General features: G+C 45.8%; 3 protein-coding genes and 1 long non-coding RNA gene across 5 annotated transcripts; all 4 read right to left on the reverse strand.

The window, feature by feature from the left end:
* Positions 1 to 7,523: 7,523 nt before the first annotated feature.
* LOC143955708 (uncharacterized) lies at positions 7,524 to 22,343 on the reverse strand. Of its 2 annotated transcripts, XM_077465823.1 has the most exons (8): positions 22,267 to 22,343; positions 19,531 to 19,650; positions 18,514 to 18,747; positions 17,961 to 18,014; positions 13,014 to 13,146; positions 12,743 to 12,840; positions 12,490 to 12,631; positions 7,524 to 9,964 (listed from the first exon to the last, which is right to left on the reverse strand). In XM_077465823.1, exons 2-8 carry the CDS (start codon positions 19,624 to 19,626, stop codon positions 8,979 to 8,981), a joined length of 1,743 nt encoding a protein of 580 aa, XP_077321949.1. In that variant the 5' UTR covers positions 19,627 to 19,650; positions 22,267 to 22,343; the 3' UTR covers positions 7,524 to 8,978. The 2 variants fall into 2 exon arrangements, with proteins under 2 accessions (XP_077321949.1, XP_077321950.1); XM_077465824.1 differs by lacking the exon at positions 17,961 to 18,014.
* Positions 22,344 to 28,198: 5,855 nt separating this feature from the next.
* On the reverse strand, positions 28,199 to 34,381 carry LOC143955756 (uncharacterized). Its single transcript, XM_077465879.1, has 3 exons — positions 34,221 to 34,381; positions 33,952 to 34,096; positions 28,199 to 31,473 (listed from the first exon to the last, which is right to left on the reverse strand). Exons 1-3 carry the CDS (start codon positions 34,302 to 34,304, stop codon positions 30,191 to 30,193), a joined length of 1,512 nt encoding a protein of 503 aa, XP_077322005.1. The 5' UTR covers positions 34,305 to 34,381; the 3' UTR covers positions 28,199 to 30,190.
* A 119-nt stretch (positions 34,382 to 34,500) lies between these two features.
* LOC143956140 (uncharacterized) lies at positions 34,501 to 38,599 on the reverse strand. Its single transcript, XR_013269838.1, has 4 exons — positions 38,546 to 38,599; positions 36,008 to 36,255; positions 34,723 to 35,105; positions 34,501 to 34,606 (listed from the first exon to the last, which is right to left on the reverse strand). It is a non-coding gene; the product is annotated as an uncharacterized LOC143956140 (long non-coding RNA).
* A 6,443-nt stretch (positions 38,600 to 45,042) lies between these two features.
* LOC143955722 (uncharacterized) lies at positions 45,043 to 63,184 on the reverse strand. Its single transcript, XM_077465838.1, has 6 exons — positions 63,022 to 63,184; positions 56,129 to 56,273; positions 55,855 to 55,952; positions 55,599 to 55,737; positions 52,615 to 53,205; positions 45,043 to 50,149 (listed from the first exon to the last, which is right to left on the reverse strand). The coding sequence occupies exons 1-6, from the start codon at positions 63,034 to 63,036 to the stop codon at positions 49,464 to 49,466; spliced, it is 1,674 nt and encodes a 557-aa protein (XP_077321964.1). The 5' UTR covers positions 63,037 to 63,184; the 3' UTR covers positions 45,043 to 49,463.
* Positions 63,185 to 68,396: the final 5,212 nt, after the last annotated feature.

Raw genomic sequence — 68,396 nt, forward strand, 5'->3', positions numbered from 1 at the left:
ACCTAAGCCCCCCCTGCTTGGAACAAGCTGGGGATCGGAAAAGACGACTGGACTGATGTCCCTAAGTGGAACTCCAGGCAATAAGTTCAAACAAGATCAGAGCCAAGAGTGGAATCCAAAACCATTATGACATCTGCCCAACCTAACCCCCCAAGGACCGTCACGGGGACGTGGCTTAACAAACACCCTGAGAGAGACTATACATCCCTGGGCAGTAACCAGGGCCTCAACACAACAAGACATCAACTGACGGAAATTTTTTCGACTGCTTCTGACCCAAGGGTGAGCCCAGTGGTGAAAAGACATCAGCACCAATCAACTAGCCCCCCAACAATGGCCGGGCTGAAGGAAGTGATAGCAAGCATGGATGATATCGGATGCCAAGACGGCCCAACCTGAAACACAAACTAGAGAAATGACAGACAACCAGACATGAGAACAATAATACCCCCTGCCTAACTAAGAATGAAACATGAGCAGAAAAGTCAAGACCACTGTGCGTAAAAGAACCTGACGGACGGACCCCCCCACCCACATGTAAGTGGTAAGTGAGCCCGAGTAACCTGCAGTGCAGAGACAGGTAATTACTGAAAACTCAGGGCTAGTGTACCCACAGGCAATGGTGGGTAGTCGTATAGATGTGGTGAATGAACATGCAACGTATGACGTATGGTATACGGGCGAGAAGATTGTGGACAACAACCAATTAATAAACGAAACCTCAGCCCGTATGGATCTATAGACGTGACAGATCCTGAAGTGTGAGCCCTAGCTACCTGACTCAGGAACAAAACATGACACAGACACGATGGGACATGACAATCAACAAGACAAATGACTACCAGAGTATGCCATGAGTGAACAACGCCCCTCTGAGAAACTCTGGGACTTGAACACCAAGTCTGAAATACCATGACAGGCATGCCGGCAGCAACACAAAGACAGACAACGCTGAGACAGACAACGCTGAGACAGACAATGCTGAGGCAGACAACGCTGAGGCAGACAACGCTGAGACAGACAACGCTGAGACAGACAACGCTGAGACAGACAACGCTGAGACAGACAACGCTGAGGCAGACAACGCTGAGGCAGACAACGCTGAGACAGACAACGCTGAGGCAGACAACGCTGAGACAGACAACGCTGAGACAGACAACGCTGAGACAGACAACGCTGAGGCAGACAACGCTGAGACAGACAACGCTGAGGCAGACAACGCTGAGGCAGACAACGCTGAGACAGACAACGCTGAGGCAGACAACGCTGAGGCAGACAACGCTGAGACAGACAACGCTGAGACAGACAACGCTGAGGCAGACAACGCTGAGACAGACAACGCTGAGGCAGACAACGCTGAGGCAGACAACGCTGAGGCAGACAACGCTGAGGCAGACAACGCTGAGACAGACAACGCTGAGACAGACAACGCTGAGACAGACAACGCTGAGGCAGACAACGCTGAGACAGACAACGCTGAGACAGACAACGCTGAGGCAGACAACGCTGAGGCAGACAACGCTGAGACAGACAACGCTGAGACAGACAACGCTGAGACAGACAACGCTGAGACAGACAACGCTGAGACAGATAACGCTGAGGCAGACAACGCTGAGACAGACAACGCTGAGACAGACAACGCTGAGACAGACAACGCTGAGGCAGACAACGCTGAGACAGACAAAGCTGAGACAGACAAAGCTGAGACAGACAACGCTGAGACAGACAACGCTGAGACAGACAACGCTGAGACAGACAACGCTGAGACAGAAAAACAGAAACACAGCATGCCATGATGAAAAACACCATGCCAGAAAACGCTGAAACTTAATGCTGAAGCAGAAACGTAGTGGCAGAACGCAATGACAGCAATAACCAAGACTGAAACGCTGAGGCATAAATGAAATGCCAGAAATCCTGGGGCAGAAATGCTATAACAGAATAACTGAGACAGCGAAGCAACAGCAGAATCCTGGCCAGTAATGCAAAGCCCGAAAACACGCTGAGACTGAATGCAGAGACAGAAATGCAAAGACAGAAATCCTGGTTCAGAACGCCATGACAGAAATCCTGGTTCAGAACGCCATGACAGAAATCCTGGTTCAGAACGCCATGACAGAAATACTGGTTCAGAACGCCATGACAGAAATACTGGTTCAGAACACCACCTGCGTGCTACACACACACACACGACAATTCACTCACATAACCATGACTGCCAAGTAGCGCATTCAAACAATCAGCTGGAAGGAGGCGTTCCCCACACCGGCTTCCCTGCCAGCTGTGTTCACAAAGGCTCCAAACGGATAACGTCACTGGCTCCACTCATACATAGCAGTCAATGCAATAGAAAACAGAAGTCCTGGGGCAGAAAGCCACAACAGACATGCCGGGGCAGAATGCTATGACAGGCATCCAGGGGCAAAAAACGCTATGCCAGACATGTTGGACAGAATGCTATGACTGAAAAACTACAGGAGATGCTGCACAGAACGCTGTGACAGAAATGCCGCACAGAACGCTGTGACGGAAATGCAGCAAAACGCTGTGACGGAAATTCAGCAAAACGCTGTGACGGAAATGCAGCACAACGCTGTGACAGAAATGCCGCACAGAACGCTGCGACAGAAATGCCGCACAGAACGCTGTGACGGAAAAGCTGGACAGAACGCTGCGACAGAAAAGCTGGACATAACGCCGTGACGGAAATGCTAGACTGAGCGCTGTGACAGGAATGTCATGTGGAGCTCAGACAGGGGGGGGGAGAGACCCGCCACGTGGGGAGACCCGCCACGTGGAGCTCAGGCGGGTGGGGAGACCCGCCACGAGGAGCTCAGGCGGGTGAGGAGACCCGCCGCGTGGAGCTCAGGCGGGTGAGGAGACCCGCGGCGTGGAGCTCAAGCGGGTGGGGAGGAGGAAACCCACCACGTGGAGCACAGGTGGAGGAGGGGGGACCCACTACGTGGAGCTCAGAAGGGGGGGGGACCCATTACATGGAGCTCAGGAGGCCCACCACGTGGAGCTCAGGAGGCCCCCATGTGGAGCTCAGGAGGGGGGGGGGGAGACCCATTACGTGGAGCTCAGGAGGCCCACCACGTGGAGCTCAGGGGGGGGGAGAGACCCATCACGTGGAGCTCAGGAGGCCCACCACGTGGAGCTCAGGGGGGGGGAGAGACCCATCACGTGGAGCTCAGGAGGCCCACCACGTGGAGCTCAGGGGGGGAGAGACCCATCACGTGGAGCTCAGGAGGCCCACCACGTGGAGCTCAGGGGGGGGGGAGAGACCCATCACGTGGAGCTCAGGAGGCCCACCACGTGGAGCTCAGGGGGGGGAGAGACCCATCACGTGGAGCTCAGGGGGGGGGGGGGAAGAGACCCATCACGTGAAGCTCAGGAGGCCCACCACGTGGAGCTCAGGAGTGTTGTTAGATGTGTGAAATTGCTCCGAGTGCCCTTTGAATGACTTTAGCCAACAACAATAGATGATATGGTTTCACTTGAAGTTTAAGCCTGCAGAACAGTTATTATTGTGATCAATACTGTCCTCCCATTTTTTATATTTAAATATATGATGTACCTTCCTGTTCCCTACTGGAGCCCACTCCCAGAAAGCGAAAGGAATGGGAATAAGTCGTATTTCAGCACACAGTGCAGACAACCCAAAGGACACCCCGCACAGAACTCAGATGGCACGTATAATGAGCACAAAGCATTCACGGTGCACACAGGAGATACTGTGTACAGAGAATGCATTTAGGATACATAGCACAAAATGTACCTAAGGACATGAGCACAAATACACATCAGAATTTTCAAACAGACTATATAACACACCACTCATAGATACAGTACATATATGACACATGAAATGTATGCATCATACATAGTGTTTGAAGGGCCCGCATACACAGCCTAAAGTGTATAAAGTATATAGACTATAGAAAGTGTTAGTTTACCATGAAAGAGGTCAAACCCCCCCACATGAGCCTTACTCCCAGCAGACAAGGAGTTAACACCTTCATTCCTTAACCCCCCCCCAATCATTATTTGTAATAGGTAAGGGGTTAACCTCCCTGCAATGATTTGGTAGCAGGGAAGGAGCTAACCCCCCCCCCCCCCGGAATGATCGCTGATAAGCAGTAAAGGGGGTTACCCCCCTCCCCCCTCTGGAAGCTTGGAGCAGAGTGCAGGCAGGGGGGACGCTGGGTGTGAGGCGTCCTATGTACAGGGAGGCACATGTTCTCAGCGATGTGCCCCAACTTCTCATGTCTTATGCAATGACATTTGACTGGATTTTGCTCCCCTTCCATCGCTGACAGCCTGCTGTTTGCTGTATATGTGCACACGACTTATTTAACTCTGGCGCAGCCGAAAACCTCCCCCTCGCCAGGAGAAAGGGCGGGTACCCTGTATATGTGAGGGGGGGGGGGAGGGGGAGCCGGCGCGGCCGAATACCTCCCCCTCCCCCCGCCAGGAGAACCGGCGGGCACCCTGTATATGTGAGGGGGGGAGAGGGGGAGCCGGCGCGGCCGATCACCTCCCCCTCCCCCCCACGAGCAGAAACGGCGGGCGCTCCGTACCCCCGAGGGGAGAGGGGGGGGCCGGCGGCAGCCGACTACCTCCACCTCCCCTCACCTGGAGAATCGGCGGCCGCCCTGCATACGTGAGGGGGGAGGGGGAGCCGGCACGGCCGAACACCCCCCCCCCCAACGAGGAGAAACAGCGGGCGCTCAGTACCTGTGTGGAGAAGAGGGGAGCCGGCGGCGCCGACTACCACCACCTCCCCTCACCAGGCGACCATGTACATGGGGAGAGGGCGGGCAGGGAGAGAAAGGAGCAAAAACAATGCCGCCCACAGAGCGATACACATGGGGAGAGAGAGGAGCTGGGGGGCCGATCACACCCTCCCCTCCTCCCAAACCGGAAGAAACGGCAAGCGGGATCACCCCCCCACCCTGGAAGCCGGTGTGGACGAGGAGAGTAGAGGATAGATTGATCAGCCTCCCCCCCTGAGCGCCAGCTGCCTCCATCCAGAAATCCCACCGACACTGGCCCTGACAGAGGAGGAGGTTTAAATAGCCCTCTCAGGCTCCTCCTACAAATCCAGGCTGGCCTGCGGCCAGCCTTACAACATATGTGTGTGTGTGTAGCACAGAAGATATAGGAATATGGAGAAAGAGGACGGACATGACGGGGGGGGGGGGGGGGTTACTGGGTGTAAATATAAAATAATATCTTATTACCTCTCATGCCAGTTCCAGCAATGTCTCCTCTCTACTTCCAAACTCACTTCTTACCCGGAACTTCCTGTCTATGTGCTCCGCTGACAATAAGCGAGATCCCCAGCTTGTGAAGGGTTTTAGAACTGCAACGTTATACTTTAATTCACTGACAGCTTCTTTTGGGGCATTTTCAAATTGTTTTGAACATTCTACACCTGAGCTGAATTTGAAAATGAAACTAAAAATGCTTAAGGTTGGGTTCACATTAGAACACGCAGCGGCTCACAGCGGGGGTCCGGGTGTGTCCTGGTTCACCGTTTCAGGTCCCAGTTCAGCCTGAATTTTTGGGCTGAATTTGGACCCGAAAGGAACAAAAAGACGCACGGGGATTTGGTGTGACCGTGTGTAGGCAAAACAGCTTGAGCGGAATTCCACCGGGAAAACCATCTGACCTTTTCCGACCATATTTCCGATTGTGTGTACGCGGCATAAGACCTGCCTCCAAGAATTTTGGTAATTTGTAAAAAATAAAAAAACAGGACTTTCTTGTTTCATTTAGAAAATCAGAACAACTTATTAACATACAATAAAAATAAGACCAAATTGAAATCAAAACTTATATAACAGAAGTAAAAAGATACATCCAACTTATTAAACATTGGCTGGACCAATGAGAACCCAGCTCCTTCAGTAAAGCAAAATGTGCAACAGCTGATATCAAATTATAAAAGGTATCAAGGACAAACGCTGATTGGATTGGATATTTCCAGAATTTCATTACCCAACTCCTTCTCGGTTGCCATTGTGTTGCCCACATATTGCCAGTGTGTTACCATTTTGCCCGTCAATAGCTACAGTTTAGTGTTGTTGTCTTTGCTATAATTGAACCCCAACAGGTTTATAATCCATCAAACCCTATCTTGAGAAAACTCTATGTGATAGACCAGCACAAAGTGGTACGTAATTGTAAAGTGGAAGGAAAATGATAAAAAAAATTACATTTTATTTACAAATAAATATGTGAAAAGTGTGTGTGTGTGTGTGTGTGTGGGGGGGGGGGGGGGCATTTGTATTCAGCCTCCTTTACTCTGATACCCCTAACTAAAATCTAGTGGAACCAATTGCCTTCAGAAGTCACCTAATTAGCAATTAGAGTACACCTGTGTGTCATTTAATCTCAGTATAAATACAGCTGTTCTGTGCAGCCCTCAGAAGTGTGTTAGAGAACCTAAGTGAACGAACAGCATCATAAAGGCCAAGGAACACACCAGACAGGTCAGGGATTAACGTTGTGGAGAAGTTTAAAGCAGGGTCAGGTTATAAAAAAAATCTCCCAAGCTTTGAACATCTCACGGAGCTCTGATCAATCCATCATCCGAAAATGGAAAGAGTATGACACAACTGCAAACCTACCAAGACATGGCCGTCCACCTAAACTGACCGGGCCGGGCAAGGAGAGCCTTCATCAGAGAAGAGCCAAGAGGTCCATGGTAACTCTGGAGGAGCTGCAGAGATCCACAGCTCAGGGGGGAGAATCTGTCCACAGGACAACTATTAGTCGTCTCTCCACAAATCTGCACTTTATGGAAGAGTGACAAGAAAGACATTGGTGAAAGAAAGTCATAAGAAGTCCTGTTTGTAATTTGTGAGAAGCCATGTGGGGGACACAGCAAACATGTAGAAGAAGGTGATCTGCTCAGATGAGACCAAACCTGAACATTTTGGCCTAAAAGCAAAATGCTATGTGTGGGGGGAGAACTAACACTGCACATCACCCTGATCACACCATCCCCACCGTGAGACATGGTGGTGGCAGCATCATGTGGTGGGGATGCTTTTCTTCAGCAGGGACAGGGAAGCTGGTCAGAGTTGATGATAAGATGGATGGAGCCAAATACAGGACAATCTTAGAAGAAAACCTGTTAGAGTCTGCAAAAGACCTGAGACTGGGGCGGAGGTTCACCTTCCAGCAGGACAACGACCCGAAACATCCAGCCAGAGCTACAATGAAATGGTTTACATCAAAGCATATTCATGTGTTAGAATGGCCCAGTCACAGTCCAGACCTAAATCCCATTGAGAATCTGTGGCAAGACTTGAAAATTGCTGTTCACAGACGCTCTCCATCCTATCTGACAGAGCTTGAGATATTTTTGCACAGAAGAATGGGAAGAAATGTCCCTCTCTAGATGTGCAAAGCTGGTAGAGACATCCCCCAAAAAGACTTGCAGCTGTAATTGCAGAGAAAGGTGTTCTACAAAGTATTGACTCCGCGGGGGTGCCATACAAATATACCCCCCACACTTTTCACATATTTATTTGTAAAGCACTTTGAAAACCATTTATCATTTTCCTTCCACTTCACACTTATATGCCACTTTGTGTTGGTTTATCACATAAAATCCCAATAAAATACATTTACGTTGTTGGTTGTAACATGACAAAATGTGGAAAATGTCAAGGGGTATGAATACTTTTTCCAGGCACTGTATTTCATGTCTAAGGTTTACAGCCACTTTAAGACAAGGATATCCGGGTCACGGCACCAACATGTTGTCAATAATTAATAAATCATTATAATTGGGGAAACAGGAAGCGTTTTTGTGCAACACAAAATTGTTCAAGTGAATTCCAGGCAACTTTGGTTCTTTTCCAGAGATTGTACTCCTTAACAAGCAGTAGTTCCTGTTTTTCAAGGCGGTGTTATAATGACAGAATCCCGACATGTTTTGCCCGCTGGGCTTCTTCAGGGGATACATTGTTTGCTACTGCTCATGGGTGGGCCAACTCAATATTGAACCCTATGGACTGAGCCTGGGATGCTATTAAAGTTAATGTGTGGGTAAAGGCAGGCATCCCAATACTTTTGGAAATATTGTGTACAGTAGTTCCTGTTTTCCAAGGCGGTGTTATAATGACAGAATCCCGACATGTTTTGCCCGCTGGGCTTCTTCAGGGGATACATTGTTTGCTACTGCTCATGGGTGGGCCAACTCAATATTGAACCCTATGGACTGAGCCTGGGATGCTATTAAAGTTAATGTGTGGGTAAAGGCAGGCATCCCAATACTTTTGGAAATATTGTGTACAGTAGTTCCTGTTTTCCAAGGCGGTGTTATAATGACAGAATCCCGACATGTTTCGCCCGCTGGGCTTCTTCAGGGGATATATTGTTTGCTACTGCTCGTGGGTGGGCCAACTCAATATTGAACCCTATGGACTGAGACTGGGATGCTATTAAAGTTAATGTGTGGGTGTTAAGGCGGTGTTATAATGACAGAATCTCGACATGTTTCGCCCGCTGGGCTTCTTCAGGGGATATATTGTTTGCTACTGCTCGTGGGCGGGCCAACTCAATATTGAACCATATGGACTGAGACTGGGATGCTATTAAAGTTAATGTGTGGGTAAAGGCAGGCATCCCAATACTTTTGGAAATATTGTGTACAGTATTTCCTGTTTTTCAAGGCGGTGTTAATGATGACAGAATCCCACCATGTTTCACCCACTGGGCTTCTTCTAATATAGTGTATCTCCTGCCCTGGAGTCCAACAAAGACTTCTTTCCAAGTGAAATGTTTCCCACAATCTGAACATGGAAAAGGGCGCTAGCCTGGGTGAACTCTCTGGTGTTTAAGAAGAGTCTCTTTGCCGAATGAAACATTTCCCGCACTCTGAACATGAAGAGAGATGCTCACGATGAAGTTTTTTTTTCTATCTGAACAAAACACTTTCCTCATTCTGGACACCAGTGACGTTACCCTGCGTGAAACTTTTTTTGGTGTCTAAGAAAATTCCTTTTATTAGTGAAGCCTTTCCCACACCCTGGACACGAAAAAGGACGCTCCCCCGTGTGGATTCTCTGGTGTCTAAGAAGGTGCGATGTCTGCGTGAAACTTTTCCCACATTCTGGGCATGAATAAGGACGCTCACCGGTGTGAACTCTCCGGTGGATAATAAAGTGTTGTTTCATTGAGAACGTTTTCCCGCAGTCTGAACACGAATAAGGGCGCACACCCGTGTGAATTCTCTGGTGAATAAATAAGTGTTGTTTAAGAACGAAACTTTTCTCGCACTCCGAGCAGGAATAAGGCCGGTCACCTGTGTGAATCCTCTGGTGAATAGTGAGTCCTTCTCTCTGACTAAAACGCTTCCCGCACTCGGAACATGAATAGGGACGCTCGCCCGTGTGAACTTTCTGGTGTTTATGAAGTTCTTCTATCCGGGCAAAACGTTTCCCGCACTGCGAACATAAATACGGACGCTCACCCGTGTGGATCCTCAGATGACCAAGAAGGCTTGCTTTCTGACTGAAACGTTTCCCGCACTCCGAACATGGGAAGGGACGCTCGCCCGTGTGAGTTTTCTGGTGCGTGAGAAGGTGTCCTTTCTTAGTGAAAGTTTTTCCGCACTCTGAACATGAAAAGGGACGCTCGTCTGTGTGTGCCGGACACGACAGTGAACTCTCCCCTACGTCAACTCCTTCTTGGCTCAACGAAGATTTTTTGGCTTTGGATGGATCTGTTGATTTCTCCATACTGTGAGATCTTAGAGATCTATCTGGAGTTGCCGTATGTGATTTATCAGACGACTTCTGAGGATCAGAGCGACTCTTTGATCTCGGTGTATTTTGATTAATGACCTTTACTCCGGGAAATTGTGGGGCACTGTCACTGGATTTTGCATTACGATCTGGACATGAAATAGGATGTCTCTCAGAGATATTCCCGACATAGTGTCCACCTGTTGGAAAACAATTTCTAACTTCATTTTATTATTATAATTTTTACGTTTTCTTAATTTCTTATATTCAGATATAATGTGTGCGGATCTAGCGCTAAACTGTTTTGCAGAGCTCTGGAACCGGGTGCAACTATGATATAAAAATATGAAATCAAACCTGATAAAGGATGAAATGCAACTTTGTACAGTATCTCCTCCTCATTTGTTGGGAACATGACGTTATATTGAGGAATGGAGATGGATCTTTCATATGGTGTACAGTATCTCCTCCTCATTTGCTGGGAACATGACGTTATATTGAGGAATGGAGATGGACCTTTCATATGGTGTACAGTATCCCCTCCTCATTTGTTGGGAACATGACGTTATATTCAGGAACAGAGATGGACCTTTCATATGGTGTACAGTATCTCCTCCTCATTTGTTGGGAACATGACGTTATATTGAGGAATGGAGATGGACCTTTCATATGGTGTACAGTATCTCCTCCTCATTTGTTGGGAACATGACGTTATATTGAGGAATGGAGATGGACCTTTCATATGATGTACAGTATCTCCCCCTCATTTGTTGGGAACATGACGTTATATTGGGGAATGGAGATGGACCTTTCATATGGTGTACAGTATCTCCCCCTCATTTGTTGGGAACATGACGTTATATTGAGGAATGGAGATGGACCTTTCATATGGTGTACAGTATCTCCTCCTCATTTGATGGGAACATGACGTTATATTGAGGAATGGAGATGGACCTTTCATATGGTGTACAGTATCTCCTCCTCATTTGTTGGGAACATGACATTATATTGAGGAATGGAGATGGACCTTTCATATGGTGTACAGTATCTCCTCCTCATTTGTTGGGAACATGACGTTATATTGAGGAATGGAGATGGACCTTTCATATGGTGTACAGTATCTCCTCCTCATTTGTTGGGAACATGACGTTATATTGAGGAATGGAGATGGACCTTTCATATGGTGTACAGTATCTCCTCCTCATTTGTTGGGAACATGACGTTATATTGAGGAATGGAGATGGACCTTTCATATGGTGTACAGTATCTCCTCCTCATTTGTAGGGAACATGACGTTATATTGAGGAATGGAGATGGACCTTTCATATGGTGTACAGTATCTCCTCCTCATTTGTTGGGAACATGACGTTATATTGAGGAATGGAGATGGACCTTTCATATGGTGTACAGTATCTCCTCCTCATTTGTTGGGAACATGACGTTATATTGAGGAATGGAGATGGACCTTTCATATGGTGTACAGTATCTCCTCCTCGTTTGTTGGGAACGTGACGTTATATTGAGGAATGGAGATGGACCTTTCATATGGTGTACAGTATCTCCTCCTCATTTGTTGGGAACATGACGTTATATTGAGGAATGGAGATGGACCTTTCATATGGTGTACAGTATCTCCTCCTCATTTGTTGGGAACATGACGTTATATTGAGGAATGGAGATGGACCTTTCATATGGTGTACAGTATCTCCTCCTCATTTGTTGGGAACATGACGTTATATTGAGGAATGGAGATGGACCTTTCATATGGTGTACAGTATCTCCTCCTCGTTTGTTGGGAACGTGACGTTATATTGAGGAATGGAGATGGACCTTTCATATGGTGTACAGTATCTCCTCCTCATTTGTTGGGAACATGACATTATATTGAGGAATGGAGATGGACCTTTCATATGGAGTACAGTATCTCCTCCTCATTTGTTGGGAACATGACGTTATATTGAGGAATGGAGATGGACCTTTCATATGGAGTACAGTATCTCCTCCTCATTTGTTGGGAACATGACGTTATATTGAGGAATGGAGATGGACCTTTCATATGGTGTACAGTATCTCCTCCTCATTTGTTGGGAACATGACGTTATATTGAGGAATGGAGATGGACCTTTCATATGGTGTACAGTATCTCCTCCTCATTTGTTGGGAACATGACGTTATATGGAGGAATGAAGATGGACCTTTCATATGGTGTACAGTATCTCCTCCTCATTTGTTGGGAACAAGATGGTATATTGAGGAACGGAGATGGTGTACACTATATTGGGAACATTGGGTAGTGTGATAAATATAAGGATTACATTCTTCTGGGGAGGACTGGGGATTTCATATACCATATGGCATACTATAATTCCACCTCATTTGTTGAGAACATTAAATGGTGGGGTCGGTATATTAAAGACAATCTTTCTATCTACAGTTAAGGTTTCTAATTCTTTCCTGTAGTGAGAGGATGTAAAAAGCTCTATCTTGAACAAAGCCAGCATACTCTTTACTTAACTGGACAGTAACAGCTCTAAAACGAGGAATAGTCTTCTGCAGGAACTTGTGAGTGGAAGAGCTTCTAACATTTGTAGGAATAATCTTTGTAGAATGTTGATCTGAGGAGATATCTGATTGCCTCTTGGGATCAGGAAGGAATTATTTTAACCTGAAAAAAAATGTGCAACATGTTGTCTGCCCCCTCCTCTGGATTATTGTTTTTACTTACTTGTGCCTATATAAAGAGAAGATTCCTTCTGTTTACTTTTTGTAATCGTCTCCCCCTCCTCCATAGACTGCTGATCTCCACTCACCAACCTCTCTTCTTCTTCTTCTTTAACCTCAACTTTGAGGTCTTTCAGATCTTCAGCCTAAACCCCAAAGATGATTCAACACATTTATAAATGGAAAACAACAACGTTACATAGAAGAATGTCCTCTCATAGCTTAGAATTCTGTTCTGGTTGCTCAGTTCCACCTACCTGATGATGGTGGGGGATGGTGTGATCTTCCTGTGTGGAATCCCGGGAATACAGAGGACGGGGACATCTCTCTGGTGGGTTCCCATTACTGGATCCATCTGCAGGAAACGCACACACTGACTGAATACAGTTTTTGTTTCCTAATTTTTAAGCAAACTGGATAGACATTTGTCTTTTTATTTTTAACTCATTTAACAATTTAAATTTATACTTTATACTCCTAAAACTAAAGTAAAAATGTGAACTTCTTCTGCATTTAGTGTTTACTTACTTGTGCCCATACGTAGAGAAGATTCCTCCTGTTTACATTCTATCCTCTCCCCCTCCTCCATAGACTCTTCTTCTCCACTCACCAAGGTATCTTCTTCTGGATCTTCAACTTTGATGTCTATCAGTTCTTTATCCTAAACCCCCCCAATGTTGATAAAATGGTTTTGTAAACAGAAGCACAAGATTACATTACATCATCTCAGAACTTTAAATATATTTATATACGAGGTGTGACAATCCATTTTCGTGAATGCCCGTGGCACTATGCTGGTGAGTCACAAAGCCATTCACACTTGAGCGTGTTCCGACATGTTCTAACTTGCACTCTCCTGGGTCGCAGACCAGTGGGCTCAGCCTTTACGGAGTAGAAGAAGAAATATAACGCATGCGTGCTTTGCACTGCTGGCGGAAAAGAAGTGACTGGGATCTGGAGCGGCGGATCATCATCAAATTTTGAAGGCCATACTTCTTTTTTAATTAAATATCCATAACACTACTGAACCAAGGGAATATCTGTGATATCACACCATACTTTTTATATCTTAACATCACATCCGGTACTTTCAATCTTGGAACCACTATTATTATTATAACTTTGTCCTCTTCTCGTCATTCTACAGACCCCAACTTTGTCCTTTTCTCTTCCTTCTACAAACCCTAACTTTGTCCTCTTCTCGTCGTTCTACAGACCCCAACTTTGTCCTCTTCTCTTCCTTCTACAGACCCCAACTTTGTCCTCTTCCCTTCCTTCTACAGACCCCAACTTTGTCCTCTTCCCTTCCTTCTACAGACCCCAACTTTGTCCTCTTCCCTTCCTTCTACAGACCCCAACTTTGTCCTCTTCTCTTCCTTCTACAAACCCCAACTTTGTCCTCTTCTCTTCCTTCTACAAACCCCAACTTTGTCCTCTTCTCTTCCTTCTACAAACCCCAACTTTGTCCTCTTCCCTTCCTTCTACAGACCCTAACTTTGTCCTCTTCCCTTCCTTCTACAAACCCCAACTTTGTCCTCTTCCCTTCCTTCTACAAACCCCAACTTTGTCCTCTTCTCTTCCTTCTACAAACCCCAACTTTGTCCTCTTCTCTTCCTTCTACAAACCCCAACTTTGTCCTCTTCTCTTCCTTCTACAAACCCCAACTTTGTCCTCTTCTCTTCCTTCTACAAACCCCAATTTTGTCCTCTTCTCTTCCTTCTACAAACCCCAACTTTGTCCTCTTCTCTTCCTTCTACAGACCCTAAGTTTGTTCTCTTCTCTTCCTTCTACAGACCCCAACTTTGTCCTCTTCTCTTCCTTCTACAAACCCCAACTTTGTCCTCTTCTCTTCCTTCTACAAATCCCAACTTTGTCCTCTTCTCTTCCTTCTACAAACCCCAACTTTGTCCTCTTCTCTTCCTTCTACAAACCCCAACTTTGTCCTCTTCTCTTCCTTCTACAAACCCCAACTTTGTCCTCTTCCCTTCCTTCTACAGACCCTAACTTTGTCCTCTTCCCTTCCTTCTACAAACCCCAACTTTGTCCTCTTCCCTTCCTTCTACAAACCCCAACTTTGTCCTCTTCTCTTCCTTCTACAAACCCCAACTTTGTCCTCTTCTCTTCCTTCTACAAACCCCAACTTTGTCCTCTTCTCTTCCTTCTACAAACCCCAACTTTGTCCTCTTCTCTTCCTTCTACAAACCCCAACTTTGTCCTCTTCTCTTCCTTCTACAAACCCCAACTTTGTCCTCTTCTCTTCCTTCTACAGACCCTAAGTTTGTTCTCTTCTCTTCCTTCTACAGACCCCAACTTTGTCCTCTTCTCTTCCTTCTACAAACCCCAACTTTGTCCTCTTCTCTTCCTTCTACAAATCCCAACTTTGTCCTCTTCTCTTCCTTCTAAAAACCCCAACTTTGTCCTCTTCTCTTCCTTCTACAAACCCCAACTTTGTCCTCTTCTCTTCCTTCTACAAACCCCAACTTTGTCCTCTTCTCTTCCTTCTACAAACCCCAACTTTGCCCTCTTCTCTTCCTTCTACAAACCCCAACTTTGTCCTCTTCTCTTCCTTCTACAGACCCTAAGTTTGTTCTCTTCTCTTCCTTCTACAGACCCTAACTTTGTCCTCTTCTCTTCCTTCTACAAACCCCAACTTTGTCCTCTTCTCTTCCTTCTACAGCTTCTTTACCTGACCCTAACACCCATGGTCGGGTCTTCTAAGCTTCTGACTGTTTGTCAGTCTTTGCGCATTTAATAAAGACACCCTTAAATAGCGTTCCCTGGGAACCAGAACCTTCCATGGATTCCCATTGGATAGCCCTCACCTGTACCTGTGCCAATTAAAGGGACAGTACCGCCTACCCTTACCTATACCTCCTTACTAACTAAAAAAGGGGCCAGGTCGCCCCAGTGCCAAGAAAGTGGGCCCCAATGCTTTTGCCCGCTTTTAACATTCTGTGGATAGTTGTTTATGGTTTCCACTGTTCCTATGTCTCTCCATGGATCATAAAGGACGATAAAGAAAATACATTTTTTTTGTACTTTGTACTTCCCTTACATTTATTTTCTTATTGTCTACTAGAGGGCATAGGTCCCAACCTTCTAATCCTTAACCGTAATGGTTACTTGCTTAACTAAACTAAACTAAACTTGCTTTACTAAACTGAGGCATGACAGTTGGAGGCATGGTTATGCAATAGGCTACATTCACACCTGAGCGTCTTTGAGGTTTTTTCGCGTGTTTCTATGCTTAATTTTGGTACGTTTGTATACTCGTTTTTATACAGCATTTTTGATCTTTAGGTTTTTTTTTTTTTATTTATTAGCCAATAGACAAAACTATCATCTGTGTCATCATTAGCTTTTGTATTAGCTTTTATTCCTTTTTTTTTATTATTATTATTCATTATTTTTATTTTTAGGTTTTATTATTTTATTATTTTTTTTTTTTTTTCACACTGATAGGTTTTTCCGTCAGTTTTTCCTCTGCAAGAAAAAATGTTTTCCTTTAAATCCTATGGGATAAGTCATGAAAAGTCACAGCTTCCCATTGATATTAATATAAATCACGGCAAAAATTCACCGTGGTTCACGTTTTGTTTTTTTTTGGTGCAGTTTTGAGTCACATGTCCATTTTTTATTTTTTTTTTACAGCTGCAGGCAACCCAAAAATGCACCAGAAACACACAGGAAACAGATAGCAAACACAGCATTTTTGCTGCACAGCAGTGTGAAAGGGCCCTTAGGGTAAGGTTAGGGTTAGGATTTGGGGTTGGGGCTAGAATTAGGCTTAGGGATTAGTTTTATTCTTTTTTTTTTTTAGGTTGTTAATACTACTACTAATAATGAATAAATAAATGTAAAATAAATACACAAATAAAATGAAAAAATAATCATTAAAAAAATACCATGTAATAATAATCAACTCCTAATCCTTAAAAAAAATAATAATGAAAAAAATAATAATAATAAAAATAAACACCCTAACACAAAATAAATAAGAAAAATAAAAAAGTTATTATTAAAGAGGGATTCCACCTACAAAAAAAAAAATATTAAAAGCCAGCAGCTATAAATACTGCAGCTGCTGACTTTTAATAAATGGACACTCACCTGTCCCGGGGTCCAGCGATGTCGGCAGCCGAGACCGATCGATCGATCGGCTCTCGGCTGCTGCGCCGCCATTCTCGGTGAGGGAATCAGGAAGTGAAGCGTTGCGGCTTCACTTCCTGGTTCCCTACTGCGCATGCACGAGTCACGCAGCGCAATGGGAATGGTCCGGGCTGTCTCTGGGACCCGTGTGTGTCCCATCAGACAGCGTGGCGGGACAGGAAGAGGCGTAGACTTCTGTGGGAGTCTATGCCCGGAAGTGGGTGCAAATACCTGTCTTAGCCCCTGTACATACGGTCAGAGATTCCGTCGGAATGTGTCCTATCGGACCGTTTTGTCGGATATTCCGACTGTGTGTGGTCTGCATCGGACTCTTTCCGTCTGAATATCCGACGGACCAAGTTTTCCAACTTGCCGGTAAAATTTTCCGACAAAATGCTCCGATCGGACATACTCTGATCATGTGTAGCCTACTCCGACGGACAAAGTGCCACGCATGCTCAGATCAAATTCCTAGGCCAAAGCTATTGGCTACTAGCCTGAACGTAGTCCCGTCGTAGCGAAAAATAACGTCATCACGTTATGTACAATCGGATTTTCCGACAACTTAGTCTGACCGTGTGTATGCAACATCACTTCCGGACCTCTTCCGGAATTAATCCGTCAGAATTACTCCGACGGATTTGGTTGTCGGAATCTCCGACCGTGTGTACAAGGGCTTAGACAGGTATCTGATGAGCGGAAGTTCCACTTTAGGGTGGAACCCTGCTTTAATAATAATTTTCGTTTGTTTGGGTGTTTATTATTACATTAATGACAACAATAATTTTTTTTATATTTTTTTAAGGTTAGGGGTTACTTATTATTTCTTTATGTATTATTACAGATTTTGTAATTGGAGCAGAAAATCGTGCAAACGGGTGACAAAAAACAACAAACGCGCAAAAAAAAAAAAAAAACGTACAAATGCAGCATTTCCATTCATTTCTTTGGGAATAAAACCACGGCAAAAACTTGCACATTTGCCCAGTTTGAGCAACAAAAAAAAGCTCTAACTTTTTTGAGCTTCAGGCGAATTGGAGAACCATCTCCATAGAGAATAATTCATTTTTTTTTCCTCCTCCAGCGTTTTGGAGCTTCAAGCTAAAGCGGAACTAAACCCTCCTATCCATTACGGCCAAGGAAGCTGCCACCTTAAATCGATGAGTTTAGTTCTGCTTTACCGTGTTCTGTTTTGCCCAGAATCCATTACTTCTAAAGTCAGCTGCATAGCCCAGTTATTTATGGTTCCTACTGTTCCTGTGTCCCTCAATGATCTCCAAGAAAAATTTTTATGGTATGGTACTCATCCTAAACGTCTCCACTCACCGTCTCTTCTTCTTTCTCTTTTTCCTCGGCTTTGATGTCTTTCTGTTCCTCATCCTAAACCCCAAAGATGATAAAATATATTTGGAAGAAGGAAGAAGAGTTTATATAGAAGAATGACATCTTAGCCCTTGTACACACGGTCGGACATTCTGACAACCGTTGGATTTTGTCCGAAACTGTTGCATACACACGGTCGGACAAAGTTGTCAGAAAATCTGATTGTACATAACGTGATGACGTAATTTCGTTACGACGGGACTACGTTCAGGCTAGTAGCCAATAGCTTTGGTCTAGGAATTTGATCTGAGCACGCGTGGCACTTTGTCCGTCGGAGTAGGCTACACATGATCGGAGTATGTCCGATCGGAGCATTTTGTTGGAAAACTTCGTCCGTCGGATACTCCGACGGAAACAGTCCGATGGAGACCACACACAGTTGGATTATCCGACAAAACAGTCTGATAGGACACATTCCGTTGGAATCTCCGACCGTGTGTACAAGGGCTTATAGTTTTTAAATACATTTTAGATCTTCATCATCAGTCCCACCTACCTGATCATGGTGAGGGATTCCTTGTCTGTTACTGGATAACGTCCCAGAATTCCCGGCACCGCTCACCTCTCCTGTCAGCAGCTCCATCATCTTCTTGATGACTTCTAGAATTTTATTCTCTTTACCCTTTGGTGTCGGGCAGTGGGGTGGAAACACTGTGGTGGGCGACTCCCCACGTCGACAGCTGTTGGGTGTTAATGGATCACCAGATGTTTTCTTCACTAGTTTATAATCCTGTTTATAAAGAGAGAAATGTATCACTACATACTTCCCAGAATCCTCCTCGCCTCTCCAGTCAGGTCTGTGTTTTATTCATAGAGATAAGAGTGATGTCATGTGACCTCCCGGAATCCTCCTCACCTCTCCGGTCAGGTCTGTGTTTTATTACTAGAGATAAAAGTGATGTCACGTGACCTCCCGGAATCCTCCTCGCCTCTCCGGTCAGGTCTGTGTTTTATTAATAGAGATAAGAGTGATGTCACGTGACCTCCCAGAATCCTCCTCGCCTCTCCAGTCAGGTCTGTGTTTTATTCATAGAGATAAGAGTGATGTCATGTGACCTCCCAGAATCCTCCTTGCCTCTCCGATCAGCTCTGTGTTTTATTACTAGAGATGAGAGTGATGTCATGTGACCTCCCAGAATCCTCCTCACCTCTCCGGTCAGGTCTGTGTTTTATTAATAGAGATAAGAGTGATGTCATGTGACCTCCCAGAATCCTCCTTGCCTCTCCGATCAGGTCTGTGTTTTATTACTAGAGATGAGAGTGATGTCATGTGACCTCCCAGAATCCTCCTCACCTCTCCAGTCAGGTCTGTGTTTTATTAATAGAGATAAGAGTGATGTCACGTGACCTCCCAGAATCCTCCTCACCTCTCCGGTCAGGTCTGTGTTTTATTACTAGAGATGAGAGTGATGTCATGTGACCTCCCAGAATCTTCCTCACCTCTCCAGTCAGGTCTGTGTTTTATTAATAGAGATAAGAGTGATGTCATGTGACCTCCCAGAATTCTCCTCACCTCTCCGGTCAGCAGGTAGATGATCTCCAGGGTGAGGTCTAGCATCTTCTCAGTCACTTGGCTTTGGTCTTTCCCCATCCTCATTGATGTGGTCATGTGATCTAAACAGGACACTCCTCTCTGTAGATGGATAATAAGCTGAGAATTATTCTCACTATACTGGTTTGAAGAATCTCTTTACAAGTGGTCCTCCATAGTTCTCACTGGTCTCTCTTGGACCTTTTGTTATACTCTACTACTGGCCTCTTTTCTTCAATGATCTGAAAGCAAACCAGGTCACTCTTTTACTTCTCCCACTTCCTTCTCCCCACTTCCCTATTTATTTTAACCCCGTGTTTGTCTATTTTTCATATTTTTTTGTTTGGTGTGTTCACGTTTTGTCACTGTGTGATGAGTAGGGTGCGGGTTCTCAAGCCTGCCCTGAAAGACTTGGGAAGGGGTAGATGTGGCCTTTTGGCTTGGTTCGCCCTCTATCATGGGGTCTCCCTTCAGGGGAAGTCCAACTGAGTATTTGGGTGGGTCTGTTTTGGAAGACCTTCCAGAGAAAGGGGGTTTGTCTGGTTTCGGCCAGATGGACCCAAGCGACGTACCTCTGTCCCCGTCTGGAGCCTAATGCCCCGGGGGATCAGGGTAAGGTCCTTCCTAGGCATCACCCCCCACAATAAATCTCCTTTGGACAAGGTTTGCCGCAGAGCGAAATTTTCCATGTCTGATAACACCCAGAGAGCAATCACGGCAAGATTGTGAGCCCCGTCCTATTAGGGTCACTGGACACGTCAAGGAAAGGTACACATTGATGTCACCCTGACAGCCAACTCCACCAAAATAGGTCTGGAGACATCTGTGCTGCAATTGGTGCTCAGGATCACATGACAGAGACAAGACAACCAGTCAGGGTATGGTGAGAACCAACAATCCTCCACTAACATACTGTGAGGTACAGAATTGTAGGATCACTTCTATCAAATCACAAAAATCAGGAGCTTCACCCCTTATTCTATGTACTGTAGGGATGTTCAATCCTTCTGCTCCCTTCATTAGAACTTGTAGTATAGATCAGTCTGCCCCATATCCTGACCCGGAGAAGACACGGTGTCCACAGTGATGAGAGCCAACAACTAGAGTTGCCATCTCATCCCTTTAAACCCAAACACATATGAATTCCACAGGTTCTGAGGCTAATTAAATGCATATAAAGCACCAAGTGAGTTTAATTACCACCTTAATCAGCCTCAGAACATGTGTCATTAATATGTGTTCTGGTTTAAAGGGATGAGGTGGCAACTCTACCAACAACCCCGAGACAGCCCTATGAAAGCCGGATAAATGGCTCTATATTTAGGATGTATCTGGTCTATAAACCAGAGGCTCTGGATGGACAGTTGGATAAATGGTTCTATATTTAGGATGTATCCGGTCTATAAACCAGAGGCTCTGGATGGACAGTTGGATAAATGGTTCTATATATATAGGATGTATCCTGTCTATAAACCAGAGGCTGTGGATGGACAGTTGGATAAATGATCTATATTTAGGATGTATCCGGTCTATAAACCAGAGGCTCTGGATGGACAGTTGGATAAATGGTTCTATATTTAGGATGTATCCGGTCTATAAACCAGAGGCTCTGGATGGACAGTTGGCTAAATGGTTCTATATTTAGGATGTATCCGGTCTATAAACCAGAGGCTCTGGATGGACAGTTGGATAAAAGGTTCTATATTTAGGATGTATCCGGTCTATAAACCAGAGGCTCTGGTTGGATAAATGGATCTATATTTAGGATGTATCCGGTCTATAAACCAGAGGCTCTGGATGGACAGTTGGATAAATGGTTCTATATTTAGGATGTATCTGGTCTATAAACCAGAGGCTCTGGATGGACAGTTGGATAAATGGTTCTATATTTAGGATGTATCCGGTCTATAAACCAGAGGCTCTGGTTGGATAAATGGATCTATATTTAGGATGTATCCGGTCTATAAACCAGAGGCTCTGGATGGACAGTTGGATAAATGGTTCTATATTTAGGATGTATCTGGTCTATAAACCAGAGGCTCTGGATGGACAGTTGGATAAATGGTTCTATATTTAGGATGTATCCGGTCTATAAACCAGAGGCTCTGGTTGGATAAATGGATCTATATTTAGGATGTATCCGGTCTATAAACCAGAGGCTCTGGATGGACAGTTGGATAAATGGTTCTATATTTAGGATGTATCCGGTCTATAAACCAGAGGCTGTGGATGGACAGTTGGATAAATGATCTATATTTAGGATGCATCCGGTCTATAAACCAGAGGCTCTGGTTGGATAACTGGATCTATATTTAGGATGTATCCGATCTATAAACCAGAGGCTCTGGGTGGACAGTTGGATAAATGGCTCTATATTTAGGATGTATCTGGGCTATAAACCAGAGGCTCTGGTTGGATAACTGGATCTATATTTAGGATGTATCCGATCTATAAACCAGAGGCTCTGGATGGACAGTTGGATAAATGGTTCTATATTTAGGATGTATCTGGGCTATAAACCAGAGGCTCTGGATGGACAGTTGGATAAATGGTTCTATATTTAGTATGTATCCGGTCTATAAACCAGAGGCTCTGGATGGACAGTTGGATATTTGTGCACATACCATCACAGTGACTATGGAGGAAGAGGACGGACATGACGGGGGGGGGGGGGGGGGGGGGTTTACTGGGTGTAAATATAAAATAATATCTTATTACCTCCTCTGCTGCCAGTTCCTGCAATGTCTTCTCTCTACTTCCTCCCGACCCACCTCACTTCCTGTCTGTAGCTGAGATCACTTCCTGTCCTTGTGTTCCACTAGCAATAAGTCTGACTGCCATCTTGTGTGTAATATAAATATCGCACCCTATGTTGTTTTTTTAAAAACCTGCAGCTCAAAGCTTACCCTTATGGCCCCTAAACTAAATGTGGGTTTCGTTTATCACTTGACCCAAGAGACTCCCCTTTGGGTGAGCCTAGAAGCGGCTGAGTGCAACCAACTACTGTTACTGATAGTATAATATCCTTTGGTTACATCGATCTGAGTGTAAGGCAGGGTTTCTCATCTCTGGTCCTCAAGGCGCCCCCAACAGGTCATGCTTTCAGGATTTCCCTCAGATGGAACGGCTGTGGTAATTACTAAGGCAGTGAAACTGATCAAATCGCCTGTGCAAAATAATGGAAAAACCTGAAAACATGGCCCGTTGTGGCGCCTTGAGGACTGGAGTTGCCTTACACTCAGATCGATGTAACCAAAGGATATTATACTATCAGTAACAGCCACTTCTAGGCTCACCCAAAGGTTGGGGCGCCTTGAGGACTGGAGTTGAGCAACACTGGTGTTAGGTAATCTCTAACCCGATCACGAAAGAATCACTTGCTGTATGGGAGTCTAAAGCCACCCGGGTTGCCTCTCTCTCTCTCTTGTGTTCCTTTATTTTTCAGGGCCTACACTTTTTATAGCACATACATCGGATCTAGTGTGGCCTTGGACCACATGTCCATGTACGAACATGTATGTAGCCAAGACCCAACCAGTTGTAGGATTCATCTCACATTTATCCCTTTACGCCTACATACCTACCTTCAATCCTATCAATCAAACCTATCAACACGCCCTCTTCGCACCCCCCCCCCCCAAATATACAAACCAATGGGCAGTAGATCTCGGAGTCACTATAAATACAGACGATTGGCATGAGATTTGGATTGTGATAATCCTCCTCAATAAACGTAGCACTGGAAACGAATTGTAGGGTTCTCACGTGTTGGAATTTGGTCCCTGGCAGAATTTCTACCCCAAATTACTATACTGTAAGCCAGGGGTGCCCAACCAGTGGCCTGGGGGCCACATGTGGCCTGTGGAACCCTCTGATGTGGCCCACGGAACCCTCTGATGTGGCCCGCGGAACCCTCTGATGTGGCCCGTGGAACCCTCTGATGTGGCCCGCGGAACCCTCTGATGTGGCCCGCGGAGCCCTCTGATGTGGCCCGCTGAACCCCCTGATGTGGCCCACGGAGCCCTCTGATGTGGCCCGCGGAGCCCTCTGATGTGGCCCGCGGAGCCCTCTGATGTGGCCCGCGGAGCCCTCTGATGTGGCCCGCGGAGCCCTCTGATGTGGCCCGCGGAGCCCTCTGATGTGGCCCGCGATCTCCTGCTCTGGGATGGCTGGTTGGCAAGCCCAGATCACCGATCCGTCACCCGTTGTAAATGAAGCCGGCGACGGAGAAAGCAAGCGGCTGTGGAGCAGAGCCGCGTAAGCCGATGCTTTCTGTATAGCGCTGGCTCCTGTCATAGGCGGAGTGATGCCAAATATGGCCATATCTGTTCTGCAGCGGGTACTGGGCTGCTTTAAAACTGATCCGCAGGTGCACCACCTACCTCGAAGGGTCCATAGAGTAGAGTGGGTTGTAACCGTGTCTGCTCTCTATATGCAGAGTGGACACAGACCTGTCATCCGCCCGCTCCACTCATTGTAGCCCGCGACTGGTTACCAAGTCACTTAAGTGGCCCTCACTCTTCGAAAAGGTTGGGCATCCCTGCTGTAAGCTTTCCGGGATGAGGAGCACTGGGCACCCACTTCCATTGATGGTGGTCTTGTCCAATTTGCTAAAGGAGTTTGGTTGGAAGCGTTTTAGATGCTATCCACGCTCTTCTTCATTACTATCCACACTGACCCACAGATCTCGCGTAGGTACAGTTTTTTATTTTTTGCTAATTTTTTGTTTAAAAGACTGAAAATGTTGGGAAAAAAAATAAAATTTCCTTAGTTTCTGTCAGAAAATTTTGTAAATAGGTAATTTTTCTCCTTCACTGATGGGCACTGATGAGGTAGCACTGAAAGGCTGCACTGATGGGCACTAATAGGCTGCAATGATGAGGTGGCACTGATGGGTGCTGATGAGGTGGCACTGATAGGTGCTGATGAGGTGGCACTGATGAGGCAGCTTTGACAGGCTGCACTAATTGGTGCTGATGAGGCAGCACTGAGGTGACACTGATAGGCTGCACTGATGAGGCAACGCTGAGGTGGCACTGATAGGCTACACTGATGGGTGCTGATGAGGCAGTACTGATGGGTGCTGATGAGGCCGCACGGTTGAGGTGGCACTGATAGGCTGCACTAATGGGTGCTGATGAGGCAGTACTGATGGGTGCTGATGAGGTAGCACTGTTAGGCTGCACTGATGAGGCCGTACTGATGGGTGCTGATAAGGCAGCACTGTTGAGGTGGCACTGATAGGCTTCACTGATGGGTGCTGATGAGGCCGTACTGATGGGTGCTGATGAGGTAGCACTGTTGAGATGGCTCTGATAGGCTACACTGATAGGTGCTGATGATGCCGTACTGATGGGTGCTGATAAGGCAGCACTGTTGAGGTGGCACTGATAGGCTTCACTGATGGGTGCTGATGAGGCAGCACTGTTGAGGTGGCACTGATAGGCTGCACTGATGGGTGCTGATGAGGCCGTACTAATGGGTGCTGATGAGGCAGTACTGTTGAGGTGACACTGATAGGCTGCACTGATGGGTGCTGATGAGGCAGTACTGATGGGTGCTGATAAGGCAGCACTGTTGAGGTGGCACTGATAGGCTTCACTGATGGGTGCTGATGAGGTGGCAGTGATGGCTGCTGATGAGGTGGCAGTGATAGGCTGCACTGATGGGTGCTGATGAGGCCGTACTAATGGGTGCTGATGAGGCAGTACTGTTGAGGTGGCACTGATAGGCTGCACTGATGGGTGCTGATGAGGCAGTATTGTTGAGGTGACACTGATAGGCTGCACTGATGGGTGCTGATGAGGCAGTACTGATGGGTGCTAAGGCAGCACTGGCAGGCTGCACTGATGGGTGCGGATGAGGCAGTACTGTTGAGGTGGCACTGATAGGCTGCACTGATGGGTGCTGATGAGGCAGTACTGATGGGTGCTGATAAGGCAGCACTGTTGAGGTGGCACTGATAGGCTTCACTGATGGGTGCTGATGAGGTGGCAGTGATAGCTGCTGATGAGGCAGCACTGATGAGGTGGCAGTGATGGCTGCTGATGAGGCAGCAGTGTTGAGGTGGCACTGATGAGGCTGCACTGATAGGCTACCTGTGTCCCAGGGACACAGCACATCCGCGCGATTGCGGTGAGACTGAGGTGACATCATATGGTGTCCTCCCACACCAAGGGAGCGCCCCGCCTGCCATCTTTTGTCTATATGGAGGGCGGTAGCGGTTAAAAGAATGGAAAAAAAACACAAATTGCTTACTCTCTACAAATTGATCACATTCCAATCACCAATCATCTTTGAGAAATGATCAATAAACACGCAGGACTCAGAACGGAAGAATGTCGGGTGTGGGGCTTTCATCTTTATTTTCAGGTAACTGATGAACAGACAAGAAACTCAGAGACCCAAATGACAGAAATCTTATATACAGTTGCAAAAAAAAAAGTATGTGAACCCTTTTGGAAGGATCTGGATTTCCGCACAAATTGGTCACAAAATGTGATCTGATCTCCATCTTTGTCACAACAATAGACAATCACAGTCCGCTTCAACTAACAACGCACAAAGAATTGAAGGGGTTGTAAAGGTTCATTTTTTATTTTCTACATAGGTTCCTTTAAGCTAGTGCATTGTTGGTTCACTTACCTTTTCCGTAGATTTTCCTTCTAAATGTTTTTTTTCTTTGTGTGAATTTCTCACTTCTTGTTTCTCCTCAGTAAACTTCACACCATCATCCGAGCGGTGGTTAGTCAGCCAGAACAGCTTACTGAAGAGGAACAGGAAGTGAGAAATTCAGACAAAGAAAACAAAGAAAAAAAAACCTTTAGAAGGGAAATCAAAGGAAAAGATAAGTGAACCAACAATGCACTAGCTTAAAGGAACCTATTTAGAAAATAAAAAATTAACCTTTACAACCCGATTAAACGTTGCCATGTTTTTATTGAACACGCCATGTAAACATTCACAGCGCCGGTGGAAAAAAGTATGTGAACCCTTGGATTTAATAACTGCTCGAACCTCCTTTGGCAGCAATAACTCCACCCAAACGTTTCCCGTATTTGCAGATCAGACGTGAGCAACGGCCAGGAGTAATTATTATTAATAATTATTATTATTCCTCTCTACAGAACAGTTTCAGTTCAGCAATATTCTTGGGCTGTCTGGTGTGACTCGCCTTCGGTCATGCCACAGCATCTCAATCGGGTTGAGGTCAGGACTCTGATTGGGCCACTCCAGAAGGCGTATTTTCTTCCATTTTAAGCCATTCTGTTGTTGATTTACTTCTATACTTTGGGTCGTCGTCCTGCTGCAACACCCAACTTCTCTTGAGCTTCAACTGGTGGACAGGTGTCCTTAAGTTCTCCTGCAAAATGTCTTGATGAACTTGGGAATTCATTTTCCCCCTCGATGATGGAAATCCGTCCAGGCCCTGATGCGACAAAGCAGCCCCAAACCATGATGCCTCCACCACCATACTTCACAGTTGGGATGAGGTTTTGATGTTGGTGTGCTGTTTGCCTCGTTTTCTCCACACATAGTGTTGTGTGTTTCTTCCAAACAACTCAACTTTGGTTTCATCTGTCCACTGAATATTTTGCCCGCACTGCTGCGGAACATCCAGGTGCTCTTGTGCAGACTGTAAACGTGCAGCAATGTTTTTTTCTTTTTGGACAGCAGTGGCTTCCTCTGTGGTGTCCTCCCATGAAATCCCTACTTGTTTAGTGTTTTACGTATATCGTAGATTCCCTAACAGGGATGTTAGCATTTGCCGGAGACTTTTGTAAGTCTTTAGCTGACACTCTTCTTCACCTCATTGAGCAGTCATCACTGCTGCTACTCTCCCAGGGAGAGTAGCAGCAGTGCATTTTCTCCATTTATAGACAATTTGTCTTACCGCGGACTGATGAACAGCAAGGCTTTTAGAGATACTTTTATAACCCTTTCCAGCTTCATGCAAGTCAACAATTCTTAATCGTAGGTCTTCTGAGAGCTCTTTTGTGCGAGGCACCGTTCACATCAGGCAATGCTTCTTGTGAAAAGCAAACCCAGAACTGGTGTGTGTGTGTGTGTGTGTGTTTTATAGGGCAGGGCAGCTGTAACCAACACCTCCAATCTTATCTCATTGATTGGACTCCAGTTGGCTGACACCTTACTCCAATTAGGTCTTGGAGATCTCATTAGTCTAGGGCAGTGATTCTCAACCAGGGTTCCGTGGAACCCTAGGGTTCCTCCAGAGGTTGCTAGGGGTTCCTTCAGCATTGGTTCATTTCTGCCTCTCAGATAAGTTCCCACTGGCCCCATTGATCTTTTTAGCTATCTGTAAGGAGGTAATTCTTCTAAGAACCACCCTTCCCACTGACCATCACACTAATGTATCATGAATTGCAGGTTTCTAATTTTTAGCAGGGGGTTCCCCGAGACCGGAGAACCATTTCAAGGGTTCCTCTGTGTTGAAAAGGTTGAGAAAGGCTGGTCTAAGGGTTCACATACTTTTTTCCACCTGCACTGTGAATGTTTACAACGTGTTTATAAAGTTTAATTCTTTGTGTGTTATTAGTTTAGGCAGACTGTGATTGTCTAGTGTTGTGACTTAGATGGAGATCAGATCACATTTTGTGACCAATTTGTGCAGAAATCCATATCATTCCAAAAGGGTTCACATACTTTTATTTGCAACTGTAAACTGAAATCATATATACATTGGGCTGGACCAATCAAAATCCAGCTTCCTCAGTAAAGCAAATTTTATTGCTTATATAATGCTGCCATTTGTACGGTTGCCCATATATGGTCATGATAGCCGGTAGGTTGTCTTCTTTGGTCCAAATCTTCTTCTCACAGCTGCTACAACTAATGGAAAACATTTCCCGCACTTCCTGGGTTTCTTTTTAAGGAACACATTTCCCGCACTTCCTGGGTTTCTTTTTAAGCAACACATTTCCCGCACTTCCTGGGTTTCTTTTTACGGAGCACATTTCTCACACTTCCTGGGTTTCTTTTTAAGGAACACATTTCCCGCACTTCCTGGGATTCTTTTTAAGGAACACATTTCCCGCACTTCCTGGGTTTCTTTTTAAGCAACACATTTCCCGCACTTCCTGGGTTTCTTTTTACGGAGCACATTTCTCACACTTCCTGGGTTTCTTTTTAAGGAACACATTTCCCGCACTTCCTGGGATTCTTTTTAAGGAACACATTTCCCGCACTTTGAAGATAAAAATGTTGTCTAGCCCGGGTTTCTTTTCAAGTAATTATTTCCTGCACTCTGAACATGGAAAAGGGCGCTCGCCGGTGTGAATTCTCTGGTTTTTGGTCACCTCAATGAGTGAAACATTTCCCGCACTCTAGACACGAGTAAGGACACTTATCTGCTCCACTTCCTTAGTGTCCAATTAGCTCTTGATTCAAATAGAAACAATTCCCGCACGCAGAGCATGAAAAAGGGACGCTTACCAGTGTGAATTCTCTGGTGGTTAGGAAGGTCTCTTCAATGAATGAAACATTTCCCGCACTCTAGATATTAGAAAGGACAGCTGAGTGACCCCTCTGGTGTCCAGTTAACTCTGAGTGCGGGAAGTGCTTTTATCTGAACCAAGAACATTAAAAGGGACGCTTATCTGTATGAATTATCTGGTGTTTAGGAAGGTCTCTTCAACATTTCCCGCACCCTAGATATGAGAAATGACAGCTGAGTGACTTCCCTGGAGTCCAATTAACTCTTGGTTCAGATAGAAACACTTCCCGCACCCAGAGCATGAAAAGGGAAGCTTATCTGTGTGAATTATGTGGTGTTTAGGAAGGTCTCCCAATGGATGAAGCATTTCCCAGACTCTAGAGATGAGAAACGACACTTAATTGGACCAGGGAAGTCATACAGATAAGTGTCCTTTTCTCATGCCTAGAGTGCGGGAAATGTTTAATTAATTTATAAGACCTTCCTTAACACCAGAGAATTCACACTGATAAGCATTCCGTTTCTATCTGAACCAAGAGTTAATTGGACACCAGAGAAGTCATGCAGATAACGCTTGGTTCAGAGATAAACACTTCCCGCACACAGAGCATGAAAAAGGGATGCTTATCAGTGTGAAATCTCTGGTGTTTAGAAAGGTGTCCTCAATGAATGAAACATTTCCCGCACTCTAGACACTTATCTGCGGGACTCCTCTGGTGTCCAATTATATCTTGGTTCACAGAGAAACATTTCCCGCACTCAGAGCATGAAAGGGGACGTTCATCTGTATGAATTCTCTGTTTAGGAAGGTCTCCTCAATGAATAAAACATTTTCCTGCACTCTCTTCATGAATAAGGTCTGTGTGAAATTTCTGGTGTCTCTGAAGCGGTTTCCCAATCCAGCATGTCAGGACACTAATAAGGATGTTCCCAGTTTGTCTTTTCTGGTGTCTACAAAGACTTCCTTTGTCAGTGAAACATTTCCCGCACTCTGAACATGGACAGAGATGTTCACCTGTGTGAGTTCTCTGATGAATATGAAGTTCTTCTATTAATATAGAACAGTTTCCACATTCTGAACACAAATTAATGCCCCCTCCCCCCCATGTGAATTATTTGGTCACCAAGAAGTACTTTTTTTTATCTCATTACTACATTTCCCGCACTCTTTAATGCAAATAGAGATGCTCACCTGTGACATCTCTGGTGCCTAAGAAGGCTGGACCTCTGACTAAAACATTTCCCACACTTTGGGCATAAATACGGGCGCTCGCCTGTGTGAATTCTCTGGTGTGCAAGGAGACTTCCTTTCGCGGTGAAACATTTCCCGCACTCTGTACATGAATAGGGTTTCTCACCTGTGTGAATTTTGTGGTGTGCAAGAAGGCTTCCTTTTGTAGTGAAACACTTCCCACACTCTGAACATGAATAGGGACATGTGCCAGTATGGGTTTTCTGGTGGGCACGAAGGTCTCCTTTCTTATTGAAACATTTCCCGCACTCTGAACACGAATAGGGATTCTCGACTACGTGAATTATCTGATGTTTGTGAAGTTTTTCTATCCGAATAAAACATTCCCCGCACTCTAAACATGAATAAGGACGCTCCCCTGTGTGAATTCTTTGGTGTACTTGAAGTACTTTTCTGTCAATGAAACCTTTCCCGCACACGGAACATGAATAGGGACGCTCACCGTTGTGACACCTCTGGTGGGTAAGAAGGTTTACTTTCTGACTGAAACATTTCCCGCACTCCGAGCAAGAAAAGGGACGCTCGCCTGTGTGGGTTTTCTGATGGGTATCAAGCTTACTTTTCTGAATAAAGCATTTCCCGCACACCAGACATGAATAGGGACGCTCACCCGTGTGAATTCTCTGGTGCACAAGAAGCTTTCCTTTTCGGATAAAGCACTTCCCGCACTCCAGACATGAAAAAGGACGCTCGCCGGTGTGAACTCTCTGGTGCGTCAGAAGGTCTCCTTTCTGAATAAAACATTTCCCGCACTCTGGACACAAATAAGGACGCTCGCCCGTGTGAATTTTCTGGTGCGTGCGAAGGTTTCCTTTCTCAGTGAAAGATTTCCCGCACTCTGAACATGAATAAGGGCGCTCGCCCGTGTGGGTTCTCTGATGTCTCAGGAAGTCCCCGCTTTTAGCGAAAGATTTCCCGCACACCGAGCACGACAAAGGACGCTCTCCTGTGGAAACTCCTTCATGGCTTCGGGAACGTTCTTTGGGATTAGATGGATCTGTAGAGTTCTCCAGAGGGAGAGATCTCGGATGAGTCTCTGGAGTCACATCATGTGATGTATCAGAGGAGTCCTGAGGATTGGAGGGATCCACTGATCTCCGTGTATTCTGAGGAATGACATTTTCTCCTGGAAAGTGTTGTGTGATGTCATCAGATTTTACATCATCATCTGGAGATGACATCAGACGTCCCTCAGAGACATTCCAGACATAACGTCCGCCTGATGGAAAATCATTTTTAAATACACGTTAGAAAGAAATCTTAATGCCTTACATTCAAAAATCATATATGTGTGTGAGAGATCTCATACTAAACAGTATGGAGCACAAACCATACAGCATAGTTGTGTTTGTGCTTTGATGACATTGTTTTGGTGAAGAACCAAGATATGGTGTACAGTATCTCCTCCTCATTTGTTAGGAACATGACGTTATATTGAGGAATGGAGATGGACCTTTCATATGGTGTACAGTATCTCCTCCTCATTTGTTAGGAACATGACGTTATATTGAGGAATGGAGATGGACCTTTCATATGGTGTACAGTATCTCCTCCTCATTTGTTGGGAACGTGACGTTATATTGAGGAATGGAGATGGACCTTTCATATGGTGTACAGTATCTCCTCCTCATTTGTAGGGAGCATGACGTTATATTGAGGAATGGAGATGGACCTTTCATATGGTGTACAGTATCTCCTCCTCATTTGTTGGGAACATGACGTTATATTGAGGAATGGAGATGGACCTTTCATATGGTGTACAGTATCTCCTCCTCATTTGTTGGGAACATGACATTATATTGAAGAATGGAGATGGACCTTTCATATGGAGTACAGTATCTCCTCCTCATTTGTTGGGAACATGACGTTATATTGAGGGATGGAGATGGTCCTTTCATATGGTGTACAGTATCTCCTCCTCATTTGTAGGGAACATGACGTTATATTGAGGAATGGAGATGGACCTTTCATATGGAGTACAGTATCTCCTCCTCATTTGTTGGGAACATGACGTTATATTGAGGAATGGAGATGGACCTTTCGTATGGTGTACAGTATCTCCTCCTCATTTGTTGGGAACATGACGTTATATTGGGGAATGGAGATGGACCTTTCATATGGTGTACAGTATCTCCTCCTCATTTGTTGGGAACATGACGTTATATTGAGGAATGGAGATGGACCTTTCATATGGTGTACAGTATCTCCTCCTCATTTGTTGGGAACATGACGTTATATTGAGGAATGGAGATGGACCTTTCATATGGTGTACAGTATCTCCTCCTCATTTGTTGGGAACATGACGTTATATTGAGGAATGGAGATGGACCTTTCATAAGGTGCACTGATTCCATGTCCGCTGCCTCCGGCTGCTGGGGAGGAACTGGAATGACGCCGTAATCGGCTTCGTTCCAGTCTCCTCATAGTAAACACGGAAGCGACGTCATGACGTCACTTCCCGTTTACTCGGTTGCCAATGGCGCCGGTTTTAAAAAAATATCCGGTATTCAGAATCGCCGTTTCCGGTGATCTGAATACACGGAAGTGTAAAGGAGGGGTGGGGGGTCTTTTAGACCCCCGATCCCTCCATAAAGAGGACCTGTCACCACCTATTACTGTCACATGGGATGTTTACATTCCTTGTGACAGCAAAAAAAGTGATCAAATTATTATTATTTTTTTTTAAACAATTTAGTCATTTTAAAATAAATAAAAAAATGTAAAAAAAAATTTTTAAAGCGCCCGCCGTCCCCGCGAGCTCGCGAAGCAAAGAAACGCATACGGAAGTCGTGCCTGCGTATGTAAACGTTGTGTTCAAATCACACATGTGAGGTATCGTCGCGATCGTCAGAGCGAGAGCAATAATTCTAGCACTAGACCTCCTCTGCAACGCTAACCGTAAAAAAAATTTAAAGCGTCGCCTATTGAGATTTTTAGGTACCGTACTTTGTCGTCAATCCACAAGTGCGCGCACTTATAATTTGTGACATGTTTGGTATCTATTTACTCGGCGTAACATCATCTTTCACATTACGCAAAATAATTGGGCTAATTTTACTGTTTTTTTTTTTTTTTAATTCATGAAAGTGTCCCTTTTCCCAAAAAGTTGCATTTAAAACACTGCTGCGCAAATACCGTGTGACATAAAATTTTGCAACAATCGCCGTTTTATTCTCAAGAGTCTCTGCTAAAAAAAAAATCTATATAATGTTTGGGGGTTCCAAGTAATTTTCTAGCAAAAAATATGGATTTTAACTTGTAAACACCAAATGCCAAAAATAGGCTTAGTCATGAAAGGGTTAAACAAGGACAACATACACTTTACATGAGTGGAGGAAAGTTAGTTTCACTTCTGTATTTTAAAAGAAGTCATGATGAGGAATAGTCTTCCATGGGAATTTGTTGTAGCTGACTGGAAGAGCTTGGAAGTATTGTAGAATGTTGATCTGTGCCGTTATCGGACTGCCTTTGTGGGATCGGGAAGGAATTATTTGATCTTTAAGAAAATTGGGCCAAATTTTATGTGGCTTTTCTACCCTCCTCTGGATCAGCTGCAGGCTTTGGATTTTTTTTTTTATTTGAATTCAATGGACATATCTTACATTTCAACCCATGTAATAATGTAAATACATACTTTATACTCATCGAAAAAAAAAAAAAATTTGAACTGTTTCTGCATTCAGTGTTTATGACTTACTTGTGTCCTCATGTAGAGAAGATTCCTCCAGTTTACTTTCCATAATCATCTCCCCCTCCTCCATAGACTGCTGATCTCCACTCACCAACCTCTCTTCTTCTTCTTCCTCTTTTATCTCAGCTTTGATGTCTTTCCGTTCTTCATTCTGAATTACCAGAGATGATAAAATAGAACATCTGGAAACACTGCTGGCAATAATAAGAGATGACATAGAAGAATGTCCTCTTATAGAATTTGTTGTTTAGTTCTTTGTGCCCAGTCCCACCTACCTGATCTCCCGATCTACCATTCTCTGTATATTGGTGATCTTCCTGTGTAGAATTCTGGGAATACAGAGGACCACCCTCCTCCATAGACTGCTGATCTCCACTCACCAACCTCTCTTCTTCTTCTTCCTCTTTAATCTCAACTTTGATGTCTTTCAGGTCTTCACTCTAAAGACCAAAGATGACAGAATACGTTTGTAGAAAAGGAAAAAGAGATTACAAAGGAAAATGTAAAATACAGTTTAGAATAGATTAGAGTGCATAGAGTTCTAGTTGCTCAGTCCCACCTACCTGATGATGGTGGGGGATGGTGTGATCTTCCTGTGTGGAATCCCGGGAATACAGAGGACGGGAACATCTCTCTGGTGGGTTCCCATTACTGGATCCATCTGTAGGAAACACACACACTGACTGAATACATTGTTTCTATGTGTTTATCAGATGATGGGGGATCTAGGTGGAGCCTCCGTACTGCTCTCCCCTTTACAATAAAGTCTCCTCTTACCCGGTGATGTGAGGGGCGGCTGATTGTCCATCATGACGTCCTTGTAGAGATCCTTGCGTCCTTCTAAATACTCCCACTCCTCCATGGAGAAATAGACAGTGACATCCTGACACCTTATAGGAACCTGACACACACAATGATACAGTCACCATCCAGACACATCCCTTGTCTGTTACTGGATAATGTCCCAGAATTCCCAGAATCCTCCTCACCTCTCCTGTCAGCAGTTCAGTGATCTTCTTGGTCTTCTAGACTTCTAGAATCTTCTCTTTGCTCTCAGGGATCAGGCAGTGAGGTGGAGGCACCGTGAGGGGTGATGTCCCATGAAGACAGCTGTTTGGTGTTAAGGGATCACCAGATAATTTCTTCACTACTATAAAAGCCTGAGCAAATGGAATAGAAAAAGGTCACTAATGGCTTCCCAGAATCCTCCTCACCTCTCCGGTCAGGTCTGTGTTTTATTAATAGAGACAAGAGTGATGTCATGTGACCTCCCAGAATCCTCCTCACCTCTCCGGTCAGGTCTGTGTTTTATTAATAGAGACAAGAGTGATGTCATGTGACCTCCCAGAATCCTCCTCACCTCTCCGGTCAGGTCTGCGTTTTCTTAAAGCGGGAGTCCGCCGGGAGTCCGCGTTTTTTTTTTTTTTTTTTAAAGCCAGCAGCTACAAATACTGCAGCTGCTGACTTTTAAAATAGTGACACTTACCTGTCCAGCGCGCCCACGATGTCGGCACCCGAAGCCGATCTCTCGGGTGCTGCCGCCGGCATCTTGGGCATGGGAATCAGAAAGTGGAGCCTTTCGGCTTCATTTCCCGGTTCCCTACTGCGCATGCGCGAGTCGCGCTGCGCAATAAGAATGGACCCGCTGCCTCTGGGATCTGTGTGTTTCCCAGCAGGCAGCGGGGGACTTTCGGAAAGGGGCGTAATGTACGCCCCTTTTCGCAGAGAGCTATCCCGGAAGTGGGTGCAGATACCTGTACTGTACAGGTACCTGCACCCCCCTCCCCCCTGAAAGGTGCCAATTGTGGCGCCGGAGGGGGGGAGGGTTCCGATGAGTGGAAGGTCCACTTTAGGGTGGACCTCCGCTTTAATAGAGACAAGAGTGATGTCATGTGACCTCCCAGAATCCTCCTCACCTCTCCCGTCAGGTCTGTGTTTTATTAATAGAGATAAGAGTGATGTCATGTGACCTCCCAGAATCCTCCTCACCTCTCCGGTCAGGTCTGTGTTTTATTAATAGAGATAAGAGTGATGTCATGTGACCTCCCAGAATCCTCCTCACCTCTCCGGTCAGCAGGTAGATGATCTGCAGGGTGAGGTCTAATATCCTCTCAGTCACATGACTTTGATCTTTGTCCATCCTTATTGATTTGGTCATGTGATCTAAACAGGACACTCCTCTCTGTCAATGCATAGTAAACTGATAATTATAGTGAGATGAAGATCGCTCCACAACCTTCCTCCACAGTTCTCATAGGCTCCTCTTGGACCTCTTGTCATACTCTATTACAGGCCTCATATTTCAATGATCTGAAACGAAAACAAGAGAATTACCTTTTAGGTACAACTCGAACCAGGCATGTTGTTAGGTTTTGTGGGCTCCATACAGCCTTCTGTTTCCTGCTATGTGGCCCTCGGTGGTTTAAGAATATATAAGAAGATCGCACTTTCAGCTATCCCTGAGCGACCCTTAGTAGACATACTGAAGATTTGGTTCAAGTTTGACACGCCTGGGTTAGATCCTCTGTTGAGTCCTCGGTGAGCCCCGTCCTAGTAGTGTCACTGGACTGGATTGGAGACAATACATGTTTACTATATAGTACTCACCATGTATGATGGAGGATCTGTAGGCATGACATTGCTCTGTGTGCACACTGGTCGGGAATGTCTATATTGTGAGCCCCGTCCTATTAGTGTCACTGGACACGGCGTGTACTGTACACATTGATGTCACCCTGACAGCCAACTCCACCAATATAGGTCTGGGGGCATCTGTGCTGTGATTGGTGTTCAGGATCACATGACAGGGACAGGGACAGGACAACCAGTCAGGTTATGGTGAGGGATCAAAGGAACCCAACAATTCTCCACCAACATACTGGGAGGTACAGAATGACATCATCACTTCCACCAAATCACAAAAATCTGAAGCTTCACCCCTTATTCTATGTCCTGTAGGGATGTTCAATCCTTCTGCTCCCTTCATTAGAACTTGTTCCTGACCTCCCGAATGTCTGGGCTGAGACAGAGAGAAGATTTTTCGCATGGATGGAGGAACGGTTTAGTGTAGTATAAAACTTTAGGTAGGTAAATAGTATCATTTTTATTATGGTCTGTACATCCGACCAAAGAGAGGGGCAACAGGGGAGGAAAGATGGACTAATGCCGTGTACACACGATCGGAATTCTCGTCGAAAAAAGCTCTGATGGTTTTCCCGACGGAATTCGGCTCAAGCTGTCTTGCCTACACACGGTTACACCAAATTCCGATCATTTATAACGCGGTGACGTCCAACGCGTACGACGGGACTAGAAAAAGGAAGTTCAATAGATACTAGCCAATAGCTTTCGTCTCGTAGTTGAATCTGAGCATGCGTGATTTTTGGCGTGTTGGAATTGCATACACACGATCGGAATTACCGATAGAAAAGTTTTTCCGTCGGGAAAATTGAGAACGTGCTATCAATTTTTGGCTGGCGGAAATTCAGACAGCCAAATTCCGATGGAGCATACACACGGTCGCATTTTCCGATTAAAAGCTCTCATCTGTCTTTTTCTGGCCAGAATTCCGATCGCGTGTACGCGGCATAACAGATCTCTTTCCAAATGAGGGATGGCTGAGAGCCGAGACTGAAATGTTGTTCCATCTTCTTCCTCTGTATGTTTGACTCCAGAGAAGCCATCGTGTCCTCACCACGATGAGAGCCAAGAACCACGAGGTAGGCTTGATAAATGGTTCTATATTTAGGATGTATCCGGTCTATAAACCAGAGGTTCTGGATGGACAGTTGGATAAATGGTTCTATATTTAGGATGTATCCGGTCTATAAACCAGAGGCTCTGGATGGACAGTTGAATAAATGGTTCTATATTTAGGATGTATCCGGTCTATAAACCAGAGGCTCTGGATGGATAGTTGGATAAATGGTTCTATATTTAGGATGTATCCGGTCTATAAACCAGAGGCTCTGGATGGACAGTTGGATAAATGGTTCTATATTTAGGATGTATCCGGTCTATAAACCAGAGGCTCTGGATGGACAGTTGGATAAATGGTTCTATATTTAGGACGTGTCCGGTCTATAAACCAGAGGCTCTGGATGGATAGTTGGATAAATGGTTCTATATTTAGGATGTATCCGGTCTATAAACCAGAGGCTCTGGATGGACAGTTGGATAAATGGTTCTATATTTAGGATGTATCCGGTCTATAAACCAGAGGCTCTGGGTGGACAGTTGGATAAATGGCTCTATATTTAGGATATAACGTTGTACATATTATAATCCTCTATACATGTGGGTTTATCAGCATCTGCTGGAGATAAAAGACATCACAGTGACTATGGAGCAGTGTTTCTCAATTCCAGTCCTCATGGCCCACTAACAGGTCATGTTTTCAGGCTTTCCATTATTTTGCACAGGTGATTTGATCAGTTTCACTGCCTTAGTAATTACCCCAGCTGTTTCATCTGAGGGAAATCCTGAAAACATGACCTGTTAGTGGGCCATGAGGACTGGAATTGAGAAACACTGCTATGGAGGAAGAGGATGGACATGATGGGGGGTTACTTGGTGTAAATATAAATCAAGATCTTATTACCTCCTCTGCTGCCAGTCTCAGCAATGTCTCCTCTATACTTCCTCCCGACTCACCTCTCACCCGGAAGTTCTTGTCTATCTACCGCTTCTTGTTTGTATATGACTTCACTTTGTGGACATTTTTAAAAATGCAGGTTGGTTTATTAATATATGGACTATTTTTTAGTGCATTCACAATTTCTTGTATGGGTTTACTTCCTCTTTGATTCCCTGCAAAGGTAAAGCATAATGGACTACAATGCATCGCATATTAGTCTATTATGTGTCACTTACCTGACACAGGAACCAGCGAAGTCACCGCTGTCCCCTTGTGTACGGAGCCTCCATCTTCTTGGTGGGTCTCCATTAACATCGGCGCGCTCAGTGTGCATGCGTCGTAGACAGCGGTGCCTGTCTTTTGGCAAATATCTCCTAAACCGTATAGGTTTAGGAGATATTTCTTGAACCTACAGGTAAACCTTAATCTAGGCTTACCCATAGGTCAAAGTGGTTTGTAAGGGTTTACAACCACTTTAACGTGGTTATAAACCCTTCCATATACCCAGTGAAGTGACTGGCCTCAGGTGACACAAATGAAAGATGAAACAAATCATCCTACATAAGTTGTACCTGTTTATCTGCAGCCTTCTCTTCTCTACACCCGTTCAAAGTGCTGAATTTATCAGAAAGCAAGGAGTGGAGAGCTGAAGTTACACTCTGCAGAGCTCAGTGGGGAAAGCTCTGGGAGCTGATTGGATAGGCACTGATGTTGGACGAGAAAGCCTGGCTCGCAGTCTCTCTTCTAATTCATCCCAAAGATGTTTTATCGGTTTGAGGTCAGGACTCTGTGCAGGCCAATCAAGTTCCTCCACCGCAAACACACTCATCCATGTCTTTATGCACATTGATTTGTGCACTGGTCCAAATCCTTTGGTGGAGGGGGATTATGGTGTGGGGGGGGGGTTGTTTTCCAGGGGTTGGGCTTGGCCCCTTAGTTCCAGTGAAGGAAACTCTTATGACTTCGGCATACCAAGACATTTTGGACAATTTCATGCTCCCAACTTTGGGGACGGCCCCTTCCTGTTCCAACATGACTGCACACCAATGCACAAAAAAAGACATGGATGAGCGAATTTGGCGTGGAGGACTTGGACGAGAAGGCCTGGCTTGCAGTCCCCACCATACCTCCCAATTTTTGAACTTCAGAACGAGGGACACTTATCGGAGGAAGCGACCAACGGCGCGCTACTTGCACTGTGGCAAAAAGAAAGCCCCTCACTGATGCATGCAAAAAACCCAGCACAGTCATTTAAAAAACTAAGAATAAAAAGCTTCCATTACAAATGATTTTGCATAAACTAAGGAAGAGTGTGTTACACAAAGTGTGGAAAGATTTAGGAGTGCGTTATGTACAGAGTGCAGGGTTCAGGCGAGGGCTAGATACAGAGTGCAGGGTTCAGGCAAGGGCTAGATACAGAGTGCAGGGTTCAGGCGAGGGCTAGATACAGAGTGCAGGGTTCTGGAGAGGGCTAGATACAGAGTGCAGGGTTCAGGCAAGGGCTAGATACAGAGTGCAGGGTTCAGGCGAGGGCTAGAAACAGAGTGCAGGGTTCAGACGAGGGCTAGATACAGAGTGCAGGGTTCAGGCGAGGGCTAGATACAGAGTGCAGGGTTCAGGCGAGGGCTAGATACAGAGTGCAGGGTTCAGGCGAGGGCTAGATACAGAGTGCAGGGTTCAGGCGAGGGCTATATACAGAGTGCCGGGTTCTGGAGAGGGCTAGATACAGAGTGCAGGGTTCTGGACAGGGCTAGATACAGAGTGCAGTGTTCAGGCGAGGGCTAGATACAGAGTGCAGGGTTCAGGCGAGGGCTAGATACAGAGTGCAGGGTTCAGGAGAGGGCTAGATAAAGGGTGCAGGGTTCAGGCGAGGGCTAGATACAGAGTGCAGGGTTCTGGAGAGGGCTAGATACAGAGTGCAGGGTTCTGGACAGGGCTAGATACAGAGTGCAGTGTTCAGGCGAGGGCTAGATACAGAGTGCAGGGTTCAGGCGAGGGCTAGATACAGAGTGCAGGGTTCAGGCGAGGGCTAGATACAGAGTGCAGGGTTCTGGAGAGGGCTAGATACAGAGTGCAGGGTTCAGGCGAGGGCTAGATACAGAGTGCAGGGTTCAGGCGAGGGCTAGATACAGAGTGCAGGGTTCAGGAGAGGGCTAGATGCAGAGTGCAGGGTTCAGGAGAGGGCTAGATGCAGAGTGCAGGGTTCAGGAGAGGGCTAGATACAGAGTGCAGGGTTCTGGACAGGGCTATATACAGAGTGCAGGGTTCAGGCGAGGGCTAGATACAGAGTGCAGGGTTCAGGCGAGGGCTAGATACAGAGTGCAGGGTTCAGGCGAGGGCTAGATACAGAGTGCAGGGTTCAGGCGAGGGCTAGATACAGAGTGCAGGGTTCAGGCGAGGGCTAGATACAGAGTGCAGGGTTCTGGAGAGGGCTAGATACAGAGTGCAGGATTCTGGACAGGGCTAGATACAGAGTGCAGGGTTCAAGCGAGGGCTAGATACAGAGTGCAGGGTTCAGGCGAGGGCTAGATACAGAGTGCAGGGTTCAGGCGAGGGCTAGATACAGAGTGCAGGGTTCAGGAGAGGGCTAGATACAGAGTGCAGGGTTCTGGAGAGGGCTAGATACAGAGTGCAGGGTTCTGGAGAGGGCTAGATACAGAGTGCAGGGTTCTGGAGAGGGCTAGATACAGAGTGCAGTGTTCAGGCGAGGGCTAGATACAGAGTGCAGGGTTCTGGAGAGGGCTAGATACAGAGTGCAGGGTTCAGGCGAGGGCTAGATACAGAGTGCAGGGTTCTGGAGAGGGCTAGATACAGAGTGCAGTGTTCAGGCGAGGGCTAGATACAGAGTGCAGGGTTCAGGCGAGGGCTAGATACAGAGTGCAGGGTTCAGGAGAGGGCTAGATAAAGAGTGCAGGGTTCAGGCGAGGGCTAGATACAGAGTGCAGGGTTCAGGCGAGGGCTAGATACAGAGTGCAGGGTTCTGGAGAGGGCTAGATACAGAGTGCAGGGTTCAGGCGAGGGCTAGATACAGAGTGCAGGGTTCTGGAGAGGGCTAGATACAGAGTGCAGTGTTCAGGCGAGGGCTAGATACAGAGTGCAGGGTTCAGGCGAGGGCTAGATACAGAGTGCAGGGTTCAGGAGAGGGCTAGATAAAGAGTGCAGGGTTCAGGCGAGGGCTAGATACAGAGTGCAGGGTTCAGGCGAGGGCTAGATACAGAGTGCAGGGTTCAGGCGAGGGCTAGATACAGAGTGCAGGGTTCAGGCGAGGGCTAGATACAGAGTGCAGGGTTCAGGAGAGGGCTAGATGCAGAGTGCAGGGATCAGGAGAGGGCTAGATGCAGAGTGCAGGGTTCAGGAGAGGGCTAGATGCAGAGTGCAGGGTTCTGGAGTGTGTTATGCACAGGGTGCAGGGTATTGGTGTGTGTGTGTTATGTACAGAGTGTCAGGCACAGTGCATGGTTCTGGAGTGCGTTACGTACAGAGTGCAAGGATTCAAGAGCACTAGATACAGAGTGCAGTCACCCATCCACATCTCACTATTGCCCTTCTCAACTATAACCTCTGAACCCCCCCTCCCTACACACACATACATACACACCACACACTTTTGTAAAAGTAGCACCTTTCTGTAGATGTCTTCTATGCAGTGCAGCCACAGCTTCCTTCTTCTTTCAGTGCACTGGGTATCTTCGGCTCCTGGAGCAGGAAGGAGGTAATGATTAGGGGGCAGCTCACCCCCCTCCTGGAATATGCTGCAGTCAGCCTTTCACTTGGCCGGACTTTAGTGCAGAGGCTGTCGAAGGCTGCAGATGCCAGGCTTCTGTGTTGAAGTGAAAGTGGGGAGCTGCCTGTGAGTGCAGGGCTAATGGAGGCTGAAAAAACCTTGGAGGAGAGGAATAGAAAGCTGATCCTGACCCTCTGCAATTCTGTCCTGGCTGGCAATGTATGAATGCCGGTGTCCTATCACCGGCTCTTTCGCTATGCACTGGTTTGACAGAGGGGCGGGTCTGGGTAGCAGTCCTGCCTCTACCTGACATCACACTCTCTTTTTGACAGGTGAAGTCTCTCATGGGGGCTGCACAGCGCCCATCCAGCTGACTTGCTAGCCAATCCCTGGCTGTACTGGATATGCACACTGCTGAAGGTCCTATTGAGAGAACAATTTAGCTTGTTGTCAACAGCATTATGCAGGACAAATCACTTGTATGGCGGGATAGCGGGACAAAGGTGTCAAAACGGGAAAGTCCCGCCCAATCCAGGACTGTTGGGAGGTATGGTCCCCACTCTAATTCATCCCAAAGATGGACGGATTGAGGTCAGGACTTTGTGAGTTCCCTTCACTGGAACTAAGGGGCCAAGCCAACCCCTGAAAAACAACCCCACCCCCCCCAAAATGATTTGGACCAGTGCACAAAACAAGCTCCATAAAGAGTCCCGACCCCAACCTGATAGAACACCTTTGGGATGAATTAGAGTGGAGACTACGAGCCAGGTCTTCTCCCCAACATCAGTGCCTGACCTCACAAATGCTCTTCTGGAAGAATGGTCAAACATTCCCATAGACACTCCTAAACCTTGTGGACGGCCTTCCCAGAAGAGTTGAAGCTGTTATAGCTGCAAAGGGTGGGGCCAACTCAATATTGAACCCTACGGACTAAGACTGGGATGCCATTAAAGTTCAAGGTAAGGGCAGGTGTCCCAATACTTTTGGTAATATAGCGTAGATTGAACATTAAGGGGGCCTCAAATGTGACCCCTTTGGTAATGTCAGGGGTCACATTTGAGGCACACTTTAGCTCTCATGTTGACAACCACTGGTCTAGAGTCTGATCCAATGATGAAAGCTCTCAGTGCAGCAACATATCTTCTCCGCACCTAAACAGCCCAGGTTGCCGACCCCCTCAGGTACAAATCAACCTCATTGGATGTGAATATAAACCTTTCCACCCGAATCTTCTTCAAATACACCTCCTGAACCCTTTCTGCTCTTCTTTCCACCCAATTTTGGAGCCATTTCCATTTTTAGAATAAATGAATGCCATTTTGCACTGAAAGATATTACTGTAGCCAGGGGCGTTGCTAAGCCTACAAAAGATCTGGGGCTAGAGCCCATAGCAGCCAAGTAAAGAAAGTCATATGCTTGGGCGGGCATACACACACATATATATATATATATATATAAAACATTATATATTATCATGACATCAGGGTCCCCAGAGAGTCTCCCCTTACATCAGGGTCCCCAGAGAGCCTCCCCTTACATCAGGCTCCCCAGAGAGCCTCCCCTTACATCAGGCTCCCCAGAGAGCCTCCCCTTACATCAGGCTCCCCAGAGAGCCTCCCCTTACATCAGGCTCCCCAGAGAGCATCCCCTTACATCAGGCTCCCCAGAGAGCCTCCCCTTACATCAGGGTCCCCAGAGAGCCTCCCCTTACATCAGGTTCCCCAGAGAGCCTCCCCTTACATCAGGGTCCCCAGAGAGCCTCCCCTTACATCAGGGTCCCCAGAGAGCCTCCCCCAGAGAGCATCCCCTTATATCAGGCTCCCCAGAGAGCCTCCCCTTACATCAGGCTCCCCAGAGAGCCTCCCCTTACATCAGGCTCCCCAGAGAGCCTCCCCTTACATCAGGGTCCCCAGAGAGCCTCCCCTTACATCAGGGTCCCCAGAGAGCCTCCCCTTACATCAGGGTCCCCAGAGAGCCTCCCCTTACATCAGGGTCCCCAGAGAGCCTCCCCTTACATCAGGGTCCCCAGAGAGCCTCCCCTTACATCAGGGTCCCCAGAGAGCCTCCCCTTACATCAGGGTCCCAGAGAGCCTCCCCTTACATCAGGGCACCCAGAAAGCCTCCCCTTACATCAGGGTCCCCAGAGAGTCTCCCCGTACATCAGGGTCCCCAGAGAGCCTCCCCTTACATCAGGGTCCCCAGAGAGTGGGCAGGCAGTGAGAGATGATGTCAGCTCTCTGCTGCCCATGGCTGCACAGTGAGAGCGGAACAGCAGTAATGCAGGGTGGGCAGTGAGAGATGTCACCTTTCTGCTCTCTCGCCCGCCCGGCTCTCCCATGCTGCCCGCCGCACTCACGGCCCAGCTGCAGAGAGGCCATAGCCATCTCTGAGAGACTCTGGGCCCCAGATTCGGGGCTGTAGCCCCAAAAGCCACCCCCTAGTGACACCACTGACTGTAGGTCACGTGTGGAACTGGACCTTCTGCACTCTCCATCTTACCAATAAAACACCCATGGAGGACTCTCTATGAACTGAACACTTTCCAATCACCCGATTTTCTAACAATTCTGGTCAACTGACCGTCACTTTTAGAGCCGGGCCCTCGGATCCCTCCTGTATTGTAATTGTATTGTCTTCCCTGATGTTCTAAAACTCTGCGCAAACTGTTGGCGCTATATAAATCCTGTATAATAATATTAAAAATAATAAAAAGGAAAACAAGACTCAGAACAGAATATTCTCAAGAGTAAAGCTTTACTGTTTATTTTAGAATATCGGAATAACTGATTAACAATAAAACGAAGAATTTATTTTCAATCAAATCTTGTATAACTGAAATAAAAAGATGCATCAAATTTATTATACATTGGCTGGACCAATGAAAACCCAGCTCTTTCAGGCATGCAAAATGTACAGTAGCTGATAGCAACTTATAGAAAAAAAGTTCATTGCTAAAAGACAAATCCTGGTTGGACTGGATCAGTGGTCTCCAAACTGCGGCCCTAGGGCCTGATGTGGCCCTTTGCTTGCCTTTCTCCAGCACTTGGGCATTATTACTCCATTACTGATACGAAAAAACTTATGCCAACTGACACCAATAATGGGGCACAATTTTTGCCAATGACACCACTAATCCTTCCCCTAATACCAAATGCGGCAATGTCTACTCCCACTGGTGGCGGGACCAATACCAATGATGGGGCACTATTCCTCCCACTAATACCAAAGATGGGTCACTTTTCCTCCCAACGATGAGGCACTATTTCTCCCACTGATACCAATGATGGGGCATTAGTCCTTCTACTGATACCAACGATGGGGCACTCTTCCTCCCACTGATACCAATGATGGGGCACTATTCCTCCAACCTATACAAATTATGGGCCTCTATTCCTCCAACTAATACCAATGATGGGCCCCCATTCCTCCAAATGATAATGATGGGGCACTATTCCTCCCACTGATACCAACGATGGGGCACTCTTCCTCCCACTGATACCAATGATGGGGCACTATTCCTCCAACCTATACAAATGATGGGCCTCTATTCCTCCAACTAATACCAATGATGGGCCACCATTCCTCCAAATGATAATGATGGGGCACTATTCCTCCCTCTAATACTAATGATGGGGCACTATTCCTCCCACTGATACCAATGATGGGGCACTATTCCTCCAACTGATTCCAATGATGGGTCACTAGTCCTCCCAACTGATACCAACGATGGGCCTCTATTCCTCCAACTAATACCAATGATGAGCCAATATTCCTCCTACCAATACCAATGATGGGCCACTATTCCTCCAACCAGTACCAATGATGGGCCACTATTCCTCCCAACTGATACCAACGATGGGCCTCTATTCCTCCAACTAATACCAATGATGGGCCACTATTCCTCCGAACTGATACCAATGATGGGCCACTATTCCTCCAACCAATACCAATGATGGGCCACTATTCCTCCCAACTGATACCAACGATGGGCCTCTATTCCTCCAACTAATACCAATGATGGGCCACTATTCCTCCAAACTGATATCAATGATGGGCCACTATTCCTCCGAACTGATACCAATGATGGGCCACTATTCCTCCAACCGATACCAATGATGGGCCACTATTCCTCCGAACTGATACCAATGATGGGCCACTATTCCTCCAACCAATACCAATGATGGGCCACCATTCCTCCAACCAATACCAATGATGGGCCACCATTCCTCCAACCAATACCAATGATGGGCCACCATTCCTCCAACCAATACCAATGATGGGCCACCATTCCTCCAACCAATACCAATGATGGCCCATCATTGATATCAGTTGGGAGGAATAGTGGCTCATCATTGGTATTGGTAGGAGGAATATTGGCCCATGATTGGTATCAGTTCGGAGGGATAGTGGCCCACTATTCCTCCAACCAATACCAATGATGGACCACTATCCCTCCAAACTGATACCAATGATGGGCCAATATTCCTCCTACCAATACCAATGATGAGCCACTATTCCTCCCAACTGATACTGATGCCCGTCTGTGTCCTGTTGGGGGCCGGGCGGCGGGCGAGCTATCCAGCACAACCTGCACTGAAACCTTCCCACCACCAGAGGACGCCGTTTCTCTTTCTCCAAGCACTACTACTAACCTTCCTCTCTGTGGTAACCCTACCTACAGAGAGGAAGGGGGAGGAGAAGAAGAGGAGGAGAGATGGGTTGGTCCGGAGGTTACAGGCTGCACACGCCCAAACCCTCTTTGGGTTCAGGTCAGCTAATCTTCAAAGGACTGGAAAAACATCCTTTGTACTGCAATTAATTGAAAGGAAAATTGTGTTGGATTCCACATCTGTGTGTAATTGAAGAGTTACGCTGCCTGTGGATGATGCCAAGTCAGCGGATGACCACATCAGCGTCTTATTAAAGAGTTATGCTGCCTGTGGATGGTGCCAAGTCAGCAGGTGACCATACTGTCCAGGCAGACTGGGCCTAAGGAGGTACAGTGCACCCAGAATGTATTCACAGTTACAGCCTTATTCCAAAATGGATTAAAGTCATTATTTTCCTCGAAATTCTACAAACAATACCCCATCATGACAACGTGGAGGAAGTTTGTTTGAAATCTTTGCAAATTTATTTAAAAATTAAAAAAAAATCCCATGTACATAAGTATCACAGCCTTTGCCATGACACTCATAACTGAGCTCAGGTGTATCCTGTTTCCACTGATCATCCTTGAGATGTTTCTACAATGTGATTGGAGGCCACCTGTGATAAATTCAGCGGATTGGACATGATTTGGAAAGGCACACCCCACAGTTAACAGTGCATGTCAGAGCACAAACCAAGCCACGAAGTCCAAGGGATTGTCTGTAGACCTCCGAGACAGGATTGTATGGAGGTACAGAAAAATGTCTACAGCTTTGAGGGTCCCAATGAGCACAGCGGCCTCCATCATCCGGAAATGGAAGAAGTTTTGAACCACCAGGACTCTTCCTAGAGTAGGTTGCCCGGCCAAAACTGAGCGATCGGGGGAGAAGGGCCTTAGTCGGGGAGGTGGCCAAGAACTCGATAGTCACTCTGACAGAGCTCCAGTGTTTCTCTGTGGAGAGAGGAGAACCTTCCAGAAGAACAACCATCTCTGCAGCACTCCACCAATCAGGCCTGTATGGTAGAGTGGCCAGACGGAAGCCACTGCTCAGTAAAAGACATCACAGCTCGTCTGGAGTTTGCCAAAAGGCACCTGAAGGATTCTCAGACTATGAGAAACAAAATTCTCTGGACTGATAAAACAAAAATTGAACTTTTTGGCCTGAATGGCAAGCGTCATGTCTGGAGGAAACCAGGCACCGCTTATCACCTGGCCAATACCATCCCTACAGTGAAGCATGGTGGTGGCAGCATCATGCTGTGGGGGTGTTTTTCAGAGGCAGGAACTGGGAGACTAGTCAGGATCGAGGGAAAGATGAATGCAGCAAAGTACAGAGACATCCTTGATGAAAACCTTCTCCAGAGCGCTCTGGACCTCAGACTGGGGCGAAGGTTCATCTTCCAACAGGAAAACGACCCTAAGCACACAGCCAAGATAACAAAGGAGTAGCTTCAATGTCCTTGAGTGGCCCAGCCAGAGCCCGGACTTGAACCCAACTGAACATCTCTGGAGAGATCTGAACATGGCTGTGCACCAACTCTCCCCATCCAACCTGATGGAGCTTGAGAGGTCCTACAAAGAAGAATGTGAGGAACTGGCCAAAAATATGTGCCAAGCTTGTAGAATCATACTCCAAAAGACTTGAGGCTGTAATTGGTGCCAAAGGGGCTTCAAAGTATTGAGCAAAGGCCGAGATACTTGTGTACATGGGAGGAGCCTGTGGTACTTGTGTACATGGGAGGAGCCTGTGATACTTGTGTACATGGGAGGAGCCTGTGGTACTTGTGTACATGGGAGGAGCCTGTGGTACTTGTGTACATGGGAGGAGCCTGTGGTACTTGTGTACATGGGAGGAGCCTGTGGTACTTGTGTACATGGGAGGAGCCTGTGGTACTTGTGTACATGGGAGGAGCCTGTGGTACTTGTGTACATGGGAGGAGCCTGTGGTACTTGTGTACATGGGAGGAGCCTGTGGTACTTGTGTACATGGGAGGAGCCTGTGGTACTTGTGTACATGGGAGGAGCCTGTGGTACTTGTGTACATGGGAGGAGCCTGTGGTACTTGTGTACATGGGAGGAGCCTGTGGTACTTGTGTACATGGGAGGAGCCTGTGGTACTTGTGTACATGGGAGGAGCCTGTGGTACTTGTGTACATGGGAGGAGCCTGTGGTACTTGTGTACATGGGAGGAGCCTGTGATACTTGTGTACATGGGATTGTTTTGTTTTTTATTTTTAATAAATTTGCAAAGATTTCAAACAAACTTCCTGCACGTTGCCTTTATGGGGGATTGTTTATAGAATTTTGAGGAAAATAATGAATTTAATCCATTTTGGAATAAGGCTAACATAAGAAAATGTGGAAAAAGTGAAGCGCTGTGAATACGTTCTGGATGCACCGTATATCATTGCATAAAGTTGCTTTTGGACACTCTGTACATCAATGAGGCTTCTCACCTCTATGAAGTAAGTAACTCTTGTTTCGTAGGGGAAAAGTTTCCCACGCTCTTAACTTGAATAAGGTTTGTGAGTTCTCTGGTGTGCAAGAAGGCCGTCCCTCTGACTGAAACATTTCCCGCACTCTGAACACTTGTAGGGACGCTCCCCCGTGTGAACTTTCTGATGTTTTTGAAGTTCTTCTATTCGATTGAAACTTTTCCCGCACTCCGAACTCGATGAAGGACGCTCGCCTGTGTGAACCCTCAGATGAATAAGCAAGTCGTTTTTCTGTTTGAAGCTTTTCCCGCACTCTGAACACGAATAAGAAGGCTCGCCCATGTGAAATCTCAGGTGTGTAAGAAGCTGCGCCTCCTTAGCGAAACACAATCCGCACTTTGAACACGGATAAGAACGCTGATCTGTGTGAGTTTTCTGATGATTAAGGCGGTCTCTGTTTTTGGAAAAAGATTTCCCGCACACTGAACATGACAATGAACTCTCTCCTGTGCGAAGCGAAGACTTCTTCTTGGGATTGGATGTATCTGAAGATCCCTCCATACTGTGAGATACTGGGTGTGTCTCTAGAGTTACAGTATGTGATACATCAGAGGATTCCGGAGGATTGGAGGGATCCGTTGATCTCTGTGCGTTTTGAATAATTACGTTTGCCCCTGGTTGTGCGTTATTATAATTTGCATTACGTCCTGGAGGTAAAATAGAATGTTCCTCAGAAATATTCTTGGCATAGTTTCCACCTGTTGGAGAATAATTGTGAAATGCATATTATATGTGTTCTTCATGTTGCACATTCAGAAATCATATTCGTTGATCTAGGACGAAACATATTTGCGGAGCTCTGCCATGGAACCGAGTGGAATCATAACATAAAAATATAATGTAGTGCTAATCCCACAGGAATACTGTCCAGGTCTCCGCAATCTTTGCCCCGCAGCCAGGCACGCAACAGGCTCATTCACATAATTCTTCAATGACCAGTCTGGGGGTATGGCGTTTTTGTTGTTTTTATTTTTGGAGAAGTTGGATGGGCTTGAGGGATTTGAGTGGGATACTCCAAAAATAAGAACTATTTACAACTTGGAGGACCATGTGTTCGTTCTGGAAAAGCTGTGATGATGTCTGTGCTTGCAACAAACAGTGGACTTTAGCTTTGAAGTAGTAATTAAATGGAAACTCCTTTCTTTAGAGCGGTGGTCTCCAAACTGCGGCCCATGGGCCAAATGTGGCCCTGTGCTAACCTTTATCTGGCCGTCTGGGTGCTATTCTTCCCACTAACACCAACAATGGGGTACCATTCCTTTCCATTGACACCAACATTGGGAAACCGTTCTTCTCACTGACACCAACAATGGGGTATTTTTCCTTTCACCGATACCAATGATGGGGCACCAGCAACGGGGCACCATTCGTCCAACCAATACCAATGATGGGCCACCATTCCTCCAACCAATACCAATGATGGGCCACCATTCCTCCAACCAATACCAATGATGGGCCACCATTCCTCCAACCAATACCAATGATGGGCCACCATTCCTCCAACCAAAACCAAGGATGGGCCACCATTCCTCCAACCAATACCAAGGATGGGCCACCATTCCTCCAACCAATACCAAGGATGGGCCACCATTCCTCCAACCAATACCAAGGATGGGCCACCATTCCTCCAACCAATACCAAGGATGGGCCACCATTCCTCCAACCAATACCAATGATGGGCCACCATTCCTCCAACCAATACCAATGATGGGCCACCATTCCTCCAACCAATACCAATGATGGGCCACCATTCCGCCAACCAATACCGATGATGGGCCATCATTACTCCAACCAATACCAATGATGGACCACTATTCCTCCAACTAATACCAATGATGGGCCACTATTCCTCCAACTAATACCAATGATGGGCCACTATTCCTCCAACTAATACCAATGATGGACCACTATTCCTCCAACCAATATCACTGATGGGCCACAATTTCTCCAACCAATACCAATGATGGGCCACTATTTCTCCAACCAATACCAATGATGGGCCACTATTTTTCCAATACCAATGATGGGCCACTATTCTGCCTACTAATACCAATGATGGACCACTATTCCTCCAACCGACACCAATGATAGGCCACTATTCCTCCAACTGATACCAATGATAGGTCTCTATTCCTCCAACCAATATCAATGATGGGTCAGTATTTTTCCAAATAATACCAATAATGGGTCACTATTCATCCAACCAATATCAATGATGGGCCACTATTCCACCAACTAATACCAACGATGGACCACCATTCCTCCAATACCAATGATGGGCTACTATTCCGCCAACTAATACCAACGATGGGCTACTATTCCGCCAACTAATACCAATTATAGGCCAATATTCTTCCAACCAATACCAATGATCGGGCACTATTCCTCCAACTAATACCAATGGTCGGGCACTATTCCCAACAATGACAATAATGGGCCTCTATTCCTCCAATACCAATGACAAGCCACTATTCCTCCGAACTGATACCAATGATAGCCTCTATTCCTCCAACTGATACCAATGATGGGCCACTATTCCTCCTTCTTGACTACAGACTCTATGTAGTTTTTATACTCCCCACTGGCCACTCTGCCCCCCCCCCCTTAAAGTCTGAAGTACATTAAACCAGCCCTTAGTTTTGCAAGTCAGCAGGTGACCAAGTCTATGTCTTATTAAATCCCAAAATATTTTTTATCTGAACAAAACATTTCCCGCACCCTGAACATGAACAAGGACGCTACTTTGTGTGAGTTCTCTGGTGTTTAAGAAGACTTCTTTTATTGGTGAAGCATTTCTCGCACTCCGAACATGAATAGGGACGCTCGCCCGTGTGCGTTCTCTGGTGTCTGAGAAGGTTTGATTGCTGAGTGAAACACTTCCCGCACTCTGGGCAGGAATAAGGATGCTCACCCGTGTGAATTCTCTGGTGTATATTTAAGTGTTGTTTCATAGAGAAACATTTCCCGCAATCTGCGCACGAAAAAGGACGCACACCCGTGTGGATTCTCTGGTGGGTGAGTAAAATTTGTTTGAGAATGAAACGTTTCCCGCACTCTGAACATGAATAAGGTTTGTCCCCAGTGTGAATTCTCTGGTGCACAAGGAGGCCTTCCCTCTGACTGAAACATTTCCCGCACTCTGAACACTTATAGGGACGCTCACCTGTGTGAACTTTCTGATGTTTTTGAAGTTCTTCTATCCGACTGAAACTTTTGCCGCACTCCGAACACGAATAAGGACGCTCGCCTGTGTGAATCCTCAGATGAATAAGGAAGTTATTTTTCTGACTGAAGCTTTTCCCGCACTCTGAACATAAATAGGGAGGCTTGCCCATGTGAAATTTCTGGTGTGTAAGAAGGTGCGCCTCCTTAGCGAAACACAATCCGCACTTTGAACATGGATAAGAACGCTCTTCTGCGTGAGTTTTCTGATGATTAAGACGGTCTTTGTTTTTGGAAAAAGATTTCCCGCACACGGAACATGACAACGAACTCTCTCCTGTGTGAAGGGAAGGCTTTTTGGAATCAGATGGATCTGCTGATCTCTCCATACCGCGAGATCGTAGGGGAGTCTCTGGAGTTACAGCATGCGATACATCGGATGATTTCTGAGGATTGGAGGGATCCGTTGAGCTCTGTGTGTTTTGAATAATGAAATTTACTCCGGGAAAGTGTTGCGCGTTACTATCATTTGTATTACGTCCCGGAGATAAAGTAGGATGAGCCTCAGAAATATTCCTGGCATAGTGTCCACCTGTTGGAAAATAATTTTGAAAAACATATTATTAGTGTTCTTCTTGCTTTACATTCAGAAATCATAGGCGTCGATCAAGGACGAAACATTTTTGCGGAGCTATGCCATAGAACTGGGTGGAATCATAACAAACGAATACAAATACAAGGCGTATAAAGAATAGAACACAACCAAACCATAAAAGGAACCATTCTTTTTTGGTGAAGAACAGAGATGGACCTCCCTCTACCTCATTTCTTGGAAACTTGTCTATTGAGATGGACCTTTCATATGTGGTGTGGAGCAGTGATGGTCAACCTACTAGGTATATGGGGCTTCTCTAGGTCCCCAAAAATCACCAAAGTGCTACATATAATTTATAGTGATTGTAGTAGATCCACGCGGACTGCAAGATCAGCTATGACTTGAGGTCAAATATACAGCGCCTTGAAAAAGTATTCATACCCCTTGAAATTTTCCACATTTGGTCATGTCACAACCAAAAACGTAAATGTATTTTATCAGGATTTTAATGAATAGACCAACACAAAGTGACACATAATTGTGAAGTGGAAGTAAAATTATAAATGGTTTTCAATTTTTTTTTACAAATAAATCTGTGAAAAGTGTGGGGGGGCATTTGTATGCAGCCCCCTTTACTCCAATACCCCTAACTAAAATTTAGTGGAACCAATTGCCTTCAGAAGACACCTAATTAGTAAATAGAGTCCACCTGTGTGTAATTTAATCTCCGTATAAATACAGCTGTTCTCCGAAGCCTTCAGAGGTTTGTTAGAGAACCTTAGTGATCAAACAGCATCATAAAGGCCAAGGAACACACCAGATAAAGTTGTGGAGAAGTATAAAGGAGGGTTAGGTTATACAAAACTATCCCAAGCTTTGACCATCTCACGGAGCTCTGTTCAATCCATCATCCGAAAATGGAAAGAGTGTGGCAAAACTGCAACCCTACCAAGACATGGCCGTCCACCTAAACTGACCAGGCCGGGCAAGGAGAGCATTCATCAGAGAAGAGCCAAGAGATCCATGGTAACTCTGGAGGAGCTGCAGAGATCCACAGCTCAGGGGGGAGAATCTGTCCACAGGACAACTATTAGTCGTCTCTCCACAAATCTGCCCTTTATGGAGGAGCGACAAGAAGAAAGACATTGGTCAAAGAAAAACCATAAGAAGTCCTGTTTGTAGTTTGTGAGAAGCCATGTGGAGGACACAGCAAACATGTGGAAGAAGGTGATCTGGTCAGATGAGACCAAAATTTAACTTTTTGGCCTAAAACGCTATTTGTGGCGGAAAACTAACACTGCACATCACCCTGAACACACCATCATGGTGGTGGCAGCATCATGTGGTGGGGATGGTTTTCTTCAGCAGGGACAGGGAAGCTGGTCAGAGTTGATGGGAAGATGAATGGAGCCAAATACAGGACAATCTTAGAAGAAAACCTGTTAGAGTCTGCAAAAGAATTGAGACCGGGGTGGAGGTTCACCTTCCAGCAGGACAACGACCCTCAACATCCAGACAGAGCTACAAAGGAATGGTTTACATCAAAGCATATTCATGTGTTAGAATGGCCCAGTTACAGTCCAGACCTAAATCCCATTGAGAATCTGTGGCAAGACTTTAAAATTGCTGTTCACAGACGCTCTCCATCCAATCTGACAGAGCTTGAGATATTGTGCAAAGAAGAAGAATGGGCAGAAATGTCCCTCTCTAGATGTGCAAAGCTGGTAGAGACATCCCCAAAAAAAGACTTACAGCTGTAATTGCAGAGAAAGGGGGTTCTACAAAGTATTGACTCCGGGGGGCGCCATACAAAATGTACCCCCCCCCCACACTTTTCACATATTTATTTGTAAAAAAAAAAAAAAAAAAATTAAAACCATTTATAATTTTCCTTCCACTTCACAATTATGTGCAGCCCCTCAATACTTTTAAAAAGTTGATAGATAGAAGGTGGCTAATCGGTGGACTCAAAAGTTTATGGCTACCAGTGGCGGCTGGTGCTTCATTTTTGGGGGGGTGCGGCAAACAAAGCACAAGACACCCCCTCCCGTTTGGTTGGTACGTCAGTGAAACCCAACATCCCCACTCCCCCAATGGTCCAACAGTCAAAATCTCCCCCAAAACCCCCTGGCTTCACCTCACGACCCGGTTCCCGATTGGCCTTGGAGGAGAATCAGGAAGAATGGCTGTGCCGATTCGTGGGTGTTGCACAGCTGGGAATTTTTTTTCCCTTTCTGGATTCCATCAAATGCTCGTGTCCAGTCGCCTGAAGGTAGCAACCTATAACTCAGTCTGCCTGTGTCCTGTACTGTACCAGCAAGAAACATTTTATACTTATAGAAAATACAGGAAAATGGGGGAAGTTTCTGTATTTGGTGTTTATTACTTACTTGTGTCTATATAAAGAGAAGAATCCTCCCGTTCAGTCTTCATTGTCATCTCCTCCTCCTCCATAGACTGCTGGCCTCCACTTACCAACCTCTCTTCTTCCTCTTTAATCTTGATATTGAGGTCTTTCAGTTCTTCACCCTGAAACCCCAAAGATGATGGAACACATTTGTAAAAAAGGAAAAAGAGAAGACACAGAGCTGTGTCACCTCATTGGTCAGAAGACATTTTTAGGTCTACAGCTAAACCCCCACCTACCTGATGATGGTGGGGGATGGTGTGACCTTCCTGTGTGGAATCCCGGGAATACAGAGGACGGGCACATCTCTCTGGTGGGTTCCCATTACTGGATCCATCTGTAGGAAACACACACACTGACTGAATACATTGTTTTAAGAATTTTTCTTGTTTTTCGTTGAGTGAACTAGATGGACATTTGTCTCTTTTTAACCCATGTAACTTTATAAATACACACTTTATATGACTAAAAGTAAAATGGCAACTGCTTCTGAATTTAGTGTTTATGACTTACTTGTGTCCTCATGTAGAGAAGGTTCCTCCCGTTTACTTTCCATAATCGTCTCCCCCTCCTCCATAGACTGCTGATCTCCACTCACCAACCTCTCTTCTTCTTCTTCCTCTTTAATCTCAATGTTGAGGTCTTTCAGTTCTTCCCCCTAAACCCCAAAGTTGATGGAACAGATTTGTAAAAAGTAGAAAGAAGTTACACTGAAGAATACACGATATTACCAAAAGTATTGAGACACCTGCCTTTACACGCACATGAAGTCTTCCCACAAGGTTGTCCAGAAAGTCTTAGCCCTTGTACACACGGTCGGAGAATCCGTCAGAATGTGTCCTATCCATGTTGTCGGATAATCCAACTGTGTGTGGTATGCATCGGACTGATTCTGTCGGAATATCCGTCGGACCCAATTTTCCAACTTGTTGGAAATATTTTCCGACCAACTGGTTCGATCGGACATACTCCGATCATGTGTAGAGGATTTTGATCGGACAAAGTGCCACGCATGCTCAGATCAAATTCCTACATCAAAGCTATTGGCTGCTAGCCTGAACGTAGTCCCATCGTAACGAAATAACATCATCACGTTCTGAACGATCGGATTTTTCAACAACTTAGTCTGACCGTGTGTATGCAACAGTTTCGGGCAAAATCCTACGGATTTGGTTGTCGAAATCTCCGACCGTGTGTACAGGGGCTTAGTATGCTGATGCCTTAAAGAGGAAGTAAACCCTGATGAGTTTACTTCCTCTTTCATTCCCTGCAAAGGCAAAGCATAATGCACTACAATGCATCGCATCGCATAGTAGTCCATTATGTGTCACTTACCTGACACAGGAGCCAGCGAAGTCACCGCTGTCCCCTGTAGTCCGCCGCATCCATCTTCTCAGTGGGGTCTCGCAGCTCCGCCGCTGTCATTCGGCGAAGCCGCAATGACGGCACTCCCGCACATGCGCACGGGAGCCGACACACGCGCGGCAGCTCCGTCGTTGAAAATGCCGTGCTCAGTGCGCCTGCGCCCTGCTGTCTACGGCGCATGCCTGTCTTCGGGCAAATATCTCCTAAACCGTGTAGGTTTAGGAGATATTTCTTGGACCTACAGGTAAGCCTTAATCTAGGCTTACCTGTAGGTCAAAGTGTGTTGTAAGGGTTTACAACCACTTTAAGAGTTTGGGGTGGAGGAACTCGACTGGCCTACACAGGGTCCTGACCTCAACCCGACAGAACACCTTTGGGATGAATTAGAGCGGGGATTGCGAGCCAGGCTTAGGGAAGAAAATCACCTGGCTTTTAGGAAAAAACTCAAGACCTTCCTCTTTTAGCAGATGATCAAAGCTCGCCACAGCGCCTAGAGGCGATTCAGTTCGCATTGTGCGCTATATAAGTATTTCATTCATTCATTCATTCAGGCCTTCTCATCCACATCAGAGCCTGACCTCACAAATGCTCTTCTGGAAGAATGGTCAAACATTCCCATAGACACTCCTAAACCTTGTGGACGGCCTTCCCAGAAGAGATGAAGCTGTTATAGCTGCAAAGGGCGGAGCCAACTCAATATTGAACCCTACAGACTAAGACTGGGATGTCATTAAAGTTCATGTGTGTGTAAAGGCAGGTGTTCCAATACTTTTGATAACATAGACTATATTGTCAAAAAGTATTGGGACGATTGCCCAACCTTTTGAAGAGCGAGGGCCACTTAAGGGACTTAGTAAACAGTCACGGGCCACAATGAGCAGATGACAGTTCTGCGTCCACTCTGCGTATGCAAAGCGGACACAGACACAGCCCACTCTACTCTATGGGCCCTCTCATCTGATCAAATGGAAGGGGACAGATCCACTTTTTTTTTTTTTTTTTTTTAGCAGATTGGATTGGAAGGAGCAGGTGTAAACGGACACAAGTCTGTTTACATCTGCTGCTCCATAGGAGGTGAATGGAGGGTCTGATTGGGTCAGACAGATCATGTTAAAGGTAGGGATGCACCGAATGGGTTTTTTGGTGCCGAAACCGAAAATGAAAAATACACTAGGCCGAAAACCGAAACCGATACCGAAACAGCACCGATACCGAAAATGACTGTTTTTAAAAAATATTTTTATACAGGAGGTGGTCAGAGACTGGGGACATGGTACAGGAGGTGGTCAGAGACTGGGGACATGGTACAGGAGGTGGTCAGAGACTGGGGACACGGTACAGGAGATGGTCAGAAATTGCACACATGATACAATTGATACAATGCAGCCAGTCAGTGTCCCCTGTTGCAGCCAGTGTGTCCCCTCAGAGCAGCCAGTGTGTCCCCTCAGAGCAGCCAGTGTGTCCCCTCAGAGCAGCCAGTGTGTCCCCTCAGAGCAGCCAGTGTGTCCCCTCAGAGCAGCTAACCTGTAAAGAGAAGAGAGAAGAGGAGAGTCGCCTCCGTCGCCTGTTTGATCACAGCAGGGGAACATCACAGCTTTCAGTTCAATAGCTGTGTGTTCCCGGCCGCGTGCCGTCACGTAAGCCCCTCCCCCTTGTCAGGGCACTTTGATAGACATATCATCCGTCCAATCCTACGGGTGATCTGTCTATCAAAGTGCCCGGACAAGGGGGAGGGGCTGTACGTGACGGCACACGGCCGGGAACACACAGCTATTGAAATAAAAGCTGTGATGTTCCCGCTCTGTGATCAAACAGGTGGTGGAGACGGCTCTCCTGCACTATTTGGAATGTTATAGCTTTTCATGATGGGCGCACCAGGGGTGGGGGGGCGGAGCCCCGCCCCCTACCCTGGCCCCGCCCCATTTTCGGCTCCATTATCGGCCGTTTTTCTCTTTCGGCAAATTGCCGAAAAGGGCATTTTCGGCCGATATGTTTCGGCGGCCGAAATTTCGGTGCATCCCTAGTTAAAGGGGCTACTTTTACACTGATGGTCTGCGGTCTACCCGTACCTGTGGCTTTCCTCCAGGTTAGCTGTACTTTGCTATAGAATTCTATCATATCCAAACCCACAGGTAAAACCAGAAGTCTATGGCTCAGTGCAGGTAAGCCGCAGATACACTGTGCTACACCTGTGGATCAGTTTAAAAGCAGCCCAGTAGCCACTGCAGAACAGATATGTCCATATATAAACTGTGATTTTAGTAATAAACTTGCTGTCCCAGGCAGAGTGCATTTGGTATCACTCTATCTATGACAGGAGCCGGTGCTATACAGTAAGCATTGGCTTATGCAGCTCGGGCTCCGCGACTGCTTGCTTCCTCTACTGCTGGCTTCATTCACAACACTAATGCTCTGGCATGGCGGGTAGGTAACCTGCAATCTGGGCTTGCCAACCTGTCATCCCAGAGCAGGAGGTCGCAGGCCATATCAGAGGGCTCCGCGGAGCCATACGTGGCCCCCCCGGTTGGGCATCCCTGGTGTAAAGGCAGGTGTCCCAATACTTTTGGTAATATAGCGTATCATCTCAGAGCTTAAAATACATATTTTTATCATCAATTTAGGGACACAGGAACAGTAGAAAGTAAAAACAACTGGTTTATGTAGCTGCCTGTTTCTCCGTTTGATTTTTTGCCTGAATTCTGACCTGAAACGTAGCCAAAAATGTAGAGGACCTTTTTTTTTTCCAGTGCGGACCGCCGCCGCCGCCCCGGAGCTCTGTAAACCCGGCTCCATTGCGAGCCGGTCACAGTCTACTGCTGCTATGCGAAATTGGATGCGGGGGAAACCCACATCCAGGTTGCATAAGTGTGAACCCAGCCTCAGTGTAGTATAAGACTTCGGATAGGTAAATATTAACATTTTTATAGTGGTCCATAAATCATGATGTCCAAAAGAGAGACAACTAAGACCCCTTTCACACTGGGGCGTTTTTCAGGCGTTTTTCAGATGCTTTAGCGTTAAAAAAAGCGCCTGTAAAGGGCTTGAAAGAAGCCTCATCTGCAGTCCCAATGTGAAAGCCCAAGTGCTTTAACCACTTCCCACCCGGCCAATGCACATATACGGCCGGGTGGGAGCCATCTACTCCTGATAGGACGTTCAGGAACGTCCATCAGAAGGAGCGGGATCGCGCGTGCCCGCGCAGCGGCGCGATCCCGATGCGCCCGTGTCACCCGGACACGCCGCATCTCAGATCGGCAGGAGGGCTCTGTGATTGGCCCTCCAATCACGGCCGTCATGTGATGTAAACAAACAGCCGGTTGCTAGGCAATCGGCTCTCCTCTCCTCACACAGAAGTCATCGCTGAGGAGAGGAGAGGAGAGCAGATTGCTGCAGCCGGCTGATGATCAGTGAGTATGAGCTGTTTTTTACAGCTTTTTACTCACTGATCACCAGTCTAGTGTACACAGTAAACACACCACACAGTAAACACACCACACAGTATAAACACAATGTCACCACACATGTCCCCAAAACATACATGTCCCCAAATAATAAAAACACATGTCCCTAATAATAAAAACATGTCCCCCACATATGTCCCACTAAAATCACATGTCCCAATGATTATCTGCACACATATGTACGTGATCACCTGCACACATATGTACATGATCATTTGCGTACATATGTCCGTGATCACACAAAGCAATTATTATACACTTAACTGAATTTTTTTTACCAAAAACATGTAGCAGAATACATTTTGGCTTAAATTTATGACAAAATTAGATTTTATTGGATTTCTTTTAAAATAGAAAAAAGAAAATATTGTTTTTTTTTCCAAATTTCCGCTTTTTTGCGCTTATATCGCAAAAAATAAAAACCGGAGTCGTGAATAAATACCACCAAAATAAAGCTCTATTTGTGCGAACAAAATGATAAAAATGTCATTTGGGTACAGTGTAGCATGACCGCGCAATTGTCACTGAAAGCGCTAGAGCGCTGAAAGCTGAAAATTGGGCTGGGAAGGAAGGGGGCAAAAGTGCCCTGTATTGAAGTGGTTAAGAGCCCTTTCACAATGTCAGCACCTGAAAAACGCTCGTAAAGCGTCGCTTAAACTAGCAGCACTTTACCAGCATTTTTCGGGGGTTATTGGGGTGCTTTTAACCCCTGCTAGTGGCCAAATAAAGGGTTAAAAGCGCCCACAAAACGCTGCTGCCAATAGCGCTTTTCAGGCGTTTTACAGGCGCTTCCCATTGATTTCAATGGGAAGGGGCGCTTTAGGAGCGTTGTATTCACCGCTCCAAAAGCGCTGCAAAGAAGCTGCTTGCAGGACTTTTTTTGACGCTCTGTCAGCGCAGTGCCTCGGTGTGAAAGGACTCGGGCTTTTACATTGGGATTGCAGTTGCGGCTTTTTTCAAGCGCTTTACAGGCGCTTTTTTAACACTAAAGCGCCTGAAAAACGCCCGAAAAACGCCCCAGTGTGAAAGGGGGGTCTAAGATAAGAGGAACTTAGACCCCTTTCACACCAGGGCGTTTTGCAGGCACTGTAGCTTTAGAAATGGCGCCTGCAATCCACCCTAAAAAAGCTGCACCATTGTTTGTAGTGTGAAAGCCCTGGGGGCTTTCACACTACAGCGGTGCACTGGCAGGACGTCAGGGAAAAGTCCTGCCAGCAGCTTCTTTGGAGCGGTGAAGAAGCGGTGTGTTTACCGCTCCTCCACCGCTGCTCCCCATTGAAATCAATGGGGCATCGCTGTAATACCGCCAGCAAAATGCAGCTATTGCGGCGTATTGCCGGCGGTTTTAACACTTTCTCTGCCGCTAGCGGGGGGTAAAAGCACCCCGAAATGCGCCACAAATCTAAAAATAGCGGCGTTTTGACCGCCCACGCTATGGGCGGTGTGGTGTGAAAGGGGTCTAACAGATTTGATTCCAAACAAGGAGCAGTCGGGATCTGAGCTTAATCTGTTGACTTTTTTGATCTTGTTCCTCTGTATATCCAACTCCGGAGAAACCAATGGTGTCATCACAGGGATGAGAGCTTGAGAACCCAGAGACAAACGGCTCTAGATTTAGGGCCAGTTCACACCACATGCAGTCCAGTGCGGGGTTTTTTTTCTGCATCAAAAACGCATGGAAAAGTAGGTTATATGGTTTTCAATGGCATAGTTCACACCAGTGCGGTCAGTTCCAGGAAAAAAAATAGAACATGCCGCATTATTTCTGCACTGGAACATTGTAAAACGCATCAAAAACGCACCGTAACTTGTCCATATTTAAGGTTAAGAAAAAAAATTGGGGGGGGAAAAAAGCACTGGACTGCATCAAAAACGTGCATGCAGAAAAGCACCTGGAACACGAATCCGTACTGCGTTTCTATGGAGTGACTCTATAAACCAGAGGCTCTGGATGGACAGTGGGATAAATGACTCTATATTTAGGATGTATCCGGTCTATAAACCAGAGGCTCTGGATGGACAGTGGGATAAATGACTCTATATTTAGGATGTATCCAGTCTATAAACCAGAGGCTCTGGATGGACAGTTGGATAAATGGTTCTATATTTAGGATGTATCCGGTCTATAAACCAGAGGCTCCGGATGGACAGTTGGATAAATGGTTCTATATTTAGGATGTATCCGGTCTATAAACCAGAGGCTCCGGATGGACAGTTGGATAAATGGTTCTATATTTAGGATGTATTCGGTCTATAAACCAGAGGCTCTGGATGGACAGTTGGATAAATGGTTCTATATTTAGGATGTATCCGGTCTATAAACCAGAGGCTCTGGATGGACAGTTGGATAAATGGTTCTATATTTAGGATGTATCCGGTCTATAAACCAGAGGTTCTGTATGGACAGTTGGATAAATGGTTCTATATTTAGGATATAACTGTGAACATATTATAATCCTCTATATACAGTATATGGGTATCATCATCTGCTGGAGATAAAAGACATCACAGTGACTATGGAGGAAGAGGACGGACATGACGGGAGTTACTGGGTGTAAATATAAAATAAGATTGAATTACCTCCTCTGCTGCCATTTCCAGTAACGTCTTCTCTCTTTAGCCTCTCGATTCACCTTTAACCCGGAACTTCCTGTCTGCAGCCAATATCATTTCCTGTTCACATCGAACTTCACTTCCTGTCTTTATCTGATATTACTTTCCATGACCTTGTATTGTATCTCCTCTTAGTGCCAGTATATGAGATGACTCCCTTGTGGACCGTATGCAAAAATCAGCCTTCATTTTCTAATACTTTAAAGTCTTCTCTTCTTAGACGATTTTAATGTTTTTTGGGTGTTTTTTTTTTTTTTTGCATATTTTATACCTGAGGTAAAACCACAACAATTGACATGAACTAAATAAAACAGTATTCTGTTATTATTATTATACAGGATTTATATGGCAGCACCAGTTTACTCAGTGCTTTACAACATTAGGGCAGACAGTAGAATTACAATACAATTAAATACAGGGGGGTCCGGCTCATTAGAGCTTACAATCTAGTGTTTTATATTTATTTAAAGAAATATATATATATATATATATATATATTTATATATATATATATATATATATATATATATATGAAACTAAAAAGATAAATAACTTAAATTGAAAAACAACAAGAAAAATCATTTGTAAAAAAAAAATAAAGTGCAAAAAAAAAGATGGAGTTTCGGTGAATTTGTGTAAAAAAAAAAAAGGGGGGGGGGGTATATAATATATGTTGTTTTTACAAATAATTTTATTGTTATTTTTCAATGTAAGTAATTTATCCTATAGTTGCATATATTTTTATAACTTTATAGTTTCATCGATTTTTTTATTTTATTTTACTACTAGGCAAAAAAAATTTATTTTTGTCTATTAATTTCAGAAAATTAAAAAGTTTTGCAGAGTATTACTCTAGAAATTACGCGAGGAATTCTACTTTTTTTTTTTTTTTTTAAGTATGTCTATGTTTTTTTATCTTTGTAAAGACAAAGGAATTGCCAAATAAACAGGTTCTAAATGTAAAAGTCACTCTCTCTCTCTTAGTCCGTAGGGTTCAGTATTGAGTTGGCTCCGCCCTTTGCAGCTATAACAGCTTCACCTCTTCTGGGAAGGCCGTCCACAAGGTTTAGGAGTGTCTATGGGAATGTTTGACCATTCTTCCAGAAGAGCATTTGTGAGGTCAGGCACTGATGTTGGATGTGAAGGCCTGGCTCGCAGTCTCCTCTCTAATTCATCCCAAAGGTGTTCTATCGGGTTGAGGTCAGGACTCTGCACAGGCCAGTCAAGTTCCTTCACCACTAAACTCGCTCATCCATGTCTTCATGGACCTTGCTTTGTGCACTGGTCCAAATCATTTGGTATGATTTGATCATATTGACGGAGCAATCCCCCGCTGAGCAAAGCGGAGCCCGTACACGGACACACCTGTGTGAAAGGGCACTTAACCACTTTGCGCCCGCTCTATAGCCAAAAGACGGCTACAGAGCGGACGCTAACTGCCGGGAGGGCATCCCTGGACATCCTCCCATTTATTTCCCCTCTGCGCGCTGCCGCGGGCGCGTATCGGGGAAGTTCTGTGTTGGCCGTGTCCCTCGGACACAGCCAATCACAGATTGTGCTAAATGGCCAATCACAGCAGCCATTTAGCACTCGATCGGCCTGTCCAATGAGAGATGATCTCATATGTAAACATATGAGATCATCTCTCATCGCCGGCTTCCCTCCTTACACAGAGACAGCATGTGAGGAGGGAGAGCTTCCGTGCTGCAGCTGCAGCGTCAGTGAGAGTGAGTACACACACACACAGAGTGAAACACACACAGTGAAACACACACACACACACACAGATGCCCACCTGTCCCCTGTGCCACCTATCAGTGCCATCTGTCCCAAGTGCAACCTGTCCCCAGTGCCACCTATCAGTGCCATCTGTCCCCAGTGCCACCTGTCAGTGCCATGTGTCCGCAGTGCCACCTATTAATGCCACCGGTCCCAGTGCCACCTGTCCCCAGTGCCACCTATCTGTGCCACCTGTCCCCAGTGCCACCCATTCCTAGTGCCACCTGTCCCTAGTGCCATGTATCCCCAGTGCCACCTGTCAGCGTCTTGTGTCATCAGTGCCACATATCAGTGCCACCTGTCAGTGTCACATGTCATCAGTGCCACGTATTGGTGCCATCTTTCATCAGTGTCAGGTGTCATCAGTGCCACGTATTAGTGCCATCTGTCATCAGTGCCACATCAGTGTCACGTGCCATCAGTGCCACATATCAGTGCCATCTGCCATCAGTGCCACGTGTCATTGTTCTGGTGCTCCAGGGCCTTCAAAAGTGTAATAGATAGTCAACAAGTTAGATGAGATGGTGCTCCCTGCATGTTGGGTCTCTCTAAGTCCAGGCTGTGAAAAAGCCCCACACATGTGGTATTGTAATACTCAGGAGGAGTAGCAGAATATATTTTGGGGAATTATTTGTGGTATACACATGCCACGCGAGAGAAATAACCTATTACAATGCCAATTTTGTGGGAAAAACAAAACAAAAAAATCTTCTTTTTGCAAAGAATTGTGGGAAAAAAATGACAACACCAAAAAGCTCACCATGCCTCTTACTAAATACCTTGGAATGTCTACTTTCCAAAAAGGGGTCATTTGGGGGGTATTTGTACTTTCCTGACTTGTTGGGGTCACAAGAAATGAGATAGGCCACCAGTACATCAGATGTGATCAATTTTGTATGATTTGCACCACAGCTTGTAGACTCTCTAACTTTCACAAAGACCAAATAATATCCACTAATTTGGGTTATTTTTACCAAAGACATGTAGCAGTATAAATTGTGGCCAAAATTTATGAAGAAAAATGTATCATTTGCATAATTTTGTCACAGAAACAAAGAAAAATGCGTTTTAAAAAAAAAATTGTCTTTTTTCATTTATAGCGCAAAAAATAAAAAACCCAGAGGTGATCAAATACCACCAAAAGAAAGCTCTATTTGTGGGAAAAAAAGGACAAAAAATTCATTTGGGTACAGTTTTGCATGACTGAGTAATTGTCATTCAAAGTGTGAGAGCACCAAAAGCTGAAAATTGGTCTGGGCAGGAAGGGTGTTTAAGTGCCCAGTAGGCAAGTGGTTAAGACATCAGCATACCAAGACATTTTGGACAATTTCATGCTCCCAACGTTGTGGGAACAGTTTGGGGGTGGCCCCTTCCTGTTCCAACATGACTGCCCACCAGTGCACAAAGCAATGTCCATAAAGACATGGATGAGCAAGTTTGGGGTAGGGGGACTTGACTGGCCTGTGCAGAGTCCTGACCTCAACCCAATAGAACACCTTTGGGATGAATTAGAGCGGAGATTGCGAGCCAGGCCTTCACATCCAACATCAGTGCCTGACCTCACAAATGCTCTTCTGGAAGAATGGTCAAACATTCCCATAGACCAGTGATGGTGAACGTTGGCCCCCCAGATGTTTTGGAACTACATTTCCCATGATGCTCAACTACACTGCAGAGTGCATGAGCATCATGGGAAATGTAGTTCCAAAATATCTGGGTTGCCAAGGTTCGCCATCACTGCCATAGACACTCTCCTAAACCTTGTAGACGGCCTTCCCAGAAGAGTTGAAGCTGTTATAGCTGCAAAGGGAGGGCCAACTCAATATTGAAACCTACAGATTAAGACTGGGATGCCATGTAAAGGCAAACGTCCCAATACTTTTGGTAATATAGTGTATATTAATGGTCAGTGGGAGAAGGACATTGTTGACCAGCCAGTGGAAAGACTGCCCCCCCCTTACACATGAAATGGAACAAATAACGAAGGCCAGAAAATAAACACAGACGGTGAAAACTGTCTTCTCGTACCTTGTAGTGGCCCCAAACATTGGTGGCCAATGGGAGGACCACCATGTCTATTAACGGTCAGTGGGAGAAGGCCACTTTTACATCGTTGACTAGTGAGATAACAGCCCTACCCACGTCTAAAAAGACAACAAGATCATTGGTTACTGGGAGTTATACCATTTTTCATTGCTCAAGGATACCCTAGTCACCTTTGGAAGAACCGTTTCATGGAATCTTGGTTGACAAACCCTGCTTTATACTCTTTTTCTTCTGAGATACTATTTCAGAAGTAAAAAATACTGTACATTCTGTACAACTACAGTGTCTCCATTTACTTATATAGGCTGCCTGTGTGAATGAAGCCATGTGATCACTTCCACATCTCAAGTAGCTTTGCCTTCGTGGGTCTTTATGCTGTATGGGGCTCCAATGGGACAGAAGGATTTTTGATTCCTTTAGTCCCTGCTCACCATAATTTCGATGGTTATACTTGATTCTAGGTATGGCATAAAAATAAAGATATCTTATAATTTGGAACGCAACCATTACGACTTAAAAAAAAAAAAATTGGGTCCAGGATGATAATCATCTAATTGGGAGAACAAAGATGCTCAAAGTAGCCCCCAAAGCCAAGAGAGGGATCCAATGTTGAAAGATCTTAGTGGAGTAAGATATACTCTTCACACCTCAATGACCCAGACTGCCAACCCCTCAGATAAAAGGCAACCTTCACCGATGTGAATATAAATCTTTTCAATCCATAATATTTTATCAATATCTTGTCAAATATTTCCACCCTCCAATTTTGGAGCCATTTCCACTTCATGGATAATGAATGCCATTTTTCCCAAAAAACATCAGGTGACACTTGTGTGGAACTGGACCTTCTGGACGCTAACTAATAAAACAGTAATGGATGACCATCGATTACATTCAACAAACGCCAATGGATGATCATTGATGAACAAAAATGGATGACCATCCATGATCACCAATGGAGGACCATCCATGAACGCCAAGGGATGACCTTCCATAAACGCCAAGGGATGACCATCCATGAACGACAATGGATGACCATCCATGAACGCCAAGGGATGACCTTCCATAAACACCAAGGGATGACCTTCCATAAACACCAAGGGATGACCTTCCATAAACACCAAGGGATGACCTTCCATAAACACCAAGGAATGACCTTCCATAAACGCCAAGGGATGACCTTCCATAAACGCCAAGGGATGACCTTCCATAAACGCCAAGGGATGACCTTCCATAAACGCCAAGGGATGACCTTCCATAAACGCCAAGGGATGACCTTCCATAAACGCCAAGGGATGACCTTCCATAAACGCCAAGGGATGACCATCCATGACCATTCATGAACGACAATGGATGACCATCCATGAACGCCAAGGGATGACCATCCATGAACGCCAAGGGATGACCATCCATGAACGCCAAGGGATGACCATCCATGAACGCCAAGGGATGACCATCCATGAACGCCAAGGGATGACCATCCATGAACGACAAGGGATGACCGTCCATGAACGACA

The sequence above is a fragment of the Lithobates pipiens genome, unplaced genomic scaffold (assembly GCF_037356315.1).
Source record: "Lithobates pipiens isolate NorthernLeopardFrog02 unplaced genomic scaffold, aLitPip1_a1.2 Scaffold_35, whole genome shotgun sequence".
In the NCBI taxonomy this organism is placed as follows: domain Eukaryota; kingdom Metazoa; phylum Chordata; class Amphibia; order Anura; family Ranidae; genus Lithobates; species Lithobates pipiens.

Bases quoted from the DNA above. Each gene is read 5' to 3' on its own strand.
- LOC143955708 (XM_077465823.1), bottom strand. From the start codon at position 19,626: ATGACCACATCAATGAGGATGGGGAAAGACCAAAGCCAAGTGACTGAG. The intron at 18,748-19,530 runs GTGAGGAGAATT...CTTTATAAACAG, and splicing joins TCTACCTGCTGACCGGAGAG to GATTATAAACTAGTGAAGAA. The intron at 12,632-12,742 runs GTAGGTGGAACT...TTTGGGGTTTAG, and splicing joins CCATCCCCCACCATCATCAG to GCTGAAGATCTGAAAGACCT.
- LOC143955756 (XM_077465879.1), bottom strand. From the start codon at position 34,304: ATGGAGGAGGGTGGTCCTCTGTATTCCCAGAATTCTACACAGGAAGAT. The intron at 34,097-34,220 runs GTAGGTGGGACT...CTGGTAATTCAG, and splicing joins ATGGTAGATCGGGAGATCAG to AATGAAGAACGGAAAGACAT. The intron at 31,474-33,951 runs GTAAGTCATAAA...ATTTTCCATCAG, and splicing joins TTCTCTACATGAGGACACAA to GCGGACGTTATGTCTGGAAT.
- LOC143955722 (XM_077465838.1), bottom strand. The intron at 55,953-56,128 runs GTAAGTCATAAA...TGTTTCCTACAG, and splicing joins TTCTCTACATGAGGACACAA to ATGGATCCAGTAATGGGAAC. The intron at 55,738-55,854 runs GTAGGTGGGGGT...TTGGGGTTTCAG, and splicing joins CCATCCCCCACCATCATCAG to GGTGAAGAACTGAAAGACCT.